Source organism: Emydura macquarii, unplaced genomic scaffold (assembly GCF_026122565.2).
Source record: "Emydura macquarii macquarii isolate MOO-44397 ecotype Brisbane River unplaced genomic scaffold, CSIRO-AGI_Emac_v2 contig_1644, whole genome shotgun sequence".
NCBI lineage: Eukaryota > Metazoa > Chordata > Testudines > Chelidae > Emydura > Emydura macquarii.
In genome coordinates, this window is record NW_027131781.1 from 9,160,986 (window position 1) to 9,233,074 (window position 72,089).

Consider the following 72,089-nt stretch of genomic DNA (forward strand, 5'->3'; position numbering starts at 1 on the left):
CCTTACTTGGCTTTTCAAAGACTCAACTTTCATGCACTAAATTCAGTGACAGGTAGCATCGCAATCAACCCATTACTGTCCCAGGGAAGCTGTGGACCAAATCAGACAGTTAAAGTAACTCACCTGTGAACATGGAACCCCATCATCATTTCTGTGAATCTAAACTGAACATCTAATTCTCTCCTAATAGCTTAATATGGACAATAGGTTGTCACAGCATCCATTTTCAGCTTTAAATCAGACATAGGTGGAGAACTTTTCACTGGTGATAGAGGCCATATAAGCACATAGAAAGACAGGCAGGCAGAGAGATATGTAGGTCTGAAAGTGCCTGATTCTCCATGACATTACACCAGTTGTATGTTGATCTACCTCTACTGACTTCATTGGAATTAAATAGATGTAAAACTGGAGTAACAGAGTGGAAAGATCAGGACTATCTGATATTCCAGATAAAATGAAAAGATAAGGTCATAGCTTTATCAAAGATTGCTCTTCAGCTGCCACTTATTACTCAATATCATTCCTGAGTTGTAGTTACAAACTCTTGAGCAGATGATCTTACTGAGAATTACACCCATGCAAGAACAACTTTTGAGTGGCAATCAGGCAGGTTTCTGACCAAATCAACGCATCTGTGACTACATACATGAGAATGGATTTCAAGAGAAGAACTGGAGCTGTCTTTTAGACCTTACTACTGCCTATAACACCATCTGGCACATTGGTCTGCTGTACAAAAAGTCAAGAGCTCATCCTAGATGAGCAATTGAGCCGATGTGCCAAGGTATACATTTTCGGGTGTCTCTGGGGCACAAAACCAGCACCTGGAGATTCCAGAAGAATGAACTCCTACAATGCTCAGTGCTGGCACCAACTTCATTTAATGTATTCATCAGTGACCTACTGAACACCCTCTCCAGGCAGTTCAGGTACACCATTAATATTTGCTTGGCCTCAAGGGACTGTGACTTCAAAAAGATTGACGAGAACCTGAACAGTGATATGGCAGCCGTAAGTGACAAGGTGGAGGAGGACAAACTTCTGTTGGTGAAAAAGACAAGCTTTCAAGCTACATAGAGCTCTTGTCTTCTTCAGGGCTGGGAATGGTGCTGAGAAAGTCACAGCTAAATACAAGACTGAACAGATAGTTTACCATTAGTAGTTAGCACATATTCTAAAGGACCATTCAAGCTGAAGTGGCCCATTAATGCCCCTGTAGTCATAGGACAAAAAGAACGTTTGGTGGGTTACAGATTGTTGCAATAAGCCATAAATCCACTCCTAACTCACTAACCCTCCCGTTTTGTCCTGTGACTACAGCACTACACCAGACCTGAACCTGTTAAGATGGCTGTAGAGGTGGCATGGGAACCCAAAGTCAGGTAGCTGGGGCATCCACGACTGTGTGCTGTGCATCTCAGGTGTTGTGGAGGATGCTGCAGACATCCTGGATGGTTGTTTTTTGGTTTTCGGCTCCCTGGAGATTTTTCCAAGCTGAACACTGCTGACTCAGAGGCCATTGACTGGCTCAAAGCTGTTTAGCTCTTTCTACCGCCCCTTCCTCTTGCCCCCGCCAAAAAAAGCCAACAGCTTTGCCTTGCCCACACATAATCTATACGTATCATCTCTGGACCAAAGTGTGATTCTACCCTGAAAAGTGACAATGAAAAAAATCTTCCTGCTCAATAGGGAGATGTAGGTTACCTATTAGGAAAAATTTTCTAACTATAGGGATAGTTAAATACTGGAATAACTAACCAAGGGAGGTTGTGGAATCCTTGTCATTGGAGATTTTTCAAGAATAGGATAGACTCCTGTCAGAGAGCCCTTTATTTCCATGAGTCTGATTATGCAGTTGAGTAAAGACTGTCAGGGGTTTGAAGCTATTTACTCCTTGCATGTACAAAGCCAACACAGCTATGGGACAGGGAGTTGCATTGTATCATTGAGCAGACAATCAGTTAGCCCTTTCTTCCTCAGACATACAGATGGTATGCACCTTGGACATTCATTAGAAATAAGGCCCAAAACAGCAAACTCATGTGGGTCCCGAATTTATCTTAGACTTCAGCAAGAGTACCAGAGAGACAGTTATGTTTCCCAGCCTTCTGAATGGGACTATTTCAAAATAAATTGGGGAAGAGGGAGGAAAGGTTAAAAATGCCACAACTGTATGACTGCTTTTTCCTTGGATTCCTATTTTGCCTGGTGGGCCATTGTTTTAAAGGCTGTACCTGCTCATTTAATAATTCTAAAATCAAATTCACCACTGTCAGCTGTGAAAACCCAAACAGCTGTCAAGCGACAAAAGAGAGACAGGCTTTTATGGTTCCCTAAGGCCATGCTCAGATGTCTTTAACATGAAGGGCCGGAGATATGAGAAAGCCTCGTCCAGGTGTACGCAAACATGTCCAAGGCCGTGTTTTCTTCCCTTTCAATCAGTTTGTTAGCTTCCCTGACCCCGATAATTGCAAAGTTAGTGGCAAGACTTAGATTAAAAACAGTTCACATGTTATTTTAATCATTCAGCCATTGTGAGGTACTCAGCAACTTCCAGCTAGCGTGGCTAACATTAGCCCTTTGGAAACAAAATTGAAGTTAATGCTATACAGGCTTGCATTTGTGCAGTCATGGCCTCCTACACAATTAGCAGGGCATTACGAATAAAAATACACAAATGCTTAAAATTCCAATGGTCTGCACTGTCATAAAAAGGGAGTCTTTGAAATAATGAAACATAAGCATGAGCATAAAAAGAAATAGAACCTGAAATGCAAGTACACACAACTGAGAGTTGGTGACGAAAGAGTGAACTGGGAATGCTGATGAAATATAAAAGACAGGCCCAGATCAAACTCCCATATCTAAACATTCCTGCACTTTGGGGATGTTTGAAATGCAAAATTGGATCTAAATTCAAACTTTGCTAATGCTCCTGTCTTTATTGTGGATTAACCCAAAGTACTAGATTCAAACCACCTCAGAATTTAAGGGTTCAAAATTTGCACCTGAAGCCCATCTTTGAGAAATACATGAACCTTTTCACCTTTCATTGTGTCTACATGAATATACATAAGCCCTGTCTGAACATCAGTAGTGAGTATAGCAAGTTCATGTGAAACTGCATTGCAGGAATGTTTTTACAATCTACATGCTTTGTGGCAAACTTAGATGCTTTGCATTATTTGTATTTCACATTGACTGGTACCAGACAGGCTGAGGGAACTACCACTTTCTGCGTCTTTACACTTTTAACAATATCAATTAAAATACAAAATTAGGTCTTGAATTTTTAGAGTGCTAAGGCACTGGGGAAAGAAAAGAGGGTTGGTTGGGCCATCCCTGCATTGGCTGATTTCCAGTTGCCATGATACAGCCCCTGGAGGCTGTTAGCAGCTATGATAAGATAGAGCAGCCCAGAGGTTGTTCTAACTTGAACTGTATATTGGACCATTGCCCGGAGATCGCAAGAATTAAAACTGGGTAGGTAGACCATTAATAATACCACAGATCGGTCTGATCGTGGCACTGTTTTCAATTTTTTAAAGTTACTGTCAGTTGTATGGCTAAATTCCATGAAGCTCTTCAAAAATTTCAGAAGCATTATCTTTCATTTCAAATGACTTGCTTTTTGGAGTTAAATTGCAAGTACTTTAAATGCCTCTAGGATCAATTCTGAAGTAAATATCACAAAGTTTGCACAGATTTCTTGCAATTTCTATAAGAGCTTTTGTGTCAAAGAAAGGTGAAGATGTGCTGGTGAAATATTATTTCATTAATCAGAACAGTTATTACATACAGAAGCATAAGCAAGAAAAATGTAGGGAACATCACTGTATGCTGCTCTGACACTGAAATGAATGGCAATTTTAATTACAACAATTATAGTTCTTTGTTTTGTTCATCTTGTTTGATTTACTCTGTCTCTAACAACAAATAAAGCTTCTACGTTTTCTTTACCTTTGCAGAGAATGTTAATGTTGCTGTATCTGATTTCAGAGCCTCATAGACTTAAGCAATCATTCAGCATTCAAGCCTCACAAATCAATGTTAAGATTACATGAGCTGCAGAGTTGAAGATGTGAATACAGGTGTCTTGACATCATTAGCCACAAGTGAAATATTCAGCTATTACCTAAGTTTAGAAACGTATTTGCTTGGCCATGAGGGCTTGCTAAATAACTGTTAATTTATTTAGATGAATGAAACATTTTCATACTTATTACTAGTTTTTCCTCCTCCTTTTTACTGTCAGTGCTAGATTCCTCATCTGGAACACTTATAACACTGATGTACATAAATATATGCAACGTCAACTGCAGCACAATATGATTTAAAGCAAAATTTCAAGTGAAGGCTGACACTGGGAAACATAAAAATTGCCATACTGGGCAAAACCAGTGATCCATCTAGCCCAGTATTCTGTATTTGACAAGGGCCAGTATCAGAGTTTCAGGATGAGTCTACAGAACAGAGCAGTTGCAGTGATCCACCCCTGTCTTTCCCTCCTGGCTTCAGGCAGCCAAAGACTAGGGTTGACCTGGAGTTGCATCCTCAACCATCTTGGGTAATAGCCATTGATGGACTGATCCTCCATAAACTCAGGTATTTTTTTGAACTCAATTATATTTTTGGCTATCACAACATCCCATGGAAAAAGAGTTCCTCAGGTTAACTACATTGTGTGTGAAAAAATATTTCCTCTTGTTTGTACCAAACTTGTGTCCTATTAATTTCTTCAGGCAACACCTGGTTATTGTATTGCAAGAAAGGGCAAATATCATTCCTCTAGTCACTTTTTACATACAATTCATGATTTTATAGACTTCTCTCATATCCCCCTTTATTCATCCCTTTTCTAAGATGAACAGCTCTAATCCCTTTAGTCTCTCCTAGTATGGAGACCATTATCATCTTTGTTACCCTTCTCTGAAGCTTTTCCAGTTCCACTGTATCCTTTTTGAGATAGGGTGACCAGCACTGGACAAAATAGTCAAGGTGTGGGCACAGCATGGATTTGTATCATGGCTGTAAAGGGGAAACTCACTTCTTGAGCGCCTCTGGGTTGCTGGGTGTGGTACCATAGCCCTTTTCTCACCCCTGCTGCCCCCTGCAAACTGCCAGCTGACCTTGTTAAGTCTTCAATGGCTCAGCCCTCCAGTCAAATCACAAAGTCTGAATGAACCCTTTTCTGGACATTAAAGAATCCAGTAAATAAACAGTCTCTTTTCCCTCCCTCAGATCTTCAGCCCAGCTCTGGGCTTATTAAATGCAACCCTTTGTTTAGGGTCCCAAATAAGCCCTGTTCCCTTTTGGTGTTTATGCCAGTTTAGCTGTGATGATAGGGGAGCCCAGACCACCTATTGCTCCAGGCTCTAACCCAGAGACCCTTTATGCAGAAGCCATGTACTGCTTGCTCCAATCAACATCTGTTATTGCCATGGGTCTCTTCCTTCCAGGCCCTTTTATCTCCAGTCCTATCTCAGGGCCACTCTTTCTGCACTTCCAGCTATGTGTTTCTAGCCAACCATAACGCTGTGTGATTCTTAGGCTCCTCTAGCCAGAGAGGAGCACCTTTCTTCACACCACTGGTCCCAGCCAAGAAGTAAATTGCTAAGGTCAGATAGTTCCTTTTATAAGAGTCAGCAGGGCCCTGATTGGCTGTTGCTAGCCCATCTGGTCCTTGGAGGAACAGGTGTCTATGGTTTCTAAAATGGCTGCCCCAGATAGGTCTTGCTAGGCAGGTCTGGAGGACACACTTTCACTGCTCCATTCTTCCCACATTGCTGGTTCTTGGAGTGGGGTGTAGTAGGACCACAGTCTCCTGTAGGAAGCTATATAGGCCAGGTACACCTTATCACTATGGCATTATATTTTCTGTCCTATTTTCTACCCCTTTCCTAATAATCCCTAACATGCTATTAGCCTTTTTGACCACTACCATACATTGATCTGAAGTTTCCAGAGAACTATTCATGATAACTACAAGATCTTTTTTGAGTAGAAACAGCAAATTTAGACTCAATCATTATATATGAGTAGATGGATTATTTTTACATTACTTTGCACTTACCAGTGTTGAATTTAATGTGCTATTTTGTTGCCCACTCACCCAGTTTTTGAGATCCCTCTGTAATTTTTCACAATCAGCTTTGGACTCAGCTACTGTGAATCATTTTGTTCCATCTGTAAACTTTGCCCCTTCACTGTTCACTCCCTGTTCCAGATCATTAATGAATATGTTGAACAGCACTGGTCCCACAACAGATCCTTTCGGGGTTGGGGGGTCCTGCTGTTTACCCCTCTCCTTCATGAAAACTGACCTATCTTTTCACCTTTTATTGATCTATGAGAGGGCTTTCCCTGTAATCCCATGACTGTTTAGTTTCTTTAAGAGCCTGTGGTGAAGCATTAGGTCCAAGGCTTTCTGAAAGTCCAAGTACACAATATCCACTGGCTCACCCTTGTCCGCGTTCGCCCTCAAAGTATTCTAATAGGTTGGTGAGGCATGACTGCCTTTTACAACAGCTATGTTGACACTTCCCCAACAAACTGTATTTAGCTATGTGTCTGATAATTCTGTTCTTTGCTATAGTGTCTACCAGTTTGCCCAGTATCAAAATTAAGCTCATTAGGCTGTAATTGCCAGTCACCTCTGGAGCCCTTTTTAAAAATTGGCATTACATTAGCTACTTTCCAGTCACTTGGTACAGAGGCTTGTTTCAACAGTAGATTACACAGTACTTTTGGTAGTTCTGAAGTCTCATATTGATACAGTGTCACTCCACTACAAGAGAAAAAGTGAGTCAAGGCTGGGAAAAGAGCATCCTCCAGCTTTGAAATTAGGACTCACTACGTACCATGTATCTCTAAACCAAAGTGAAAGGAACTTCCTGCAGCTAGGATTTATCTGAATGAAATTAAAGAGCACTTCCTACAGCACAAGTGTGCAGGCAAATCATCCAGAAGGGCTTCTCGCAGCCAGGGGTGGATTTACCTTTTGTCCACATGTTGGTCCACCCCAGAGGGATGGACTTCCCTTCTATTCCCTCAGGATATCATTCTTCATTCCAGATAAGCCCAGATAACTCCCTGGTTGTGAGCGCAGGGAGTGTTAGCAGTCTGTCTGCTCAGGGACAGAGAGTTGAACCTCTCTCAGCCAACCACAGTGCCACACTAGACCTATGCTTTTATAAAAGCACATCTGCTCTGCAAGGATGAAGGGTTATCACTGCAACTGTGCATTCAGAGGCTTTAGAGAAAGATTATATGATGTTTAAAAGTACAGCTGGTCCAAAAAAAAAAGGCGGGGGGGGGAAAGCATTTTTAAACATTCCCCCTTTTTTCCCTTCAAATTTCAAGATTTGAAATTTCATTTAAACTAAAAAATTTCTGACCAGCCCTACAGCTGCCCCAAAATGGTGTAAAAATGTTTGTGATTTTTTTTTTCTCAAAGTGTTTCACTTTTATTTTTTGAATTTTTTTTTACAAGTTTTAGGACCAAACTCAGCATTTTTGTAGGGCATCATGGGTTCAAAGTGTGTTGCTTAAATATTAGCTCATCCGTCTTCACAAAAGTTAGAGACAAGGTGGGTATCTTGGGACCGACATGGCTACAACTACGTTAACAAAAGTTGGATAGAACAACTGAGAAACAGCACAAGGGTGTGAGGTGGTTTTTTTTTTTTTTTTGCAGGGAGGGGGTGTTAATGAAGATACTCTTCTCTTCTGGAATTCTGTGTTCAAATTCTGGCTCACAACAAACATGCAGATGAACCAGGTGGTTTCACCATTGCCTTTTTCCCTCACATCACAAAATTACTGCACAGTTTGGCATAATGCAACGTGACAGGCAGTCACTGGGAACAGAATAGCAAGGTTTGTTGCATGGCAGGTTAGAGGCGCATTGGGCAGCGCTGTGCAATCAGGAATTCAATAGCAGGGCTCTGCAAGCTGTGGTTCAGGTGAAATGGCAAGTAGAAGAATTTACAGAGCAATGAGGGTATTACTGAACAGCATCGAGGGAGGGGAAGCGAACAGGTTGATGTCTCAAGCTAAAGAGTCCCTTGCACTAAATTCACTCTTGAAATCATTTCCAGTATCTCCTTTTGTTTGTTTGTTTTTTATAGTTAGATTTTTAAAGCACTTATCCTGAAATCAGCATATTCTAGTTTCTTTGCTCCATAATTTAATAAAGGTCAAACCAATACTTTCCAAAGAGTTACAGCCCCTCCCAGCTAAGTGCTTCTAGGTCAGGTTTTAGCCTGGAACAAATATTTTATGTTCAAGAGCTAAAGGTCTCTAAAAATTGCGGTTCATATTGGAAAATGTGACATAGCCTTAGCCATCCTGGCGCAAGCGGGTGCTGCTTTAATAAAAAAGCCCTTAATCTCATTTGGCTCTACCTCAGTGGCAGCTTGAAGTACTTGAATCAAACAGTACAGCTGTGAGTTGTGACACTGCTTGGACGGAATCCCAGAAAACTTTTCCCAGAGAAAACCCGTGGAGGGAGGGGGAAGGCTTGACAACAGAAACACAATATACTGAAGTGTTAAAAATAAAACAAACCCCAAACCAAAAACCCAACCCCAAACAAAACAGAAAACCCAAAGATATCTGGAATCCTTCTTTAAAAGGTTACCTTTTAAGGCAAAAGAGCCAAATTGGGGAATCTTCAGCTGTGGCTGCAGCCCTTGCTTTTCAGTATAATGACATATGACCAAAGCCAAACAAGGCATATGGGATCTGAATTATACCACCCATTCAATGTCCATTTAAAAAAAAAAGGCAACTTTGAGTTTTTGAAGAAGAAGAAAACAACAATTGGGATAATAGAAAAAAGGGGGTTGGAATAAATGCCAGAAAAAGACTTAACAGGAATGTGTTCACATCTTTCCCCTCTATTATTAATATTATTTGAATCCTCAGGATGGTACCTTCCCCTGAAGGAGACAGAGAAGGAGGGGAAGAAACAAATCAAAACAACCAAAATAATAAAAAACACATCTGAGTGAAAGGAAATGTTCTTTTTTAGAAGGCAACAGCCTTACTCAGGAGTTGGAAGGTCAGAGGGTGAATTTCTAGTGAAGGAAAACATTAGAGCTTGATATTTCTCATCTGTCAGTCCCATTAAGTACCATTTTTTAAGGACTCAAGACTGTGCAATGTGCCTTTCTTCAAGTTAGCAGGATAATAAAGATTCCGCTGCCTTTTGCAGATGTTTAAAGACATGATGTGAAAGACAAATTCTTCAACTAAAACCCTCAAGAAATGTCAGTTCTGTGCCTTTCCGACAGAGCTCCAGCACATTCCCCACATAAACATCTGCCGGAAACGTCTTAAAAAGGAGGCAGTTGAAATAATGGCTTTTGTAGGCTTCTTGCTTTTAAAAAAAGAAAATGAATTTGTGGAAAGTTCTCTCTCCCAAAGCAACTTTCCTTTGCAAATATGCATCAGCTGGGATGATCTGTGAGAGCAAGCTGTAAAAATAAGGTGGGAAGAAATGGTTGAAAGTATCCCTTCAGAACCTTCTGTATCAATCACACCTCAGAGACAATCCTAAATCAGAGCTTTCTTTTACTTCAGAAAGTTGTCACCCTTCATTGTTATGCCAACTTGTTTGTGGCAATTATAGCAAGGCTGGATTTACATAATAATTGGATTTTTCTATGAAATTTAACACATCGGGGGAAAAAGAATAAGCAACGGTGTATAAAGGGATAGTACATTTGTGATGCAAACTGAGCAGATAAGGAAATTCAGAGAAACTCGAACCATAACTTGGTACAGTTTGACCCTTAACTCCCCCTGTTATCCTGAGCTACCAAAACACTACCCGGCATTTCCCATGTTCAAATATCTGTCATATTGTTGCCACTGTCGTGTAAGCCCTACCTTATCTTTCCTTTAGTTGTTTTTTTTCCACAGAAAGAGATCCATATTTCGGTGGATGGAACTCCCATTGTAAAATTATAGCAATTAGATGGGAAGACCTGTTAGGAACTTCATTCCTACTCATATCAGTGAGTATTTTGCACAAATCTCTCTCTCTCTGTCATAGGGTTTTGGCCCATCACTGTAGTATCTAAATGCTTCATGTAGCAGGTCCCCAGTGGGGGTCATGTAGGGTTCTGTTCCTCTTCTTTCCTTGTTATAGGAAGCTGCGCTTGGGTTGTGTGAACCCCTCCATGTGGTTGCCAGCCCTGTGAAAGTGTAATATAGGGGCAATTCTGCACAGACAAGGGAATTGATTGGATAAAGCACAGAGAATGTGATTGTTCTTTGAGAACACAGAAATGGAGAGATAATAACCCAATCTGCTATCCTCACTCACCGTGTGTAGTACCTTACTGTGTAGATCCTGCCGGTGCACACTCAAGTTTCCCTAGTGCGCTTTAACTTAACACTGTTTCAAACAGCAAAGTGTTAAAGCACACCAGCAGGGTCTACACAGACCAACTGATGGTCTTTAGAAATCACACCTCTGTAGAGTGCATTACCTCACCATCTAGACTTGTCTTCAGTGAATATTGACTGAAATCAATAGGTACACTTCCTAGATACAACACTTTGTATCTGTATTGCCAGAAGGAAGCAGACTCGGGAGCAGACTGAGATATGTCTCCTAGGGTCGGTGGGAAAATGAGGCAGTGGAGTAAATATTATGTTAGAATATTAGTGTAGACTAAAACAGGCTAGAATGTTGTAAACCTGATGCCTTGAGAATAATCTATCAGCAGAACTCAAGGATGTGAGGAGGAAAGAGAAAATCTTCCATTTTCACATACCTTAGATGGTCTCTTCCAACACTAATACCTATGATTCAACAACGTGGTAGTCTGTGACGTCACATTAATCTGCCCTCAGTTACGTCTATGAAATCTCACAGACTTTAATGGGGTTGCATAACTGTAGCTGAGGTAGAACTTAGCCAATCTCTCTCTAAAGACTTCTAAAAGGCAGGGTTGAATTCATTCATGTGGGTCAAATAACAAAATAGCCTTAAATGTAGAACATTTAATATTTACAAATATTAAGGGAATTATGACAAGCACATGGAGCTTTACTAGATTCTGTCTGAAATCAATTGTATGGCAGCAAATGCACACAGTCTAATTTTAAGTGGTCAGGTGCAAAAGCACACTAAAAAAATCATGCAAGCAACTGCATTCCTCAGTATCCTTTATAATCACCATGAGGGCATGTGCAAATTGCTAGCTAAACATTACATTCTGTCATAAATTTTGGTGTTAGAGTTTACAAACATTCCACATGCGTCAAGTGATAACTCTTATGTCAGGATTTCTTGCGTTCTGTAGAAACGTCCTTAAAGTGTTAACAACATATCATTTTTACAACAATAGAGAGGTGGAGGCCTGGTTTCCTTTTTTGATTGTCTCATCAAGCTTACTGGGAAAAAAATCTCTTTCCAAGTTTAACTAATGGAGGTGCAGAAAAATAGTAACATTTTCCAATTGTTTCTTATCTGTTTGGAGACCAGTTTCTTAAGTTGCTAACAATTGTCTTTCTTGATGATTAGTCACCATTGAATATCAGCAGGGGGTTTTTATATATATATTTTTTAAAAAAAAGGTTGAAAGTTCAACCTTCCCCAGTTTTCCATACAGTAATAAAACATCTTTCCTGTGATCTTAGCTCCCAGAATCCCTTGTGACTTTGAGGCAGTTGCTTGACTCCTCTCCTGCATATGGCTTAATAAAACGTAAAGTTCAATGGGTTTGTGGAAAAACTCAGCTTATTTCCCTGCATACCCCACAAAGATGCTGCAGGATCTCTCCATGCTGTGACACACAGAGGCCAAAAATCAAGTTAATTTCCCTTGTATAGAATTTGAAAGGTTCGTTTCACACTTTTGTTAACGAATCCATTTGCTTTTCACCTGTATTTGACTAAATGCATTGTACGTGTGGCAGTATATTGACATGAACATATTTTCTTGGTTTAAGCATTTAGAGCATAATCCTCAACTTCGATGGGACAGTCTTCTGTGTTGAGATTATTTGAATGTATAACAGTTGAAGAATCTGATCCTTTGTCCTTTCCTTTAAAAAAAAAAACAAAAAAAAAAAGATAAATCCTTCTCACTTGACTCAGGTGGTGAATCTCAGCATTTGGTCTAAAATACTTGAGCAAAAGCAAAACAATATACATCTCCCTACACCATTGTTTAACGCAGCTGATAGCTACAGGCTATACAATAAGGCAAGGTGGTTATGAACGGGCCATCCCTATAAATTGATGGCTAATATCCTGTTGAACCACAAATGTCCCTATCTCAGATAATTTCTAATTAAGAACCCAATTCATCCATTGGACTTCAGTGGGAATTACCTGCATGCGTTCCTGAGCAGGAATGGATTTAAGCACATGCTGAAAGACGGCCTGTGTTGCTAAAGATACACATTTCTCTGCCAGAGTTTTAAGAGCTTGCTTTCCTAAATCATGTTATGGGACTTTTTACCTTTCTGCATGAGATGCCAGTGAATATGTATGCTTGGAAGCCTGACAAGGCTGCTAAAACTATATGCCTTTTTTAAAAAACAAACAAACCAGGAATGATGCAGACAGGTGCAGTATGATCTTCGTCACACTGACCTTCACATGACTTCAGACCTGACCTGAATGAAGCATCAACTCCAGGGTAAGAGACAACTCACTCATAAAGAAAAGAATGATTATGCTGCTGAGCTATTTGAAGTAGCTTTGTGAAATATCCTCTCTGTTTTAGGTACACATAAGATCACTACACCTCATTTTAGCAGGGTTCTGTAACAACCAAGAAGGTCCATTTCACCCACACAAACCCACCTAGCATGGAAGAGGTTTGTTTGATTGCTTTTTTAATCCCTTGCCATTGTCCTTTTTGAATGCACACTAAATTGTCTTCATTGTTTCATTAATCTTTGTTTTATCAGCTTAATGCAAAAGGTAGAATTTTATTCTAGTTACAAATAAACAAAATTAGGATCTGAATAACTTTTGCCTTGAATTCAGTATTTGTCAGTAGAGATTTGAACAGGGCAAGCTAGGACCTAGTCTCAGTTGCAACATTTGGTTTTTCTTTCATGGTTTTATTTCAGAGGGATTATTTTCGAGGAGGAAAACAGGTATCTCTAGCTGTCCTGTTCTTATTGGGTTTGATTCTACAAGTGCTGAATACCCTCAGTTCTCAAAGAAGTAATAGGAGCTGAAGGTATCAGCTGCCAAAACCAGGGATTGAATAAGGGCTCTCCTGGCTGCACACTTCCTCTTGACAGAGAAAGCTTCTCTTGAGTATCTACAATTCGAATCCCACATGAACTCTCCACAGTTGGATGTCTGCTATCTTGGCAGCAACCAGGCGCTGAAATAGGGACCTCTATGATGATAGTTTAAGTCTTTATAGCCTGTGCTAAAGTGCCAGGATCTGTAGCGAGGGGCTACAAAAAAACTCACAACCTCAATTGAAGCACAGAGGGAGTACGTAACACACCCTGACCAGTAGATTACATCTACACTTAAAAATCTCAGGCAAAGTGAAGCTTCCCCTTGTGTTCATACATTCATAGGCATGTAATGATCCCTGGGTCTGAGAATCAGGCCTTCTTCAGTTTGAAAATTGCTTTGTGTGTTTTGGGGGGTTGTTTTGGTGGGTTTTTTTTTAAATCTCTACAGAAGGCGGCCAAGAGGAAATCAACAGTATTGAGAGTTACAAAAGAACTAGCCAAACTTTCTGAACATATTGATCTTCTCCTGCCCAACTGGGGAGGGGGAGAGCCATTACTGTGTTTAATTCTAGAAATTCTCTATTTCCATTATTGCTGGAAAAGCCAGCTAAAAAGCACTTGAAATTGGTGATGTGTTGTTTACTCTCTTGAAAAAAAATATCCTCTCCAAATAGGGGAAAAGGTTAGAAATGATTTGTACTGCATTGATCAATTTACCCGAGTTGTCTTTCAACAGATTGTATTAATGGAACTTCATTTTCTTTTATTCAGTCACTGGCCAATTTCTTCTTGTCTCTTAAAAAGATCAATGAACACGTCTCATCATCTTTGCACAAAATGAGCCTCTATTTTTCCCTTAAACTTTGAAAGACTTTATTATTTTCATTTGTAATAGATTTCCTCCCCCTCCTCTTGCTTTCAGCCCCCCGTTGTCAATTTTCTGATGTCTGTCTATTCTTTCTCTGTTATAGGGCCTTTCTAAACAACTTAGGCTTTCCTTTCTGCAGTGTTCTGTTTGTGACAGGTAGGAAGGAGCATATTCAGTTGACAGGTGAGATCAGACCTGGGTTCCTTGTTTAGTGCTAGTGCTAACAGAAGGCACCATCACTGAAATCAGAATACTGCTTGATGAGACACCTTTGCTGATTCTGGATAGCAGCTTATTCAGGTGAGTCACGCCAGTGAAATCAACGAGACCACTCACTAAGGCATCAGGACATGGCCCCCATAACTAGTTTTAATAGGCAATAATGTCAATATTTGATTGTTTTGACTGAGGAAGGCCTTCTATTTTGAATACTTCTCTCAGCCTATATTAATATGGTAGCTACATATTGTTTCTCCGAAAATGTTGGATTTAGGCCCTGATCCTGCAAAGACTTTGACATGTACATAACTTTACTAAAGTGGGTAGTCTCAATGATATTGATCGGCCTGGATAAAATAACTCTCAAAAGTCTTTATCTAAAACTCAAATCAAACTAGGGGGCTCCTCCTGTAAAGGCAGGTGTGGGTTCTTATTTTGTCCAAGCTCTTTCAGCCATCTTAAGACACAATTTTACGTTGTATTATCACAGGAATTTTGTAACATCTTTGACTGGGAAAGTGGGAACTACAAATAGGTGTTTGAATTCTTTTCAAGGGAACATAAACCAACAAGCAAAATTCAAATGGCTTAATTTTGATTGCATGTCCCTTTTGCCTATAATGCTCATCATGCTATATCCTTTGTATTTCCCAATATTTCTTTGGTGCCTATTTCATTTAATTGCTATGGAATGTACTTTCTTTGTTCAGAGAATAAGTACTGCTAAAGAGTCCTCTTCTTTCTGTGTTGACCCTCCTCAAACCTGGTTCCATTAATTAACATTGTAATTGGCTCATTCCTTTGGATATTCTTAATGCTATACTACTAACCTTTTGAAAACCTGCCCTTATTACTCATAATTCTTTGTTCCATTGACACCCAACAAAAATGTCATCTAAATAAATGATGGAACACAATCCAGTTCACTTGTCCCTGGACTGTCCATTACAATTATGCGCTCAGTACACAAAACCTATAGAAAGGCCTTGTCTCGGTTCCCTTGAAGAAGATGATCAGAAGCACAAAGACCTAAGAATTCATTGGAGGCCAGTTAATATTGTTTCAGCCTGTGAAATTTTCCATGTACATAGGGACCACTAGCAACTGCCACACACCTCATTTGAAAACAGATACTGATGTCAATTAAGGGACAGTGCTATGTTAAAAAGGTACTAGGGCCTTCTGTCCTCAGGCTGGTTTGGTGAATGCAATGCTAATTGTGTGAAAAGTGCAGTGGCAGCTCTCAGACCTCTCATCCTGTCAAGGCTCAAATATGGGCCCAACATGCGACAAAGGCTCTGAAGTAAAGATCTAAAGAAATTATTCACATCGGAAATTTTAAATGCTGAAGAATTCACTCCATTAAAGCAAGTGACTCTTTCTATAACCTCAATTTCATGAAGCCTCATTTCTGATGTAATGAATTTTCAACACTCAAAGCAAGGGGGCATCATTTGTTTGGAACATAGCTACACCTGGGGCTAAAATGAATCATAGAATCATAGAATCATAGAATATTAGAGTTGGAAGGGACCTCAGGAGGTCATCTAGTCCAACCCCCTGCTCAAAGCAGGACTAACCTCAGCTATATCATCCCAACCAGGGCTTTGTCAAGCCTCACCTTAAAAACCTCTAAGGATGGAGATTCCACCACCTCCCTAGGTAACCCATTCCAGTGCTTCACCACCCTCCTAGTAAAAAACTTTTTCCTAATGTCCAACTTAGACCTCCCGCCCTGCAACTTGAGACCGTTGCTCCTTGTTCGGTCATCTGCCACCACCGAGAACAGCCTAGCCCCATCCTCCCTGGAACCCCCTTTCAGGTAGTTAAAGGCCGCTATCAAATCCCCCTCACTCTTCTCTTTTGCAGACTAAACAAGCCCAGTTCCCTCAGCCTCTCCTCATAAGTCCTATGCTCCAGCCCCTTAATCATTTTGGTTGCCCTCCGCTGCACTCTCTCCAACTTGTCCACATCCTTTTTGTAGTGGGGGGCCCAAAACTGGACACAATATTCTAAATGCGGCCTCACCAATGCCGAATAGAGGGGAATAATCACTTCCCGTGACCTGCTGGCAATGCCCCTCCTAATGCAGCCCAATATGCCATTAGCCTTCTTGACAAACAGGGCACACTGCTGACTCATATCCAGCTTTTTATCCACTCTTACCCCCAGGTCCTTTTCTGCAGAGCTGCTGCCCAGCTCGTCGGTCCCCAGTCTATAGCTGTGCATGGGATTCTTCCTTCCTAAGTGGAGGACTCTGCACTTGTCCTTGTTGAACCTCATTAGATTTCTTTTGGCCCAATCCTCCAGTTTGTTTAGGTCACTCTGTATCCTATCCCTACCCTCCAGGGTATCTACCACTCCCCCCAGCTTAGTGTCGTCCGCAAACTTGCTGAGGGTGCAATCTACCCCATCCTCCAGATCATTAATAAAGATGTTGAACAAAACCGGCCCCAGGACCGACCCCTGGGACAAAACCGGTGATGTCCTTCAAACTAATGGACAGTGGAGAGCTCTGGTTTGGCTAGGTTAAGGTTGCACTTTTTAAATGCAACCCACACAATTTCTGACACTCAAGGACAAGTTTAGCCCTCACACACAAGGTCATCACCAAAAAGCTCCTGCTGACCTTGATTGTGTCTACAGGCATGCACGCAGAGCAGTAGAGCTTGCCTCATATTTGAGTAAATGCACCTGCATTGCACAGAATCATGGATGTTACAGAGGAGATGGAAAATACCAGAAAAAAACCTGTTAGGTCATCTAGTCCATAACTTTCCCCTTTAGAATTATTATTTGAGCTACAGGACCATCAATGACTGGTCACCAAATGAGATTTAGTTGGGCCCCATTCTCTTTATTTATGCAGGTACAAAGTGCAACACTCAAACCCCAGGGTGATGCTTTTTAGAGTTAGGTTGTCATCTTCCACATATAGTGAAATCCTGCATGCTGTAAAGAGCTTTGATCCGGGCTGCGTGCAGGAATTTAAATTTGACCCCTTTTGGAGGGCACGTTCTGTGCTCCCGGCCCCGGGAGGAGCTCGCTTTGCTTCTCCCACCCCAACCTGAGAGGAGCTTGTGCCCTCTCCCCCCTGCCCCTGGGAGGAGCTTGCTCTTTCCCCCGGCCTCGGCCCTGGCCCCCGTTCACACTTCCTTCCCTGCAGCCCGCCCCAGCCCTGGCAGGAAATTCTGGATCTAGTGCTCCAATTTGAGTCCATCTCTATAGGAAAGGCAGTAATTTGAACTTACTGTCATTATTCCATTCAAAAAAGGAGTTATTTCCTCTGCTTATTTATTATCCATGGTGATGTTGCAGTGACTACGTGCTGTGTTGAAGCTCTTCAGTGAGGAATTGATCCCACTTGCATTCAAGTCAAGGAACAACTTCAAGTGACTTAATTGGTGGAGGGCTCAAGCCATATTTAACTACATAAATTGCCTTGGCTTTCTGGCTGTGGATCTTGGTGTCATCTTCTGTTGTAACACACTGTGGGTAATGAGCAATCTGCCCCTTGCTCACTTTACTTCCATTGTTGAGAGTAACCTACCTGTGACGGGAAACATACCAGTGGAAATAATCATTGCACAGATAATTGTTTGCTCACTTTGGGGCTGACCCACTGCTCACTGAAGTCAGCGGAAAGACTCTAATTGATTTCAGTGGGTACTGGATAAAGCCATTCAGGGCCCACTGAAGTCAGTAATAAAATTCCGTTAACTTCAATCAGGTCAGCTGCCTTTAGTCCACTATGGTCCTACTTAGATTCTTAATCTCTGTAATGAGCTAAATGCCCACTCAACCCATTCCAGTCAATACAGGGAGGACTCCACTTACTGGATAAATCCACTATCTGGAAGTATCTTAGTATCTCAATACTAAGCTTTTTGGGTGAATAGAATATCTACTGCTCCTGAAAACATTATGATGCATAAGATTTGCAGCAGCTTTGGAGAAAGATTTTTTTAGGTGAAAGTACCTGGTGGTTGAGCCTGGCCAACAGCAGAGTTATTTAATACAGGCAGGTGACCTCTTGTTTTGGAAGAACGTGGGTTTTATCCCAGGCCTCATCAATATTCACTGACTCTGGATCACTGGCTCTTTGCACCCCCTATTTCTTTTATATCTTTTATTCCTGTGCATTTTTTTTTATTCTGTTGTCTGTCTATTGTTGTTGCCTCTTTGAAAAGATCAATGAACAGGTGCTACAGTCTTGGCATAAAATCAGCTCCTATTTTCCTTGACACTTTAAAAGACTTCATTATTATTATTGTTCGTAAGAGGGATGTTTGTATCTTCCTCCTTGCCTTCAGCCCCCCTGTAGCTAAACTTTCTGGTAGGGCTTTGTGCTTAAAAGGAAATTAAATGCAAAGAATGCACAATTTGACTTAAAGCATATTGATACTGTAAAATGAAGGGCTATTTAATGCATTTTCTGAAGTGCGAGTGTAAGGAACAGTGGGGGTTGCAAACAAGTTTCTGAAAATGGCATTGTAGTAGCAAAATATATATTTGTGTGAACACTGGCTCCTTTATCCTCTAACGATTTTGCAACATTGTTTCTCTTTTGTTCCCTTCATTAGTTTTCTGTGACCACAAAGGAATTTCAGTATCAAAAGTGAGAAAGACCTTCCGGATGTTTTTGATACTGCGACTTGCAACACACCATTAAATCTCGTGTGGAAAACGCTTCTTAGGATATGAAAACACCCCGGTCAGTTTGTGTCACTACTCAGGTTAAACTCCTCACAGGAAAAAAACCCACAAAACTCTGCTTCCAGTGAAGAAGAGAAGGGATATGAGTTATACTGCTATCACTGCTGGAATTAGAGAACAGTTCCCAACTACTGTGAGTATTATAACAGCACTCAATCGTGCTGTTGTATTTCTAGATCTCGTGGTATTTCCATTAGGGGTTGAAATACTGGGAAGCCTTATTTATTAATATCTGAAAAGTGCTTTGAGAGCTGTGATTAAAAGGTATATTACTGAAAGCTTTCATATTATCAGTAGACACACTGGCCATGATACTCAGCTGCAGAGAACTCAGCCCTCAGTCACCTCTATGCCTCCTCCAATCATAGGGCGGTTTGATTGGAGGCCAAACCATCCCTAATGCAAGTTAGAGTAGAACAGCCACAGCATTATTCTAACTTATGTTGGCTAGAATAGTCCCCCAGGGCAGTGTTTCTCAATGACCGGTCTGTGGACCGGCGTCAGTGCCTGAGATCTCCCTGACAAAGTTTAGGAAGACAGCAAGATGGTTCCTGGTATCAAAGAGGTTGAGAAATGCTATCCCAGAGAATTCAATAGAGTGCATTGTGCTCGGTCCTTGGCTCCAGAACACCCCATTCCTTCTCCCAGCTAGTCTCAGCTTCTCCCTGATTTTTGTCACACCAGGTATCCCCCATGCTCCAAAATGCCAGTTTTAAGGTCACTTTGCACCATTGCTATAGTGCCAGTATGGGAAAGAGAGAGTGTCCTACTGCCCACATTGTGAGGATGTCCCAACTCGAACCAATAAAACCTTCATACTGCACTATCCCATTCTGTGTGTATTTTTTTTCCTCTCTCATCTAGATGGTTTATAGGTATGAACTTGGGAGGTGACACACAACACAAATGGGGAAAACAACAGTCATTTATGCAGGTCAATCTATGTAAGTTACACAATGCCTGCTGAATATAGCATGGCACAAAGTTGAAAGAAAGCCATGTTAGAAATAGTTGAGAGTCTTAATAAGTATTATTTATATGATTTTCTAGATCTCTGCACTTGCAAAGGCAGACTGCCTTACTTGCTATGAATTCAATTCTCCAGGGCCCAGAGGGAAGAAAAAAAGTACAACAAATACATTTTAGAAACCTCAAAATTTACCTAAAATAATTTTGGGTTTTTTGTTATATAACAAACAAACAAAAAATGTGGCAGTTTTAAGATCCAATATTTCAGGACATCCCAGAACTAGATGTGTGAGCTAGAACTGTAGTAGCACTTAGACTCTTTCAAACTGGAAGAAACTTTCTAACATTTAGAGAAATATTTTCTGTGCTTAAAATGGGGAATACCAAGTTAACTAGCAATAATTCTCAAATTGGTAGAAACATTTTCATTGAAACCCCTGTGAAGCCACGAATCATCCTTTTCCAGTCTCAAGTGTTCATGAGATATCAGAATATACATCTGATAATGGCATTCGTTATAAAACTGGAACTGATTTTTAGCTATCCTGCACCTCAGAACGGTGTAATTTGGGGGCAGGAGGGAAATTCTACTTGTGGGGTGGAGAAGACAAGTTTTCTCTGACAGTGTTTTCTATTGATTGATTGATTGATCTATTAACCGTATCTGTTTGAAGCTATTCTAATTGTAGGTTAGACCCTGGGAAAGATCAATGGGCAAAATGTAGGTGAGGTGGTCAAAGGTCCATAATGAACGCTAATTATAACATAGCTTTCCAAATTATCACATGTATCCACAATCTATAGCATTATTCTTTTTTACTTTCCTAATTGTTAATCACATTAAAACTTTAAAAAAATGTATATGGGGGGAATCCTTTTAATTTCAGTAGGAAGTCCACTCAGGCAGTGTTTTTTTTTTTATCAAGGATCAAACAGATATTTGGATCACACTTTATATAAAGAATATTTTTATCAATGGATAATAAATGATGAATTGTTTAGATAAATGGTTAATTGTTGTATATTCTTGTGGTGTCCAGCATGCAAAAAAGCTGCTTAGAACCATGCCTCATAACCATCTATAATACATGCTTATAATACATTTATGAATCCTTTATAACAATGTATAAATATATCATTTATATACACAGTGACGATTATTTGGGGACCAGAACCCTACAACATGACTGGGTTAGGACTGAGATTTTCAGCCCTCTTTCATAATATCTAGGCATTTGGGTTCTCCTACCCATAACCCACGTCATTAACTTCTTCCCAGCTAGAAAGCATCTTAAAAATTAACAACAACAACACGAATCTCAAAGGATTTCCTTACTCAGGCAAAACTCCCACTGAAGTCAACTACTGAGCCCTGATTAAAAATCAGTGGGGGTTTTGGCTTGAGGAAGGCCTACAGCATTTGATGATCTACTGATTTTTAGAACTTACTGTATATCACAGTTACATGTTTGAAGTGCTATTCAAACATCAAGGGCTGGTTTGTGCCTTTAGGCACAAGGTGCATGAGGTGCTCCATCCTGGAAAGCACTGTGACCCATCTCAGGGTGTTCCAGCTTCTTTCTTGTTCTGGTAAATAATTTGCCATTGGGTTATACCACCAGCAAGTTATGACACCCCTTGTGCTATCTGAGTTGTGCTGGCCCATGAATATGGAAGGGGTGCTAAGGCTATGTCCATTCCTCACCTTTTTAAGATATACAAGAGCTGAAACAGTAGCAACACTTAGAAAGATCTGGGGGAGCCCAGGAAGAGGTGTAAGGAGCGGTTCTCACCTCTCGTTTTTTGTGTTTAGATATTTAGTGCATTTCACAATCTAACCCTCTCTTAGAAACTGAATTACCACTTCACTTAAATGGTTACATTATTTGTTAAAATAAAACAAAAAGGTTCACAAACTAAGACTTTAGGTTGATAGATTTTCAGCTCCTCAGTTTCTGTAAGGTCAACCCATGTGGTGTCACCACAGCAGAACTCCAATTATTAATGATTATTCATTATTTATATTACCGTAGTGCCTTAGTCCGTGACCAGGACCCCATTGTGCTAGGTGCTGTACAAACACAGAACAAAAAGACAGTCCCTGCCCCAGATAGCTTTTAGTTTATAACACAAGAGGCAACAGATGGATGCAGACAGATGGGGAGTACAAGGAAACAATGGGACAACATTGTCTAAACAGACCAGACAGACCCTCCATGGAGAAGGAGTAGAATACACCAGCAGAGTGAACAACGATGTCATGTTCGTTCCATGATTTTTTGGGGGAGTAGCGGGAAGGTTACCTAAGAGAGGATCAGCTAATTGGAAAGAAAAAGGAAGGAAAGGGAGAGAAAAGGATAGGGCATGGGAGGACAGAACTGCAATGGAGTACCATGTGATTTACCAGTGTGAGATCCGAGTCAGGTCCTAGATGTTTTATAACAGAAATAACAAACATCAAAGTTTTGTAATAGTTCCGATAAAGAAACCAACAAGAGAGAGATTCATTTCTCCATAGACTATTCCCTGTCTCGCATGACTACGCAAAGGTTTTTGGTGGAAGAGTAAAGTTTGGGATTCTAATGGCTTTCAGGAAAAAAAACAGACTGCAGTACAGCAACAAAAAGTTAAACTTGCCTTCTAGTATTATAGTCCTGTCCCTGACTGAACTGATAGGCTTTGTTTATGACACAGAGACCAACTGATTTCATTTTTTTTATTTAAACAATCCCTCTTGTGAAGAACACCATTACATGATAAAGTGGCAGAGAGGAAGGAAGATGCGCTGATGAGAAACAGACATCAGAGCCATTAGTATCGATTGGCAATTGATCAGGGCATCAGTAAGCACAGGCCTGGAAATTCAGTGCATGAGAGGTACAAAATGATTAGTGTGTGCAAGGACACTTGATTTAATCTGGTTCAAAAGATGTATTTCCCATGAAGAGGCACTTTGGTCAGAAGGCAACAAACTCATTAGTACAAAAGCAAGAGCCTATGTGGGGCGCCTTGTCAACAGGAGATCTGAATATATTTTTCAGGAGATACATTCTTCAATCAATAGCTTCATGTCAAGACTCCCAGCATGGCCTGACCTGGGGCCTTAGTTTATCTAATGAGTTGTTTTTGGGGACTGCTCTGTGGCCAAACCTTTATCATATTATTGTAATAATATTACCAATAATTTGTTTGGGGAGAGGAGGACTCTGTTCTTTGAAAAAGACACGGGCCCTAACTGCTTGTTGAAGAACAGAGACTTTTGTTTAGTCCGTAGTTCTGGTTTAGCTGCAAGTTGGCTCTTCAGGGCTCGAGTTTAAGCATACCTGAAACCGCTTCCTTTTGAGTGTAGAAAAATGTCATCTTGACGGAGGCATGTGAGTTAACTCCTATTACACGTACACTGAGTTAAAACGACATAGCTTTTCACTCTCGCCCTGGGACCTAATGGGCTTCAGCACTTGAGATGTGAAAGACCAATAACTTAATCCACTGTTTGAAGCAATCCCTCTTTTTAAAGTAGTGCTGTCTTTGATTAAGCCACTGTAAAGCTCAGCAGAGCTGTGTCAAGTCAAATTATATTCTTTCAAGTAAAAATGCCATTTTAAATGTAACGTAAAACTTCAGACTTATTGCATTTTTAAAAGAACACTGAGTACTGTTTATTTACATCCAGCCAGATTTAACAGCCACATGGCCGGTTAATAACAATCTACAGCCTGGGGATGTTATAGGAATGGGTGTGTTTTAAAGAACTAAAATGATTTATAGATTAAGAATATTGGGCCAGATTTTTAAAAGTATTCAGGTGACTATAGATGCAAATAAGTGCCTAGTGGTTCTTCGAAAGCTCCTAACTCCCATTGATTTCAGGGAGTTAGGGGCCCAACCTGCTCAGGTGCTTTTGAAAATTCCATTAAGCACCTATCTGCACCTTAAAGACATCTTGAATACCTTTATAAATATGGCCCATTGATCACAGCAATTAAAAAAAGGAGCAGCAGATTTGTTGTCATCTTATATATATTTATATATTTTAATTTCATTTCATTCTGGGTGAAATTCTTGCTCTGTTGAAGTAAAGAGAACATTTACTATTGACTTCAATTGTGCCAAGATTTCATCCCCTACATTTTGGTGCTTATGAAAGTGAGAGGCTGATCAAATTAGCTCTGCCAACAGCACAGCAATACGCTCCTTAACCACAGGATAATCTAGTCCTGGTCATTTCCTGAGCAAAGACTATCCAACAATGACAAATTGTTTTATATGGAAATGTCAGCGTGTACACAGCAGCGCCAGGTTCAGACACCGATTCCCCCAGCTGATTTCATTGGCTGGAATCATATTTGAACCTAGATCTGCCAAAGTAAACGACTCACGAGGTCTGGAAAAGACCACTGATGTCACCTAATCCATCTCTGTTCCCTACACTATACAAAAGCACAGCCTCACCAAGCCTTCAGGTGATCAACTCCATACCTTAGAAACTTGAGGCACTGACCAACTATATTATCATCAAGTCAATTTCGTAAAGTTTGTAGCCCAGGGCAGAATTTGTGTGTGTGGGGGGGAAATGCATTATGTGTACTGGCGTGGGTGGTTTCTTTGGCTCTTTGATCTCAATTGCTCAATACGAAGCAGCATAAAGAAATGTATTTTAAATATGTGTATGTGCGAAAGGCCCAAAGTTAAAGTTAGGCAACCAAATATATATTTCGGCAGCTAAGTACAAGCTGCTTGAACTCAAACTTCAGTAGGCATTGTGGATCCTCAGCACCTCTAAAAAGCAAGTCTTTTTTTACATAGATGCCTAAATAATAGCCCTTAATATAAGTTACTCACGTTTGAAAACGTTGACCGGGGTGGATTTAAGCTGTATCTCAATGCACCACCAGTGAAGTTTTACCAGAGGTGATGAATGGTATCTTCTCAGCAGACATGAGATGTGAATTCTTCATGCCATGTCTACAGGCTGGGGACCGCTGGCAGTGGTGAGTGGAAACACTGATGTTTTGCTGTCTTCCACCTGCCAATGCAGAAATGAATGTCATGCATTTTAGTAGCAGAGTGTTTGGGAAGCCAGAGGTATGCTCAATACAGTAAAATCTAATCCCACCAGTAATTTCTCCCCATATGTGATTGTATATCTGGTGTGTGAATCAACCATTAAGTCAAGTGCCAGGTAGCTGGAACACTTCAGACCAAATACCAGAATGCCTTGGGAAGCCAAACAAACTTTCCTTCTACACGGCACTCATGGGAAGAAAAAGTTTTCTCTCTTGGAGTTTAAAATATTTGAAAAGTTTGGCCCTATCTAAAATTCTGTTTGTGCAGTTGCAGTTCTAACACTGTTTACCTGAAATGTTTCTATAATTCGTAAACTTTTGAGTTTCAGGTTGGTGATTTGTGAGCAGCAGATTGCACTCTCCTGAACTAAATCTAACGAGCGCCACAAAGTGAAAATAAACTGGAGAGACTTGAAATAAAAATCACTTCAAGAAATCTAAGAGTGGTGGGGTTTTTTTTTTCCCTCCCACTTTAAGCCAACTAAACTCCCAACACATTCTGATCATCTCCCCACAGCGTGTCTGTGCTGGTGACAACTGATTCATGTGTATATTTGCATATCCCCTCAGTGCCAGCAGCAGAATACAAAATGGGTCCTCCTGCTCTGGCAGATGACACAGCACTGGCAAATCAGGAGGAGCTGTCAAAAACAGCTGTCCATTAAAAGAGTTTGCTGAAACAACTAAGAGCTGTTTGAAAATGCTAGGTGGTAGAATTTAATTGGAGTAGCAACTGTTCAAAATTAAGATGAAAAGGACCAGTCGGTAAATGGGGGTTTTAGGTTTTTTGTTTTCTTGTTTTTACAATATATTTATTTAGGTTTTTACAAACTATTAAGTTTGCCAGTTTCTTGTGGCTCCTTGTTCATGTTGCATCTCCTATATCAGTAAACATGGCCATACCCATAAAATGATCTTTTACAGATAAAGACTATCAAATCCAAACCCAGGACTTTTTCTTATATTTTAGAAACCAGGTCAAGAAATTTTTAAGATCAAACTTTTGAAAAGTGGCCTTCGTGTGTGTGTGTGTGTGTGTGCAAACAGTCACATGACTCTTTTGGAACACTAGTAGCATGGTGGATTTCATCAGCTGGTGCATACTAGTGATAAAATGCATATATACAAAAACCCACGCTCAAATTCTCCTACCTGGGCGCTCAGCTGACAGACCCTAGTGCATATACATCACAGTTTGCAAACTCTCCCTGCATCTAAGTACACAAAGTTTCATGCACACAAATAAAGGCTGAATTTGGGGCCCTTTCAAATCTGTCCCTTAAAATGAATCTATTCTTGGCGAGAGACACCTGTGCACTGACCCAGAATAAATAAATCCTTATTTGGGGCTTGATTCAAAGTCCATTGAAGTCAGCGGTAAACGCTGCATTGACTTCAGTGGGCTGTGGATCAGGAACAAATGCAAGATGGGTAACAGAAGCACAGCCTTCCTTTGAACACACAGTTTTGGACAACGTGCCTCCAATCTCACTTGTAGCGCTCCCCCTGGGGGTCAGAGTGGCTAATTTAATCTCTAAGGCCTATCGTGTCCTTCGTTCTTCTACTGTCTGAGAAGTGCTGGCCTGTGGTGCTATTTGATGCCAAAATAAAAATAATTAAAAACCCTAAACAAGGGGACTTATTAATGTTGATAACATTTTCAATTGCACATGTGATGATTTGTATTTGTTTAAACTATAGCTTTTCATTAACACCACGGCACACTGCAAACACCTCTATTTTATAAATCCCGTCCTCTCTCCCACGCATCATTTGCTGCATGGCAGATATATTTCATTATAACATAGGTCTGAGGGCAAAGGGTAGTTTTTAGTTAGGGCTCTGGTTTGGGAGTCAGAAGATCTGGGTCCAATTCATAGCTTTGCCACAAATTCCCTTTATGACCTTGGACCTTTAGGTCTGATTCAGTAGAGTTAATTCAGCACTTCCTGATGTCCATCACTATTTACCTAAGCACGCACTTATGTGCCTTAAACATGTGTTTAAATTTAAAAATGTGTTTAAGTGCTATGATTAATCAGATCCTTACTCTCTCTCTGCCTCAATTCCCCATGTATGAAATGAGAAAAATGATCCTTCCTTTCTTCTGCTTTTTGTCTGCTTTGTCTATTTTGGTTCCAAACTCTTTGGAACATGGATTGTCTCTTACTTTCTGTATTAGAACAATGAGGCCTCAGGCTCAGTTGGGGAATATTATGAATGATAAATAATGAAAATGCACATGAGACTCGATATGTTAGTATCCTGAGACTCACAATTTCTCTTTGGATGGCCTAAAACAACGTTAAAGAATTCAGAGTAGTCGGGGACATTTATCTGCAAGATCTAGTGAGTTTTAGCATTGATATCATTACTGGGCTTTTACTTTTATTATAACTTTTTAGTTAGTTGCCACACTCTCTTTTAAAAAATCAAATCAAATCTGTTTTAAAATGTAAACATAAAGCTAGAGCAATAAATCTACATATGTGCAGGTACTAAAATTAAATTTTCTGTGCTGAAAGAACAAAGAGAAGTTGAAACCTTACAGTAATGCCTGTGACTACAAGTATATGGCTTAGTGTATGCGGAACACTGCAGCCAGAAGTAGCAGTGACAGCTGGTGGGTTAGTAAACAGATTTCATTTTAGGTTTTTTTCTGAAAATTATACAATTTTTTCCTTTAATATGATTCTTCTCTACATCTTTTGTTTCCATTCAATGATGAGACTATTTCCAGTTTGTATCCAAGCTCTGCTAAATATTTTATTGGACTTAAAACAGATAAATGAACCAAAACAAACAAACAAACAAAAAATCATTTGTCACATTCAAGTGAAGTTCGTAATCTGTTGAAATTATATAAAAATATAGGTCTAGTGCCTGACAGAGGTTGGAAGAGAATGGGGGTAAAGAGAGAGAACTTGTTAATAGATACACACAATCAAACACATGGATACTAGCACATCTCAGTCCTCTGAGGGCTTTTTTTATTATTATTTTGAGCAGAGTTTTATTTGTGTCTTCACTTCCACTCTGAAATTTCCTCCAGGACATTTCCACTTTTATCTCTCCCCACCTCCCCCCACATCCCTAAACTGCTCAAAATCTCTGCTGACTGAGGTAGACTTGAGAAAAAATAAAAAACGCTGAAACAATCCAGAAGAAATTACCTAACGGCATAAAAGGTATCAAGACTGTTATTGTCTATTTCTTTGTATGGATATTTATATATCTATACTATGATATATAGGGGCGAGGGGTGAGAACTAGTTTTAGGAATAGGTTGAAGTAGAGACAATTTCAATTCAAAAAGCTTAATTTATGTTTGTATTAAAGAACTGTGCTTAAAGATCTGTTTTATGTCAACTAGATTTTAATTGTTCATTGGCTCCAGGGGTAAATTTTGAGCCAGTCACATACACAGTTCCTGTTAACAGTAATCAGGACTGTTCACACAACTCCTTGTGTGGAAGATGTAGCCTTCAGGGAATAGGCAACAGTGCTTAAGATGGAATCTGTTACTTATTTCTTTTCATACCTAAATAATGCACACACAAGCAGATCAGTGCAGAACAGCTAGTAATGTTCAAAGAAGTAAAATAGTTTAATTTCTTGCCTTGCTCATGCAACTTCCAACTGTAGTACTTGGAGAGAAAGAAAAAAAAAAAAAAAAAACCAAACCAGCACTCCACAATATGAAATTGTAATATACCTATATGCATCCAAACTTGGGAGATGCTATTTGCCTCTTCCATGAAGTGTGATGGGTGATAAGACTGTTCAACACTAAGAGAATCAGTATCACTGCCGGAATCAATCATTATTTTGGAAGTTAATATACCTTTTCACTCCTCTTTGTGTAATCATCAAGTATGGATTTCATGTCCATAAATAGTATTGTAATGTCATAGTTTTCATATGAGTTAGTTTGTGGACCATATTACAACTTTCATACTAATTCATGTATACGTCAACATGGGAACTCAGATGTCTAATACTTTGCACATACATTCCTCAAATATATACATTAGAAAACTTCATTTTCTATAAAGGCCCCACATGGAAGAAAATTACATTTCTTTACTTTCAAATTATACTATGAACAAAAAGATTGTTCATTACCTTTGCACTCCTATATGTATTGCAATAATGAATAATCAGTTTCTCAGGCACCCGAACACAATACATGTGCCACAGTAAACGCACAAAGAGAAGATTAAGCCCTGCACCCCCCAAAATCTACCAGCGTTCTCTCACTACCCAGTTTCACAAAGGTTTTTGTGAGCCAGGGTGAAAAGATGAGCCTTGCTGATGGAAAATACCATTCAAAGCTGGCAATGCAGAATGCTCTGGTCCCATTGATTCTGAAGCTAAATCAATATCATGGTTTCAATGCCTGAAACATATTTCAGAAGCTTCTAGTGGATTCAGTCTAGCAATGGCAATGTATTTTATTATTGATAACTAGGTCACAGAGTTAAATTTAAGGGAAGCAAAGTAAATCAGTGCATTAATTTAAGTGGCATTCCTAGAAGGAATGAAGAACTTTGAACCACAGCTAAGATAAGTTTCCCTTGGTGAAGAATTAGTCCTTAGAGTTTAAGTCCCAGGCAGTTTTAGGAAGAATTGTCAAACTTTTTACTAATCCTTCTGCTAACTACAGGTATTGGAATTCCCTTGGAACTTTGTCTCCTGTTTGGTATTCCACTATTTCACAGTAGCTAGCACCATATATATATAGGTTTGAAGGAAACAAGAGTATCCAGTATGTTTCGTACTCTGCAGGAAATGTGCTTATATTAGTCTAAATTACAGTATAATTTGCTGATTTAAAAGGCACATAATGAAATGATCATTAGGAAAATACACTGGTACCTTGTACATTATTATAATTATTACTGAATCAAGACCATCGCATAACAAGAAGCCCACATTGGAGGTAAACATAACAAAGTATACAAGTTCAGGTAATTTAAAGCCATCACACTGGAGTGTTGCGACAGTGATCATCATGGCATTGTGTCAGGCTAAAGACTAGAAAGTGACTGCAGCAATTGTAAAGGACCCAATAAAAGAGGTGGCGGATTGATTAAAAAGTGATGGGAAAGTCCACAAATTAACACTGGTTTTCTTTTAGAAAGTACTTTATATTAACGAGCATGTTAAACTAGCAGCTCTGAGACAAACTCATGACTGGCTGTTCTCTGAGCCTGTGAGTACATTGTTGCAGTACAAAGAGCAGAGTATCATACCAGTAGGGCAGAAGCTCTTAGCCTTCCTTGAAACAAACCCCTAAAACCAGTGCACACCAGGCGACTGAGAAGCCATTTTAACTAAGTAAAGCTGCTATGATGCTTAGCAGCAGGGTAAAATCCAAAAGCAGTCTCTGGGTCCAGCAGCATATGATGGGGTCAACTGCAGAGGCAACACTGATCTCAGCCAAAGCAAAGGCGGTTGTACACACAAATGTAAATTGAGAAAGAAAAAAAGCGGGGGGAGGAAGTGAAATGAGGGATCATTCTTAAATCAAAAGCTGTGACAGGTCACACTGCTCACTCATCTGTGTGTGCACTTCGTGATTCTCATTCACTTCTTCTGGATTCTCAAACAAAGTGCAGAGTCCTAAAAATATTTGGAACTATTACAAAGCATAAATTAATAATGTGGCAGGGAAATGGAAAAAGGTGCCTGGGGCCTACTTAGAGCACAAAATGATCTCAACCATTATTCAACAATGATATGAAGATCTTTTATTTCATTTCTTCTTAACAGTTCCCTGTGTTTGCTATCATTTCTTGCCCAGCACCGTGTCAATAATTACTAAATTAGCAGGACGCCTGTACAATTTCAGCTCAAGTGTTATTACTGACAAGTCAAACAAAGAAAGCTGATCGAAAAGATGGGACTCCATCTCCTTATTTAAATGGACCGTGTTCACAGAAGAAGATTGAAGCCCCTTTTTCTTCAAAGGAAAGAGAGAAGGGAATAGTTTACATTTTGTGCTCCTCAAGGACACAGAGTCAGAGGAAATGCCTTTTTAATGTAAACCTCTTTTCATTTCCAGGGGACAAAAAATGAAGGTTATTTAAAAGAATCATGCTTTGTGGAAGAAGTAATTACATTCTTTTTTTCAAATCTCAGAGGAATAATGCTTTTATACTCCCCCAAGATGACCCAATTTGCTTTGTGATATGCTCCCTTAAATGTAAGTGTGCTGACTCCTTTGAACTGCATTGTTTTCAGTGTCTAAAGATACTCCTGCCATACTACACCGGTGATGGTTTAAGTCTCATACCAGTCTCCCAAATAGTCATAAAGCTTTTCTTGGTCTATATGGCCAATGGGTTGAAACTGTAATATCCACTCACAGGTATTTCCAAAATATTCACGGGAAACACCCGGATTTAGCTAATGCTCTGAAACATCTACCTCTTGGATATCGAAATTTAAAAACCTTAGATTAAAGAGAGAATTTATTATAATTCTTAATAGCGATCTCAGTATGTCGAGATAAGTTCCAAAGCGTTCCTATGTTTATGGCAGTTTCCTAGCTTCACTTGATTTTTTTTTAACTTTACCTATTTAATATTATTTTAGGGGGAAAATATGTTACATTGGCTTAAATGTTTCTAAAAGTACATCAGTGGCAAGAGAAGCGGATGTGCCTAAAATTGTGAAATATAGGTATAGTTCTGTAACCCCTTCTCATAGGAGTCATTTCTACTCACAAGAATAGTTCCATCAACGTTAGTGGGACATTTCACATAAATAGGAACTAATTTGGTGAGGAAGAATGTGCAAGATCAGGCTTTATAGTCAACAGGTATCTAAACTGTATTGAAGTTCAAAAATTTTATATTGTATGTTGTTCAGGTCTGTTCTTATTTAATGCAAACCACCTGGCCCATCTCTGTTGAAAGTCTGATGGGAATAGGCTTTTTCCATGAGTGCTTCTCCAGTACCTTCAATTTGGTCTAAAGGTAGGAAGAGTAAAGAAAACTATGAAAATGTAAAACAAAACCACAGACTGACCATTTGCATTTTATAAATATTCTTGGTAATTTTGCTACCATCGGTGTTTGTTATCGGTCACTCTTGTCCCTCCAAAGCATAAATTGATATAATTTGAGTTCAACTACCCTACATGATGACAATGAAATACATTAGAGATGAGACAGAATTAAAGTCTCAGAACCCAAAATAGAATGCCCACTTTTGAAATACTGACCCAGTCTTGAAATCTGGAGCCAGTTGAATGCACCAGCTTGAAACGGTCTCTAAACCAAATGCAAATATATATTTGGGTGTTGTTTTAAAAAGCAACTTTCCAGGAACTCACATAGCCAAATGCAGATATAAATATGGATTAGGAATCTCAGGTTTAACAATTCCCATTTTCTTTCTTTTACAGTAGGCTTCAGTTGAAAGGAGAGTTGTAGTCTTTAATGCTGGAGGTGTTTTCTGGGTATTTGCAATGTGCTCTAGTAATAATGATGACATTTAAATCTCACCTTTCATCCAGAAGGATCCCAAAGTGCTTTATACAAATCATTTATTAATTATTATTATTCTTGGTCTGATATTATTCTGTCTGTTTTTGTAACAGGATGAAATTATTGTAATGTAAGGTAGAAGGATCCCACATCTGTCAGAGTCTGAAACTTTGATTTACAATCTCTCATAATACAAAGACAAAGAGACATTCAATGAAATTGAAAAGCAACAAATTGCGAATCAATATTTGGAAAAAATGTTTGCACAATGTATGAACTAACCTACAGAACTCATTGCCACAAGATATTACTGAGTCTAAGGGTGTAGCAGGATTTTAAAAAGGATTAGACATTTATATGGGTAATAAGAACATTCAGTTACTTTAGATAGGACAAAATGTTTTTAGAAGGGATATAAATCCTCATACTACAGGCAACTACTATCAGAGATTAATCAGAATTTTCTCCATGGGTTGGTTATTCCCAAATCTTCTACTAGGAGGTTCTGAAGCATCTGGCTCTGGTCACTGTCTGAGGAAAGATACTAGACTAGGTGGAACTGGTCTGATCCTGTATAATACCATTCACCACTTCAATACAGTCATATTGGGGGTAAAAAGCAGTGACTATTTAACAATGAATAACACCAATACGCATCAGGAAATGAAGTACCACATTCTACTGAAAGTGCCAGGGGAATTTTCTGGTAGGAAAAGTATAATTATCCCAGTTGGAATTTGACTAGGATGCTGGATTTAACATCCATCATCTTGTACAAACTAGTAAATAATTCCTCCTAGCTAGGATTTCAGCTTTGCATCTTTTGCATCTAACCCATATGAAGTCACTTTCAACAGCAAACTGCTGGGAACACTGAGCAAGGTAATGCCAGCTAAAACATCTACGTTATTCCTCCATGTGAAACATTCCCCCTTATTCTCAGGTTCCCAAATCCATGCAGGCCACTTCTGTGCTTTAAAACAACATCAATGGGAAACGAGTTTTATTAATGCCAGGATGACTTTTCCTTTTAAACAGAATCAGTGATAGTGTTTACTTTGGCAAGGAACAGATTTAGTGCTAGTTAAACCCTTTTTTGTTGACTTTTACACTCATTACATGCTGTTGCCGCAACTCACAAAATTACTAACACTAAGCCAGATAGCCAAATGTGTTCGAAAATCTCTGTTCGTGGCCTCTGAGTCAAGTAAGCAGAACTTACAATTTAAAGCAATGACATTCTGAGGAATACAGCAGCATCCTCAGGCAATAGTTCATAACAGATTATGCTGTAATATTAGTTATGTGTTAGGGTGCCTTTTTATTATTTAATGTTACATAAGTAAATATTACAGATTTTTTAAAATTGTCCCAGTGTTTATTATTTTTTATTAATAAAATTAGTTTATTAACATTTTCAATTTCAAAACCAGTAACTAAACATTGATGTGTGGAATACAACATTGACATACAACATACAAAAGAAATGCGGTCGAATATGTGTGCAGAAACATATATACACGGCTCCTGATTCTCATTTATATTATGGCCCCTTTATACTGCACTGGCAGTGTACACGAGTCTTACGGTGGTGTAAATGTGTAAAAGAGGCCCCTTCACACTGCCCCAGAGAATTTATTTTAAGACAACTTTCTTTATTTATGTAGGGTGGCATTTTCAAAAGGGCTCAGCATTTGTCTAATTCGGCACGTACCAAAGTCAGCGGCAATTCTTTTCCAAAAGTTATGCTCTAGCTCAACCTCAAGTTATGTAGCAGTCACTACATGACCTTGTATGGCCTGTGTTATACAGGAGGTAAGACCAGATGATCATAATAGCTCCTTCTGGCCTTAAAATATATGAAAAATCACTTTTCTTTAGGTAATGTCTATCTGTACATGCACACACCCATCCACTTATACATACATCTTAAAATGTGTGGGCATGATAATTTCCTCTGACAGTGAAACCCACAAGAGAGGAGAAGAGGCAGAAGAACTCATCAAGAATCCCCTTACGGAGCTCTCTGCAAACTGCTGCACCAAGAAGATGTTTAGGTCTCTGTAGAGTTTGCCAGGGGGTGAACCCCCTCCCCACCCTCACTCATGGATATCCAGATATCTTCTCTGCTGATCCATCCTCCCCATGGCTGCCTGGCTGTGGCACACCTGTGGCTCCCATACGTCCCCTTGCAGCTGCTTGGTAGTAGGCAAGGAGTAGGGTTTAAAGAAAATTATGGTGCTCAGTATTCTGATGGGATATCTGCTCGTCCCTTCCCCATTCCCAAACACAAGAGCCCTTGAAACATGGAAGGGGAAGGCTGATGCCTAAATGGCAAGTTCCTAGCAGAGGAAGACCTACATGATGTTCTCAAGGAGACAGTCCTGCCTGGTGTGTAGAAAATAAGGATAAAAACAAAAACTTAGTAAAATATTAATTTAAATATTGTTCCCAATCCTGCAAAGAGTTACTCGGAGTGAGTAGTCTGATTCGTATGATTAGTCTGTTAAAACCAATGGAGTTCTCATGTAAGGAGTACAGCTATGCCAATAACAGATTTTCGATTTGCTGGCCAAAACAAAAAGTAAAAATAAATTCATTAATTTTGACTGCCAATGACAAATTTTTACATTTTTTGACAAGCCAGAAAAAGTCTAAAAAAATTTCATTGCGGGTCCAATGCAGGGTTTTGTTTAATTTTTGAGTTTCTTAAAGCTATAAAATAAATAAAATTTTAAGTTAAGTTTGTAATAAGCAACCATTTCAAATAAAAAAAATATCAAAATGTTTAATTTAAAAAATGTCAGCAGGAAATGTTCGGATTTTTTCAGAAATGTGCGTTGGCTGTTGGTGTTGGGTTCGTTTTTATTTAAACCAAAACAATTTGGCAAATTTGATACAAATTCACAGAATGTTTCAGTTGACCCATATCTGTGTTGTTCAAGGGAAAAGGCTTAATCAGAAAAGGTTTATCCAGAACTCATACCTATTTCTTCCCCAGTAAGGCTTTGCGGGATCATTGTTTCCATGTATGATAGAAGCAAAGTCTGTGGTTCTATAGCTGGTGTTTTCTCTTCAGCAGGGATTTGGGGTGAGATAGGATGAGGATTTAGTCATTCATGTTATTTTGAATGTTCTTTTTAAGACATTCGGGGTCAGATTCCCAGTTGGTGTAGAAAAGCGTAGTTCCACAAATCAATGTCTATCTGTACATGCTGAGGTCCCAGCCCTCAACATTTTCAGTGTATTTTCAAGCTTCCATCCCCAATATTGAATGCTATGATGTTTGACATCAAACATTCAATTATATGTGGGTTGCTTCTAAACAAAAGTTTTTTTAATTGTTTCAGATACACCATCTGTTTCTAATCAAAACCATGTGGAAACTGGAAACCCTTATAAACATGGCTCTAGGTTTCTTTTTTAAATGAAATAAGCTTAGTAGTGAGGGGTGGAACTTCAAAGGGTTCAGAGGTGCTGTCCTTATCCAAACCTACATGAAGCTTGTTGGTCTTATTGAGCTGGTAATTTCAAGGGAATTTTGCTTTCACGCAAGACTTCTAATTTTCATTGGAGTGGGAAATACCATGACAATTGCCTTTTCCATTATATTTTAGTTTCTGGATAAAGCCAGAGAAGGCAGAAGTGGTCACAAATTTTTTGAAAGAAAAAAAGCTTTTTGAATCTCAAGAAAGTAGTTAAATAAATGTCAGTGAATATTTTGGCTGAAATGCTTAGGGATGTTCTCATTTTATTGGAACTGTTTCATTCCTCTCTAGAAATAATTTGCCTTGCACTTCAGAGAATTTCTTAACTAACCAGAGTGCTGTTTACATTCCCCATCTAGGACTTCCTGTGTAGCCCCATTCTTCTCCCGAGAAATATACTACAGTGTAGCTGGCATGAGACAAAAAAAGAAAAGTTCCTTTGGCCCAACACCAATGCATTTCAACAAGTCTTGTGATGAAAGTTCAAAAAAGGAAAGAGAACTGAGAAAAGCAATAGTTGCAAGTGCTCTCAACAGCTATTGTGAAATTTCCTAAGGAACCAGAAACCTTCCAGCTTATAGAATCTATCTTATATCTTTAAAATGAGAGCAGCATTTCAATGAAAAACCAAAGAGAAAAATCACTCACCAGAGAAATTTAACAAGTTCAGTTAGCTTGTGGGTCAAAAAGGCAATGTTATTAGTCCCTGGAGGAAGGAAGAGGCTCCCCTCTGTATCCACTGAGAACAGGTGAACAGGAGTCATGCAATCGGGTCGCCAAGCCTGATATAGGATAGTGCAATGGTTTTTGAAAATCAAAGAGTGAAGGGAAGCATCAACATTAAACTAAAAGCTAAATACCCTTTCAGAACTTTGTGATTGTCCATATAATGCTATTGGGCCAAATTTTTCTCTTAATTATGTTGGTGTAAATTCACAGTAACTTAATTGACTTCAGTGGAATGACTCCAGTTTTACATTGTGTAACTAGCAGTGGAATCTGGCCCCTTGCATTTAAAGTTTGAATTTACAGGAAGAGGGAAAAACTTGGATTTTAAACTATGATAATGAAAGACTAGAGAAGACACAACATGGTTATGGTTTAAATACAGCAGCTCCGAGTGAGAGCTGGAGAAGAAAAAAATTGTTCAGTGGGCATATTTTTGTTTTCCCTTACCCCTAAAGATTTACTGTGTGCAATTGTGTTGGAAGTTATGGCTGCAAATCACGAAAATACTTATGTGGTGGGTAACATCAACCTGTAGAGAGGACCATTAACACTCTGTTTTAAGCATACTTGAATTTTTCAATACACTTTAAGGAAGATATTTTTAAAGGCCCACCACAATAGCACGGAGAACTAATATTCCAGACAATTAGGCCATCTGCTCCAAATAGGACAATTCAAGCCCTGACATCTTTAAAGCACCTTGTTCCTCTTTCCTCTCTCTCTCTTTCCTCTTCCTCAAAGGAAGGAGAAGAGAAGCTTTTTTTGTTTATAAAATATCAGGCTGAAAAATGTATGAATAATTACCAGAGACAAAAGCATCTGACTCTTTCTGTTGCAGAACGGCTGGTCATCACTTGGCCTTGTCACCAAATGTCATCTCATCATGGCCATAACTTAAATTGCTATGGTTTTGGGAAGGGTATAGGTGGGAAGAACATAAAAGCAGAGTCAGACATCTGAAATCTTCCCTATTCCTTTATGACATTTTCTTTAAAACATATGAAAGTCATAGTTGCTAAATAAAAGTGAAGGTCGTTGGTGCCTGAATTTAAATTGAATATAATTGGATACTTGTATGTCAAAGCACTCAGACACACAAAGCCAAGTATCTGCACATCAATAGGAAGGCAATTGGGTTGCAAGATAACCTATAGTATATATGATACATCTTCTTAAGCCTGTTCTTGGGAGCCAACAAATTCTCTTGTTACACACTAAAGTGGATGTCTCTTATTAAGGGGGTGTTTAAAATGGTGGACAATGCAACTGAAAGCATGAGCCTACAGTAATCTTCCATCAAATGTAGAGAGAAACCTAAGAGCCTAAAATAAATCGTGGCAGTACTCAACACCGTAAAACATTTGAGAATATTTCTAGACCTGGTTGTGAGTATCTATAAATGTATCTGAACCTAGAGGCGCGGGCAAAGGGGAAGGAACTCTCTAAACTAATGCAAACCAGCTATCATTGTAATTAGACTGTACAGTTCCTAACATTTATTTTTCATGATAAAATTTCCTAGGATGCCTGAAACTAACTTATAATGAAGCTTGAAAAGGCAATGAAATGGAATATAGATTGATTATTCTGCATTTAGTCAAGGTGTATATAAATATGCTATGCTAAGCACAGTATTATGACCATAACATAAATTTGATCCTTACAAAAAATAAAGGAAGAGAAAATAATAAAATTAAATAAACCAGTCCTAAAGTGGTAAAAATGTTTTAAGTTTAAAACGACTTTCCTTTACCAGGCTGTAGTTTTAGTCACAACCAGTATGCCCAGCTCTTACTGTAAAACATATCAAATCCATAATCATTTAGCTGAAAATGGGATGTCAAAGACAGGGCAGCAGAGTCATTGCTAATGCTGGTTACTAAGCAGATCAGCACAACCAAGCACCTGAATCTCATAAAATGAAATGGACAGGTTTTTGATGCAGAAACTTAATTTGGCAAGGCCAACTCTAGTGTATATCCCTTACACATACATAATTCTGCTTTATGGCATTTCTTATTGCAGTACCCTAACTGACTTCCCCACCGGCTCCAGACTGTATAGATTTTCTAAACTCATGCAAATTTACCCAAGGTGGCTCATTTTAATATCAATTCCCCAAATGCTAGCATTCTAATCATTAACTAATTGTCTCTGAGCTCTATTGACAACTTGGCCACCTTCTTGCTAATTTTGCTGACATGATGGAGGCCTCGAAGAACTGAGTTAACCTTTCAATGTCCATTGAAGATCCACAGGTCTGATGACGATTGATTGACCTGGCCTTTGTGTTAGATAAAACCTCATCAGCTTTCCGAGTGATTTGTGTAATGAGGCATCGTTAATTGACAACAGGTAGGTGAGCTTAGCTGTTCAATTCTTCATTTCTCTGGGTAAAATGAATGGAGAATTAGAATGTGCATTATTTGCAAATCTGCAAAATGTCTGAGATAGGAACTCTGCCATTAAGGAAATATTAGTACAGATGTACATGTATAAATTGTAGTAAAATGTAAATATTGAGTGTTTAGGCTCTGTCCCTAGTATCAGTTATATAAGCATGTGCTCTGCCCTGTGTTCTTAAATTATCTTCTCTATGGGTCAATAGATAGATACTCTATATAGTATTAATCACTATGGAGACATGGCACAACAGGAGAGGCAATTCTTGATTTAGTCCTAAATGGAGCACAGGTTCTGGTCCAAGAGATGATTACAGGTGAACAATTCAGTAATAGTGATCTTAACATAGTTAAACTTAACATCATTGTGGGGTGAAAATACCAAAGAAGCCCACCACACTAGCGTTAACTTCAGAAAGGGGAACTACACAAAAATGAGAAAGCTAGTTAAATGGAAATTAAAAGCAACAGTCACAAGAGTGAACTGCCTGCAAGCTGCATGGAAACAAGAGGTTTTGGAACAATTGATAAATTAAATAGTAATAAGTGACCAGGACCACATGGTATTCACCCAAGAGAAACTCAAATATGAAATTGCAGAACTACTAACTGTGGTATATAACCTATCATTTAAATCATCTTCTGTACCAGATGACTGGAGGATAGCTAATATAAAACTGATTTTTTTAAAAAAGGCTCCAGATGCAATCCTGGCAATTACAGACTAGTAAACCTAACTTCCATACCAGGCAAATTAGTTGAAACTATATTAAAGAAAAGAATTAGACACTAGATGAACATGATTTGTTGGGAAGAGTCAACACGGCTTTTGTAAAGGGAAATCGTGTCTTACTGATCTATTAGAATTCTTTGAGGGAGTCAACAAATATGTGGACAAGGGTTATACAGTGGACATGGTGTACTTGGACTTTCAGAAAGCTTTTGATAAGGTCCCTCACCAAAGGCTCTTAAACAAAGCAAGCAGTCATGGGCTAAGAGGGAAGGTCCCTCATGGGTCAGTAACTATTTAAAAGACAGGAAACAAAGGGTAGAATAAATGGTCAGTTTTTACAATAGAGTGAGGTAAATAGCAGCATCCCTTAAGATCTGTATGGGGACCAAAGCTGTACATATACATAAACGATCTAGAAAACGGGATAAACTGTGAGGTGAAAAAATTTGCAGATGTTACAAAATAACACGATAGTTAAGTCCTAAGCTGACTGCAAATATTTACAAAGGGATCTCTCAAAACTGGGTGACTAGGCAACAAAATGTCAGATGAAATTCAATGGTGATAGATGCAAAGTAATGCATACTGGAAAACACAATCCCAATTATACATACAAAATGATGGGGTCTTTTTGAGTAGGCTATTACCACTCAAGAAAGAGATATTGGAGTCATCGATAGTTCTCTGAAATCATCGACTCAATATGCAGCAGCCATCAAAACAGCTAACAGAATGTTAGGAACCATTAGGAAAGGGATAAATATTATGATACTTACTGTCTTGATGCCACTATATAAATCCATTGGTATGCCCATACCTGAATACTGCATGCAGTTCTGGTCTCAAAAAAGATATATTAGCATTGGAAAAGGTACAGAGAAGGACAACAAAAATGATTAAGGGTATGGAATAGCTTCCATATGAGGAGAGATTAAAAAGACTGGGACTATTCATTTTGGAGAAGAAATTACTAAAGCGGGATATGAGAGAGGTCTATATTCATGAATGGTGTGGAGAAAGTGAATAAGGAAGTTATTTACCCCTTCAAATAAACACAAGAACCAGGGGTCACCCACTGAAATCAATAGGCAGCAGGTTTAAATCAAACAAAAGGAAGCACTTCACACAATGGACAGTCAACCTATGAAACTCATTACCAGGGGATGTTGTGAAGGCCAAAACTATAACTGGATTCAAAAAAGAATTAAATAAGTTCACGGAGGATAGGTCCATCAATGGCTATTAGTCAAGATGGCCAGGGATGCAACCTAATGCTCTGGGTGTCCCTAAGCATCTGACTGCCAGATACCGGGACTGGGATGACAGGGGATGGATCACGCAATAATTTCTCTGTTCTGTTCATTCCCTTTGAAGCATCTGGCAATGGTGACTGTCAGAAGACAGGATATTGGGCTAGATGGACCATTGGTCTGACCCAGTATGGCCGTTCTTATGTTCTTCTTAAGATTATGGTAACATGGAGCTATAAAGTGTCTTATGGGTTGCAAATGATTATTTTGAGTTCTTGCAGTAAAAAAAAATTCCAGACACAAAGTCCAGATCTCCAAGTTGTTGGTGCCCCCAACTCTCATTGACTTAAGCTCCCAGAGCCTCACAAGAGGCACTCAGCACACTGCATGATCAAACTCATGGTCATCATGGGATTCTTCTATGAGGTAGCTGTCTAATGTAAGGCTTTCTATAGCACCCATCACTGTAGCATCTATAAGGCATGAGAATAGATGCTGCTGTGTTGGGAATATTGCACTGGGTTCTGGAATGGGTTTCACTTTCCTTCATCATTTGTTTTTTACCTTCTTGTAACACATTGGCATTAGACAGCTGTGTAGGCTACCTACAGTCATCTATGAGTATAATGGGCATAACAAAAGAGCTCTCTAAGAGCTAAGTAGTAATAACATGTGACAGTTTTCTAACTGTATCATCACAGTGTTGCTAGAGAGAGTGAGCATGAAAGGCAGACAGAGTCTTCTATGTCTACGTATATGTAGTTGAGCTGGTAAAAAAATTAGTTAAAATTATTTTGAATTAAAAATTACCATTTTTTTAAAAGAAAAAAATTCCATAAAAAAGTGTCAATTTTTAATGTATCTAGTTTTTGATGAAAAACTGAAACATTTTTCATTTTTTGAAAACCCAGAATTGTTCAGTGTTTGGTTTTTCTGTGTGTGGGGGGTACCCCCAACATAACTTTCCCCACATTTTTTGGAAAACATTGTTTTTTCATTTCTTTTAAAAGTTTTTATGGAAAATATTTACCATTCACTAAACAGGTGTAGGTGCTGCTGTGGCCATCATTGCAGTACAATCTGAGTTTGAGCCCAAATGCATTCTGCCAAGGGTTTGATGCTGGAGATGAAATGTATAATGATGTGATTTATTTTGGGAGCAAACTAGAACAACATTAACAAAATATTTGTGAAATATTTTCCCATTCTTCAACTAGCTGTATCATTCTCTTTCATATCCACCAATGTGTCTTGTGTGGACTGTGCTATCTTTCCCAATATGTCTTCAACATCATAAATACTTTCCATTGTCTAAAAAGAACGATTTCAATTTAGTTTCAATAAGCATAAAATGATACAATATTGTTACTCCTGTGGTAGTCTAGCTAGCTTAGATGAACGTGACAATTCTCACTATCACTAAACCAACATCATATACTTTACGGATGGAACTTGATATGTTTATGAATGACATATGACGGCGTTACCTGTGATAGCATAGAGCTAGACTCAATGATCCAAGTAGTTCCTTTCTGGATCTATATACCTTTGAATGAAAGTTTGATTATTTTGTAAAAATCTGTTTGTATGTTTTAAAAATTTTAAGCTTACTTTTTTACAGAATTACTGGAATCACTTTATGTATAGTTTTGGATTGCACCTATGACCAAACCAACTCAGCACCATGCACCTGATTTCAAAGCTGATGGAAATCAATAGGAAGCTTACATTTGACTTCTAGGTGGAGTTTGGATCAGGCGGCATATCCCTTATGGAAAGCCCTATAAAATTTAATAGGGATGGAATAAATAGAATTCTACAAAAATTGAATAGGAATCTATAGAAACAAATAACCAACAACATGTAACTGATATCCTTTTTATGGGTTTATTTAATTATCTTCTACAATTCTATAGCAGGGATATAATTGTCTATTACTTTTTATACAATGAGACAGAACACCTATAGAAAAGTTCTTATTTTCATTTGAAGTCTAGAAGTTTTTCCCCCAAGAATCAGTTCATCACTAAAACGAACAAACATTCAGGTGTTCTCTGATGACTCATGACAGTCAAGTTAAATTCTACTACTGTACAACAAAATTCTCTCCCTTAATGAAATATAATATTGAACAAATTCCTTACTACTTAAACATAAAAGGTGAAAACCTTACTTCACTTAAATAAATGGAAAAGTACTTATTGACTTCAGTAGGACAAATTTTCACCCAGACTCTTTGTGTGTCATGAAGACTGCCAAAGTTCAGCTCTGGGTAACTATCTGGAGAAATTACCAGGGCCTTTAACTGAGAATGCTTAACACTGGTCCTGGAAAACTGGTATCTGGCACTTACAAGTGTCCCAGTGGAATTCATCAGCCGTTGACGTTGACCCAATCCTGAGAGGTGATGAACACCCACAACTCCCATTAAAAAACAATGGGTTAAAGTCCTATAATTGCATGTATATGATGGTGCATGTGATAGCAGCTGACTGTTGCTTACATTCAAGTGGGGTGGTATGTAATTCCGGGGTAGCTCTATTCAGAACTCTTTCCAATACTGCAAAAGACAGTCCCTCCTATTCTCTGTCTGTGGCACACAATGTGAGGAGGTCAGACTAGATGGTCTAGTGGTCCCTTCCGGCCTTAAACTTTAAGATGCTCAAATCCTGCAATTGATTCTGCATGGGCATATATTAATCTGAGCTCTGGTCTACACTTACTTGGAAATTCGGCGGCAGTCAATGGGAGTTATGCAAGCTATGCAGAGTAGCTTGCGTAACTCCCGTCGACTCCTGTGCTTCCCTTCTGTGCGCTGTCTTCACTGCACTGCACTGACAGGAACCACGCTTCCGTTGACGCAGTGCTATGCCACTTGAGGGAGTGGATTTACTGTGTCAGCTTCCTGATTGATTGAGCGCGTCTAAACTGACAGCTCAATCGATCTAGAAAAATCGATCTGACATTGGCGACTTTGCCACCGTCAGTATAGACATACCCTGATCATCCTGTAGCAAAACTATGGTGAGACAGTGTCAGGATTGTTAATATTTAAAGTCAAAGAGGCACCACACAGGTTCAGGGTTTAGGGGTAAAATTTTCTAAAGCATTTAAATGGCGTAGGAGACTAAGTCTGAATGATTTAGAAACAAAACCTTAAAAAACAATTTTCTTGAGGCTATGGCTGCCCTTCAGAGCCTGCTAAATTCAATGGAAAGTCCTGTAGTTCCTTCAATTGCCTTGGATATGCCCTAGTTCAGCTTGAATTAATGGAGTATGTCTGTTATGAGAGACTCCAGTGATGAAGTTGTTGTGACCCTTCAATGGATATAAATGTGGACCTTTACTATTGACTCATCTCAGGTGATCATTTTTTTCCTGACCATAAAAATAGATTGATGCATCTATTACTCAGTACCTCTTTCTTCTCCTTCCAGAAAACTCTCCAGTAACATAAAACATTTCTACCCAGGTGGCTGCACCAGAAACAGATATTTTGGCACTTTCACTTTCAGCTGCACTACCAGCAGAAGTGCAAGAAAATAAATAAAAGAATTTGGAGTTTAGTTTAGGTCAAGTTCTGAGCAAATGTTTGCAGGAGGCTGATTCTCTCTCTCTTCCAATCGCCCCCACAGGTCAGAGTAGCTCCTGGGTACAGCCTTTGGGAGCTACTGCAATATAATGGGTGTTATTTGTACGGTACTGCAGAAGCAAAGTCCCCTGGATCCGAACCAGTTTACCCACCCCTGGATTTTAGGTTGGAAGAATGATGAGATCACTAACTATAAAAGACAGAGTAGCATCCAATGTTCCTCTCAAATGAATTACCCGGCCCATTAGCAGCAACAGCAGCAGCAGAAAGCCCTTGGTGAGTGCTATTATTCATGCTGATGTTTCCACATTTAAAAAGTGAAGGTGTGAAAATTCTATGGAATTAGCAGGACCAATGCAAAGAGTAACGCTTATTTCCTCAATGCTGGTTCTCGTTACCATGGGCAAAGCAGAGATCTGGCATCCATTACTAACTACAATAAGTAAACCTGGTGTAATCAATCTAATAAAGAACCTTGTTGCCTTGGGCAGTTGCTTATGGATGTTGCCTACCCACAGGACCACCATGCTGATCAGCAGTATTCCAGTCTTCATCTGAAACCACCATAGATTCATGTTTTCCTGTTACTAATGTAATGATTTTCTGATAGTCACAGTACTATTAATCTTTATAACAACATGCATTTTGTTGACTATATTTTTCTTAACACCTCTTCCATTATCTTATGAGTGATCTTTGTAAGCAGTCAGTTTTCCTTTAGAGCACCATTGTAGAATGCCACTACATTATTATAGGCATATAAATTTAAGCCAGCGTGGCTTGAATTTTACTTCTTACTGTTGTGAAATGAAGTTGATTCATTTTCTTCTTGTCTACCTTTGGAGACATCCACTTGTTAAAGTGCTGTCTAGGTCAGCTCACAAGTATTGCATGCTAAATTAAATTCATTGCCACTTATATTGATACAATTAATATAGATAGGAAAATACTATACCACCTTTAGAGCTACTATCATTTTTCACATCAGCATCATGATGGATTTGGAACTGACTCGATACCATGACTAAGTGTTGGGGCTGTGTTGAGGGGTTTTTCTCTGCAGCTTCTGATGAAGAAAGTAGACAACTGGGAGTCAGGAAGTCAGCTTTCTATTTCTGTAGACTCTCTGACTGACCTTTGGCAAGCCTCTTAAGATGTCTGTGCTTTAGTTTCCCCATCAGTAAATTGGGAACACAACTATCTAATTCACCACAGTTTGTAAAATACTTTGCAATCCTCCGGAAGGAAGATAACCAGAGAAGGACAACAAAAACATTGCTATTGTTTACATTACAGTAGTGTCATAGGGTCCTGATGGAGATCAGAACCTCACTGGGTTCTGGGTGGTACATATGCATGTCCTGTCTCAAAGGGTTTACAATCTAAATAGATTACAAAAATAAAGGAAGTATTTTTATCCTCATTTTACAGAGGGGGAAACCAAGATTTAGTGACTTGCCTAAAGTCACAAATACGAGGCAGAGCTGGATATTGAACCCACAGCTTTTGCCTCCCTTTCCATTGGCTAAGAAGGAGGGGGATTGGATCTCAGAATCTAGAGATCTCAAGTGACCTGTTGGAGGCTCAGTAGCTCCCTGGCAGGAACTCTTCAGCTCTCCTTTTATGGTGAGTTTTACAGTGTTGAGGGCCTTCTTATGAAAATTAATACAGCCCTGGACTGTATCAACTTTTCTGTCAATTCGTGGAAGGAGGAGGATTTCCAGATCAACCAAGGGCATTAAGCTCTCAATAGGGCCTGGAACAGGGGCAGGTGAGGTGAAGGGGTACTATGGAGGTAGTGGGACCCTCCCCAGCTTTACAGCATGTGCAAATCCATGCATGTATGGTTGTGCTCCCTCTCCATGTGGATGGACAGGCCTCTGACTTGAAGAATCTATACCAATGAAATCTGAAGATTGTGAAACCAGCAAAATACCACTTGATCTCTGAGTAGTGATTCAAAATGTCATTCTACACAACACTGAGGTCAGGCAGAGGGCAGTACAGATTCGTCTGAGATTTTAAAGATATTAGAGATTCTCACTCTTCATTTTTGCAGCACAAACTAATGGTCATTCAAGAATATAATGAGGGCTCACGGATAGTTTCTCTTGTCATTACAATTACTACCAGATTGATTCTTTATTCTCTAATTAGAAAGGTGAGTTCTGGGACTGACAAAGAGAGTACACAATCTCTCTGTTCATGGCAGGGAACAGCATTCTTGGATATCACCACATTGGAATGACTATTCGATAGAGTATGATATGCACAATATGAAACCCTCCCGAGCTGTGTATATCACTGATGTTTTAGATTGCTGGCAGTTCAAAGGAAAAAAAATTGTTTCAGGTCAACCAGAGACTGAATTTTAAAAAAAATTTCAGTTAATCAAAAAGTTGGAAAAAAAATTGTTTTGGGTTGAGCGAGATGTTTAGTTTTGAGGTCAGGTGTTTTTAGTCTTTTTTTTTTTTAAAAAATAAAAAAAAGCAAAGAAAGTTTGGCAGTGAAGGGCTAGATTCAGAAGAGCACATAGGCACCATTCACAAAACAGGGGAGGGAGTGGTGGTGCTCCCTTACAGCTTAGTGCAGCGGTTCCCAAACGGCACGTCGTGACCCCAAATGGGGTCACGCCATCAGCAGTTGGGGTTGCAGCAATCCCTAGTATTGGCATCCTCCATGCTGTCTGGGGTCCCAGCAGGAAATACTTCATTAAAATGGGGTCGTGAGGATAAAAAGTTTGAGAATCCCTGGACTAGTGATTAAGACGCCAGTCGTCCTTTAAGAAAAGAAATCACAACTGTAAATTTGTTCCCTTAACTAATTGACTGTTTTTCTTTCAAGTTCAGTATTATGAACAGCAGTGTGACCTGTGTTATGCATCCACGCAGGAAATTCAAGGGATGTCAGCGACCCCTCAAGCCTTTGATTGGGCTACTTGTATTGTGTGTTGCAGTATAGGGAGGTAGCAGCTTCTGTGAGGCTAGTTGTACATTTCCCAGTCCTGCAGGTGGGCAAGAATGAGTGGTTAGAGCCTTGACTCTTGGCCCACAATGGACCAGCTAGCACAGCTGTGCCAGCATGGACGGAGAGGTAATCTGTGTCAGGGTAGGGCAGATTACTTACCCTTTGGAACCACAGGGGAACTACAGACTCAGATTCCAAGGCCAGAAGGAACCACTGTGATCATCTAGTCTGACCTCCTGTTTAACACAGACCATAGCACTTCCTCAAGCCTATTTAAATAGAAAAAATCCAATCTTGATTTAAAAGTTGTCAGTGATGGAAAATCCCACCACAAACCTCGGTAAATTGTTCCAGTGGTTCATTACTCTCACTGTTAAAAATTTACGCCTTATTTCCAGTCTGAATTTGTCTAGCTTCAACTTCCACCCATTGGATCATATTATATCTTCCTCTGTTAGATTGAGGAGCCCATCATTAAATATTTGTTCTCCATGCAGATACTTGCGGACAGTAATCAAGTCACCCATGAAATATAATCTCTGGTCTGCTCCTGAGTCAGCACATCTATTAGCTACCCTTTACTCAGGGCTTGTGGACTGGCAGCAATCTAGCCCTCCGTTGCATTAGAAGTTTCTGGTGCACAAATCTCACATGGGAGATTTTTTATTGTTGGACCATATCCTGCTCTCCTAAATTAGGCACCACTCCCACTGAAACTCCGGAATCTCAATAAAAGCGAGTGGAAAGTTTGCCTGAGTAAAAACCGCAGGACGTCACTCAATATTCCTTGATTTTACTGGAGTTGGTTTTTTTGGTCTCTGCTTCTTACAAGTGCTAACAGGTTTGAAAACAACCAGTCACAGCCAATATATTTATTTTTGTTTTAATACATCATCAGCTGGCTTTCTTTACCTTGCATTGACAAGTTATTTCCTCTGTAGTCAGCGTTGTTACCTTCACTGCCAAGCTGATGTGAGGTTTCACTGTTTTTTTCCCCATACCCAGAGTTTCCATGGAAGTAGTTCATTATTATTGTTAAGGATGGACAGTCCAAATACATTTAAACTAGGATTATGTAGAAATTTTGCAAACAAACTTATAGCTGTCTACTTCTTCCAGCAATTTGTTTAAAAATTAGTTTTAATACTAGAATACAGGAACTAAATTAGCACTGACATAAGAAAATGTTATTTTTAGCACACCTAGGAAAGCAAACAACCTATATTAGGAAGTTCTCAGTAGAACACAGATAATCTTACTCAAGCTGCTATAGTGGATGTGACATTTTTAGCAGTGTACATGTATGCTGGAGGAAGGGGACCAATCCTAATGAAATCTGCCTTTTTAATACTGACTTGGTTATAATTTTTTTTTTCAACAAAATAAAAAGCAAAATAATGGCATTCTTTAAAAAAACTATTCCATATTTGTATTAAGACCAAATAGGCTCTGATCCTGCAAAGATTTATGTGCATACATCAGGACTACTCATGTGCTTTCAATCAAGTATGTGCATAAGACTTTGCAGAGGCCATAGGAATATAGGGGATGTTTTCAACAGCCCAAAGTGGTTATTAGACACCCGCCTCCCACTGAAAGCCAATGGGACAACTTTCAAAGGGAATCGGACACTTTAATCCCTCCTCTGTAAATCTCCCCATGATCCCTGCCCCAAGGATCTTACACTATAAGGGCACAATCCAACTCATATTTGGACACTGATCCTGCGAGATTCTCTATGTGGGAGAGTCCCTGCGCATGCATGGAACCACACTGAAGTCAATAGAAGTGTGCCCATGTCAAGCAGTTTGCAGGGTCGGGGCGCTGGACTCTACTCCAAGGCCACAGAATGGCTCCATTACTCGTCTCAGCTACTTGTGACCACCGGGGGAAAGGGAATAAAATTTAAGAAAGCATTATAATCTTGCTATTGTTTTCTTATTTATAACCATCCTACAGAATTTAAATTGAGAATTGTGTCCCTGCTATCGAATTCCATTAGAGTATAAAAAACCTAGAGACAAAATCTGATTTTCGATTAAATTCTGCAGGTTTTAGAGTAATTCTGTAGAACCCAAATGGCTCCATCCCTCCATGATACATTTTATAGGGCCCTTCTATAAGGGCAAATCATTCTACATGGGAGTGCATAGGGAACCCTTGCCTAGCTGTACCTTACAGGGTCCAGTGGCTAACAAATAGCCAAATCCTGTTCCCATCCCAACTCTAAGTAACCAGTTGGTTCAGCTCCTGGCAGGTTCATTTGCAGCTACTTCCAAATTATTATTTCAGCTTCACTACATTTCAGCACCAAAAGTCTTATAGAGTTTATCAGGGATGAAACCAATATAGTCCTACAGAGTCTTCAAAAATATTCAAAATAGGACTTAAGAATGCAAGTAAATTGATCCCTAATTCAGCAAAGCACGTAAAAATATACTTAAAGTTACGTGCTTAAGTCCCATTGACTTCAATGTGCTTACATATGTGCCTAAATCTTCACTGGCATGTACTTTGCTGAGTACAGAGGGACCTAAATATGTGCTCGAAGTTAAGCATATGTTAAATGTGCTTCTGAATAGGATTTTAATAAGTTCTGCTGAAATTACTCCAAACACCTATACAATTTAATAGAAAAAGAGATGATGTCTAAAGATTCTTTGGACCATTCTTTAGAATTCTACAGCAAGAATATAATTCTTCATTAAATGCTACAGCATGGTTCAAAGCAAAATTATAGAAAGGTTATAATTTTCTACTAAAATGTATGGCACTGCTCCATAAGATACAGCAAGTCAAAGATTGGTTTACATTAAATCATATCTTTTGATTTTAATTCCTTTTCAATGATGCCATTTTTACTTGGATTTCTTTTGTATCTTATATTTTATGATGATTACATGCCTGATCCAAGCTTTCTTCTTTACTTTATTCATGCTCTAGACAAGAATCAAATCTTATTTTGAGACTGAGGGATATGGAGCTGGGGAATTTGTTCTTGATTTTCAAAATAAACTTAGTTAATTTGTAAATTGCCATTTAACGGCTGATGAACACTGACAAATGGAATTTTCCCATGCAATTTGCGAATTTCCAGGGTTACTTCTGTGGCTAAGACTATTAATATAAATTGCATTAAAAACCTCAGCTTCCATTGACTCTGTTAGCACAGTCAGAGCCATCATTATAATTTTTACTTAGCATTTGATAGACTTGAGTTTAACACTTGTGAGGTTTTTTGTTAAACTGACATTCCAAGTGCCATGGCTGCACAACCTACACTGTCATTGTTAAAAGCTTTTTGCCTTCATCTTTGGAACAGGCACCTTTCATTTGACATAGATTTTTAAAATATTGAATGTCATTTTGAAATTGGAAAGAAAAACTGTGCAGAGTCTGAGCCTGGGAAATCCTTCTCAGTGGTGCTACGGATTTTCTCTCTCTCTCTCCTCTTCAAAACCCTGTAGATGGAGCCCTGAACTAAGATCTTGCTGTAGCTCTTAGCACAGATTGACTTCCTTTGGGTTGATGATGATTGATCGTGTTGTTTTCTTCATTACTTTAAACCTAATCAGTGCTTGGTGTAATTTGAGTAATGATTGCTCATTATTGGCAATTGTGAAGTTTAAGGCTTTCTTCATTTTACCTCACAAGGCAGCCATTTGGGAGATGCTCATACATCCCCATTTGTGCAATATTTGGGGGAGGAGGAGGAGAAGCTTCATCTCATAACCAGGAAGCAGCAAATAACTTTGTAGAAGTTTTGTTATTGCGCTTTTTCTTGGCAGTTAACTCCTGGCGATACCCCCAAGTTCAGATCTGATCATGTAAGAAGCATTTCTCAGGCAATGTCATTCAGGTCTTACTGAAATTCTTGAATTTAATAAATCATTCTGTTTCCTCACACATCATGTCTTAAAAAGTGAGACACATGCATTTCCAAATAAAAGATTCCTGGGAGTAAAAAAATAAAAATAAAAGATAACGAATGAGGATCAGATATGGGCCAAAAATATACTGTGTATCATTAATAAACCACATTTCTAGCTCTGTTATTTTAACTAAGTACAAGGGGCTTTTGTTTCAAGTGGAGCAATTGATTTACAGGTTTTAAGTAGGTAAGCACAGAAAAAGATGCTAAGCTTTTCACCACCTACAGGACATACTACAGAAGTCTGGCTAAGTGTTTGGTTGCTCATGCAGATTCTTTTGTGTTAAAATAATTCCAAGGGATAATTTAAATCTACATAAATCAGAACATTTCAGAGTCACACTTGCTGGAGTTAGGACAGTTTTCTTAAGACAATTTTTTTCTTGGGCCTACTTCTGCAGCTGTAAAATTAAAGTTCACTATAAAGCCATTAAAATCAATAGATTTACATCACTATAACAAAAGGCAAAATATAGCTTTTCAGCCATGTTGCTTCCTGAAATATTACATATTATTGCAGTTTAAAAAAAAACCCCATTTAGTCCAGTTTGGGTAAAACATATGGAGCTAATTCTAGATATGACTTATTCACTCTATTTAACCTTTAATGCTCTCCCTTTGAGTTATTTATGTAAATAACTCTGTAAATATGTAATATTTATTGGAAATGTTTTATATTTGGTTTCACTTTACACCAATGGAGAAAAAAAAAATCACACTAAGCACAAAACATATGAACTTCAATTTGTTCTACAGTAAACTAGTTAATTTTGAAGTGAAAAGGTGTCCAACAGTATCAATGGAGCTTGCATGAAGCTATTCTCTTGCTGTAATTCCACAAGGCATTCTGTAGTAGGAATGCTTTCTCTCTCCACCTTACTGAGCTGACATCTAACAGCCAACAGCGTAGTATCAGTGACATACTCAGTAACCGAGGTGCTTTCAAATGAGGAGGTTATGTGTTTCCTACCCGACATGATCACACTCAGCCTTGGGGGCAGTTTCAGTGCATGCAGCAGCACTGATAGAAAGAGTCTTAGTAACAAACTAGGTGCTTGCTGGAGGGGACAAGATATCTCATTTGCTTAAGTTAGACTAGAGGACCCGATGTGGATAAATATCAGGGTTTTTTTTCCCCCTGAAAGAGACACTGTCTACTATGACTGTACAAGTAAAAATAAATACATTCTGATAGTTATAGCGTCACAGCACTGCGATCATTTGAATTCATATGGAGAGCAGTAAAAACAATATGCTTTCTGATTGAATTATCCTAGCTCTGAGCTTTTAAGTTTCAATTATAGATACAAACAATGTATGTAAGAGAAAATGAACAATAAATAGCATTTCTAACTGAGGTGTAAAAAGCAGTGAGTTGAGGAAAATGATTTTTTAAAAAGACAAAAGTGTAGCCCATCATTAAGATCAAATCTATGGCAGTAAAAGGTCTGCAAAATTCAATGTTGTTACACCGTGGAATAGTACTATAGATGCAATATTGCACAGACTCATTTGGATACGATTCTGACGTCTTCAGTAATTACAAACAGCAAAACAAAATACCACAAGCAATAGGCATGTGATAACTATATGCTCAAATACTGAATATATATTAAAAATAACATTCGATACATTTAAAACAAGTGTAAGAGGTCAACAAATATGTTTAAAACTCATCATGAGTGATCGTTATTGCATGCTTTTTTAAAAGCTGGACCAATGGTTTGCTATTCTTTAAAAAAAGCTTAGTAAATATTGAAGACTCCATGTGTATGTATATGTTTCACATATTGTACTAAATATTAGTTATATCATAAAACAGTATTACAAAATAAGTCAGGTCCCTACCAGATAATGCAGTAACAAACTGTAAGCTGTGTATTCTCAAAGACATACATGTGTAAAATGAAACTGGGAAGCTTTCAGTTTACCAAAGGTTAAAAACCATTAAAAACTCACTTGTTCAGTAGCACTAAGCTAACTCATCTTGTTACTGTAACATTCGTTCCTGATTTCCCCGCCTTTTCTTGTCATGTCTTCACCTAAGGCCTGATCCTGCAATTACTCATAGATGTAAGTAACTTTACTCACATGAATAGTCTCACTGAACCAACTGCACAACCAGCGTGGGTAAAATTATGCACCTATGCAAGCGTTCACAGAAAGAAGCAAAACTTTATAAACCTACTTTAATTTTATCCATTGTGAGTAGCCCTATTGACTTCCATGTAGAATTTATTTAAATGCATTTGCAATGGACCAATTTTATGGTTTTTTTTCCCTAAAATTTTCAAAATGTTTAATTCCTCACCCACCAAATGGTGACAAAATCCATTACTGAAAACATTTTCAGAATGGTTATTGAGTTTTTTTTCACTTAACACTAAGGAAAGATTTCAATAACCATTTCAATTCTTTTTTTAAAAAATAAAAAGGCACTAAAAATTTGTGTGTGTGTGTGCGGGGGGGGGGGGGGGAATTTAAACATTTCAACAATGTTGACAATTTTTTAAAACTAAATATTTTTGGAAAAAAGGCCTCCTTTTGATGAAAAAAATCTTTTTCCTCAAAAAAATTTCAATTACTTCTAGAGCCTTGAAAGTTTTTGGATGTCCACTGAACAAATCGTCATCCACGCAATTTCCTGCTTGGGCATGTTCAGCAGTGAATTGGTCTCATACTGCCTAACTTTGCCATCCTGTTAGAGCCAAGAATCTCAAAGCCTCATGGAATGCTAGGAGTTATAGTTTCTCTAAACTGAGCAGATGAGGGTCCCAGAAACAGGTTATTTCTAGCAACTTCTTTTTTCATTTAGTGACCCACTACCGCCCCCCCAGAAATCACAAACTATTTAAAGTTCTGATTCTCAAAGAAGTGCATCAATAGAATTTATCGGAAACTATTTGGTCAGCCCTGACTGGATGGGAGGATGGCTTACGCACCACAGTTTTCATTCATCAGTTGCTCTGAATACAGAAAAAAAAAATATTGAATAGAGATGAACAATTTTGCATCCACAATTTTTTTGTATATGGACTTCTGGGTCACGCTTCTCCATAGATAAATGGGACTATTGCACATAATCTATGATTGGGTCAGAATTAAATAAATGATTTAAATAAAAAGAGACATGTACAAATTAGATTTGGGCATGAACAAACACTGGATCTGAAAATTTGCAGACATTTGGAATTGATTTCAGACTCAAATTTCTCAAAGAAAAAAATATATATAATAGAAAATTTAAAGAATAGATCCTCCCTCCCCCAATTTTTGGAGTATTGTTGAGCATTTCTCATGGTTGATCGTGCTTAGATTATACCAACATTTATTCCTATTTTTAGTTGGTTGGAAATATTCAATATTGATTGGATGAGCTTTCCGGCGTTAACACAAATAGAAAGCTAACTATGAATACATTCAACATTGCAACATTTTGGGTTTCATGCAGATAAGGGGAAAGCTTCTGTGTGAAACTGTTGGGCTCCTGCCACAGAACGAGAGAAGGAAACTATATCTAAAATTTCTAGTACAGAGGTAGGTGAAATATGAGAGCAAAACTCAAAGTCTCCGAGCACAGTATATCATCCTGATCTCAGACGTGCCTTTAGACCCAGCTCCCCCCAAATGGAATGCAGTGAAGTGATACTAACTGAGAGAGACTATGGTCTCCTGGCATTGTTCTTTTATTTCCATATGGGGGGGATGGGGAGAGGGAAAGGTGGAGCCATATGTCAAAAGCAGTTACAGTGCCATAGAGGTGCACTATGAAAAATAAGAAAGTGATGGTAACATTCTTTGGTTAGGGATAGAAAAAGTGAAAAATAAACCCAGAAATTAAAAAAGAAGAGTAGAACAGAGTACTAGCACAGGAAGAGAGTGCTAGTCTGATATTTGGGGTGGGGAGGGCCTCACAGTTAATTAATGGGAGATTTTAACCTAGATATTAATGGGGTAACAAAAAAAGCCAACTGTGCATAATTAGATAGGTTCCTAGACCACATAGCAAATTTCTGTATTTTATGAGATGTCATCTAGAGGAAATACCATCCTGGATCTGCTTCTTACTGGCAAGACAGTCATGATCGAGACTAAACTGAGCTTGGTACCAGTGACCATGAGCTACTTCAGGTCAGCACAGTAAGCGAACATAACATTGGAACACAAGTATATTGAATTTCCAGAAAGCAAATTGTGAGGAATTACAAAATCTAGGAGACAGTCCTGTTGTCTATGAAATCTACAAGCATTTTCTATTAAATTCAATGGGCACAGGAGAGATGCAATAGGAAGAAGGTTAAGGAATTCTAACAGAGAGCGTAATTAAGATGTAACAAGCTGCCACACCAGTAGCTTGAACTGACACTTTTATCAATTTATCTTCTTGAACAGGCTTTGTCCTCTTATTTGTACATACCTTCCCCGCCCCGTAACGCTACAAGCAGCAATTGTTGTGAAGATATGTCAGATTCAGTCTTGTTTCTGTATGAATAAAATGCTGCCAAGGATAATTAAAGCCTGTTTCCACATTTATCATGGAGTCAAAAGGGTCTCTCAGGAATGAACCTCAACCCAAGAAAGGATTTTTAGGCAACTTCCCTTTCCAGTCACTTCTCTTATGTACCCAGTCTGCTTCTTTGCCCCAGCTCTCTGTTTGCTGGCACTTGTATTTCTTAACTGTTGCTTTGACAAACGTGATTGAATGGGTTATTGAAATATTTATATGTATCCTGAAGTTCAACTTATTTCACTTCACTTAGTGAAGGACATATTGCTAAACTAATGAATGATTAACATGCAAAATGTGCACAAGAAGTTTATAAGATCGTAGATCAAAGAACTTACAGCTGCTTGACCACACTGAGAGAAATGCCAAGGAGTTCAGCTGGCCAGTACATACGAGCAAGGGTTCTGGGGAACATCTAGTTAAAAATAAGTCACCAAGTTGACAGGACATTTTGAATGCATTCACCCAGCCTTCAGCGGAGTTCACCCCATCTTTGCTAACTCATTCCTGCCAGAGATACTTTTATCTCTTGGGCTGGTAAGAATTTCCACTGAAAACACAATTTTTGGAGTGTCTGGATTGTGACCAGCTTCACCAAGCTCTGTGGGGAAGCCATCAGACCCTCAAGCCCCTCTTAAAGAGTCTTCATCCCATCCCAAATTATGCAGAACACTGCACAATGCTATCCATATGTTTAGGTCGGACCCACTCAGCTGGTATGCATTGACTTGAGTGGAATTATGCCAGTTTACACCAGCTGCAGATCTGACCCACCGATACATTTTTCAGCCACAACGTATAAACGTTTCCTATGAAGGGCACTTAATATAAGATTGCCGCCAAATGGGTTTACCTCTCATTTAAGATGACTTAAATAGAGTAGGAAGACAAATGCATAGATTTCACATTCCACTGCCCCTTCTCTCGGCCAGCTGCCATAGCACATAGGGTTTATTGCAAGCTAATGGGGAAATATTTTGTGGAGCCTCTTGTCATTGAAGTACTGGCAACACCCACTGTAAGGCAGCCATTTTGAACTTGCCTGAGCCTTGGGTATACCTCTGTGGCTGAGGAAGATATTTTCCTGCCTAGTCCTTGACTTAGTTACAAAAATAAAGGGCTGCCCTTCATTTCACACTCCAGTTGGAAGTCCTGCCTTCCACAAATGTGACCTGGAGAAAGTGGGCACATTAAAGAGAAGGGGCTAGTCTTGATAACTGAAGCTCTACTGCTTTATTGGTTGTTCTGTGCTAGTATGAATGAGAGCTCCTTCTATGGAGCTACTGTGAATATACATATGCCTTTGAAAAAGTAAATGAAAGTTAAGAACGTTCCTCCCTTGATGTGTGAGGTTGAACCCTAATATTATTAATGGTGCATTTTTCCTCTTTGAAGCAATGCTGTCCCGAAGTTAACCTCCTTCTAGATATCATTATTCCAAAGAGGCGATAACAATGCCTACTTAGTGCTTAGTTTATTTTATTTTATAGTTTAATTTGTCTTGTTAGTGTGTTTTGGTGAAATATTGTATGTTATCTCCTGGCTGTCATGTAAAGAAATCAAAACCAAAACCCAAGTGGGAATGATCTCCTGCTACCCTACCTCATGTTATTTCTTTTGCTGCTCATTTGATCAGATTATGCGTCCTCAAGCAGCGTGTCAGAAATCTGATCAGCGATTAAACCCCACTGTGGACCCCACAATCTCTGGAAGATATTCAGCAAGACAAATTCTTCCCAGTTATACCAAAGAATGTCTAATAAGGCTCAGAATGAGTCCAAACCAGAAATCCGGATCAAAACCTCTTTGGTCTTTGAGGAAGTTCAGTTCTGGATCCACACTTTGCTATTATTTATAGTTTGGCTGAAGCAGCAATCAGGTGGCTACATCATAAAAGAGCAAATTCTCACTCACTCTTCCAAGATATTGTGTGATAAAAGGTGAAACAAAATAAGCTTCATTTTTTCACTGTATGAGATGTGGGCCTAATTCCCTCCTGCCCCCTTCTGAATTTTACAAAACCTGACAAAATTTTCCTGATGTACATCATTTGTAAGACCCAAGCCTTTTTTATTAGCTCTTTTTAAAAAACTTTCCTGGCTGGCTCTGAGTTCTCCTCACCAGTTGAATAAAAAATTCGTTTATTATTGTTCATCTATAAAGTCAAGGAAATCAAATTCCATGTGCAACATGATTTAAAGAGCACGTTTTATAATTCTGCTCTCAGAGCCTTCTGGCTGTGATTTCAGATGGCAAGGAAGACTCCTTGGAGCTCAAAAGTGTTCAAAAAATTGTTTTGATTAGTAAAACTGTTACCCAGTGTTCTTGCCTGATCCCCCGGTTGATTAACTTAGAAATAAAGTTTAAACCCTGGAACACTCAGCAACCACAAGGTGTATAAAGCAGCTGCCCCAAGAGGATTCAAGCATCTCTACAAAACTATTTCCAAATGGTGCTCCATAGTTAACCCTGCTTAAAATGCAAGCCACTCAAACAGGTGGAAGCAGTTTAGCATCACATACCTCCACTGTCAGTTTGAGAAAAGGGTCTTTTGAATCACAACACCACAAAGTACAGTAAATGTCATTGTTTAGAGTTCAAAATACTGCATTCAGCTGACTTTTTCCCCCCAGGGTGGGATTGTCCAGGGAGTAGCACTGTGTACCACAAAAGAGCCTCACATTTAATCTAGAGTTTCAGTGCGTTGCTTGCCAGAGATTCATCTCAGGCAAATGAGGCAAGCTAATAGGTTGACTTGGTTTGTGTCTCTATGCTTCTCTCATTAAACACATAGGGCAGAGTGACGCCAGCGCAGAGACAGAAGTGAGACGACCTGCTTAGTTAAGTCCTGTGGTGGCCAGTGTGGATCCGAGATGCTCAGAGAACTGTTCTAAAACGAACCCTTGTTTCAATTCAGCCCTTTGGGGCTTTATTACTGGGGTGCAGGTCTACTCCAGTCCAATTCCCAGTTCATCTCATTCCTCCTCACCCTCCCCATACCCTGCATCCGGCCCACTCTGGAGGGTGTTCCCTGGTGCTCCATATCTTTCAGGAGCTGCTCAGAACCTCACAGGGTCAAACCTAGTTTTACCTGAAAACAAGTGACCCCATTGTAAACGCACTACAATGGGGCCACTCTTACGGAGGGTTGGGGCGGGGGGAGGGGGGATGAAAAAGGCAACTGCCCAGGGTGCTGTGATTGAGGGAGGGCACCATGGTCAAAAGGCTGAAAAAGAGACATGCCCACCTGGGAGGCAGAGGGAGAGGATGAGGGGGGCCGAGGAGCGGGAGCCAGATGCTCACACATGCCCCCTCTCCACCCTCCTAACAGCATAATACATACACTGCTGCCGCTGCTACTCTGCCTGCTGAGTGGCCGCCCGCTGCTCAGAAAGCAGTACTTAAAGGGCGCCAAAGAAAGTTCCCCCCCCCGGTGCCATTTTCCCTAAGGTCAACCCTGCCCGGCAAGAGGAATGAATGATGAAATTCTAGCCTTACTCTTAACTGGATGGCACCCACATGGTTAAAGCCGATGTCAAGAATTATTTTATCTTGTTCCCATACATGAGTTTTGATGATGAAGTGAGAAACTCCTTCTGAATCTGTCAAAATCTGGGAACATGGTTTGAAGTTTACCCATGCAGCTGTTTGTGGCAGGAAATATCTCCTCTGTAACATGCCTCGCATTTCTATCAGCAGCGTACACACATATTAAAAAGGAATTTGCCTGAAAGAGAGAGGTGAGATAACCTATCTCATATTTAATGTTAAGTAGGGGCATTAAACAAGTTCTTGTGGAGCCTTTTCAAACCAGTTCAATGCCACTGAGCAGATCACGTATATCCGTCCTTGTACTAAGATAGCAAAATTCCATAATTCACTTTACCAAATAACTCCCTCTTAGCATAAGTCTTTGCTCGCACTCATACTATCATGGATACTAATGAATACTATTATTTCTCATTAGCGACGTTATTCCTCATGAGTGAGGATTGTCTGTACCTGTCACTGTACTTTTATTTCTAAACAATCCCTTTCTCTCTGAATACCACTATATGTTGTATGCATGCTTGCCATAAATTGATTTAAATTAGAGTATAGAACTATGTGATATTAGGTTCATTGTAACTGGAGGTCTGAAGGAAGTTCTCTGAAGGTTGGTTACGATGACCATAGCTAAGTGTGTCATGTCAAGTCTCCTTTTCCAGTCAATAGGAAAGCCACAGGAAGTGCTCAGTCCCTTTCCGGCATTGTGCACAGCCAGATTCTGGTGAGGCATCAATTAGCATTTCTCTTGAGGAGTGTCTGACAAATTATTATTTAAACTATTGCCACTGCCAGGTCTTTCAGATAATTCTACCCAGTGCCAAACAGTCTGTCAAAAATCTTGCCTAACAAGTCTGTACATTCCATGCTTGAAATTTAAGCAGATGCTTTATATGGCTAGGAAGAAAGAGTTCTCTCCCTATGCTTACTGTGGAATTTCATGTTGTTTTAAAGATGCCCAGAATCCTTCTCATCAGACAGGTTTCCTTCTGAATCATGCATAAAACACATCCTCTGCTAGAGTATTAAAACACTGAAGCAAGACCACATCAGCTGTGTTGCCTTGATGATGAAGGCCTTAATGATATTAGGAAGCACAGCGATGTTAGGGGTGACTTATGGCTCACAAATATACAGGCTATGTTGTTTTTTAGTGCATATATGTTATATACATGCACATCACTGAATATGTGGAGCTGGATATTAAAAGCGGCGCATTGACTAGATCAATTATATAATAGTAAGGTTTGAATATAAAATATTTTATTAAGCAAGCGATATTTAAAGAGTACAAAATTGCTTGATAAGATTTACTGCAACTCACGTTGGATAAAATATTGTAGCGATTGTGTGCTTAATGAATAAGGAACGGCACAAGATGGTAATTTTTGGTTCCGGATCAGATATAGATTAGGATTTTGGCTAAGTGGTTTTAGAATCTTGAAACTGTTCTTCTAAAATGTGGCCCCCCAAATGGCAGAAATCTCATGATGATCGTCCATTTCCAGAGAGTTCCACCATTCAAAATGGAAGAGATGTGGTGAGAGCAGTTATTTTCATGAGATTTCTGCTCTTCTGGGCTGCTATCTTATGGGAATGACCATTCCCGTGAGATTTCAGCCACGGGAAAATGAGAAAATGAAAATCTTTTCTTTCTGAATCCGAATTGCAACGGACAGCAGAGCCACAGTTCAGATTTAAGGATTCAAAAGTGATGCCCCTCAAATTCAAAAGGGATAGGGGTCCAAGGTTCCAGTTTTGTCCCATTTCTAAACTAAAACAAAATGAAATACTTGTTGATTGCTAAGAACGTTTAAACCGAGGCATGAAAGTTACTAAAGGTCACACACGCTTGGGAGACACGCTTCCAGTGCAATTTGCAGGCCTTGATCAGTGTATTTTTATATATTTCATTGACAACTTTTGATTATATCACTAGTTATTACATTATGACTAGTCATTACATTCCGAGATCTGTTCTCACAGCAGGGCATGCCAGTAATTCCAGTTAGATTTATGGGATGTGCGATTGTGTGGCCTCAATCAAAGGCTACAGGCGAAGAGCGCACAGTGCAGCTCAGAAGGGGAAATGCAAAGGTGGCTTTAAGTCACTTTTGAGCCTTTCCCCTTCATCTCCAATCCCAGGATGGGTGGGCAATGGTCTGGCCCTCCCCATGTAGCCTGGAACCTGCAAGTCCTGCTTCTTACCCCACAGTTTTCTTTTGCTCTCAGACCGCTTCGTTCTTTTCTTCTCCCATTCCCCTCACTCCAGTCCTTTCCCTCTCAGTTCTTCTCCTCCCACACCTCCTAGAGCCTCACACACAGGTTGGGCTGGGCACGCTGAGCTGGCCTCTTTGCTCAATAGCTGCAGTAGCACCCACGCCTCCTTCATCCCTTTCCCCTTTGCCTGGAAACGGCTCAGAATGCTCTGTCTTGGGTTCCTTCTCCAGCTCCCTTGGGTCTCTCTCTGGAAGCGAGAGGAGCTGAAGTCAAGGAGGCAGCTGTCAGGGGAAGGAGTTTCAGCCACTGATCCCACCCATGGTGGCAGCCCACTAAAAGTTGGCGATGCAGCTGGGAAGCTGGAGAACAGGTTCAGAAGCCAGAGCCTCAAGCCAAGAGTTAGGAGATAGGCAGGTCTGACTCAGAGATCATATCACTTACTAGACTGAAAACACTAGACAGCAGCTTCAGCTGCTGTGAATGATAAATCAGGCTGTTTCCAAAGAGGATCTCACAGTATACTTAGGAGTGCAATTGGTCCTTGTATCCTGTGTGGTGCATGCATATAGTCACAGGAGTGAGAGTACATAAAACATAGCATAAGGAATGTTGGCAGCAGCAGACACAGCTCGAGATATCAGGATCCTCTCTCATTTGCTGAGAAGCTGTGGCCAAAGCATTACCATATCTGAACTGCGCATTCCGAGAGACAGCAACACATCCCAGTGAACGCAAGCTCAAAATGTGCATCTGGGAGCAGGCCCCTCACCTACTCTTCCCCCTTGTACCATCACTGAGCCACATACAGGGGAGAGGGTGACAATATTGTTCTGCTTAACTGAGAATCACCAAATGAAACAACAAACTCCTATTTCTCTTTACATCATTTTTGCTCTGTACAAGAAGGGGACTGAAATAAACAAACATGCAAAAACCAGCATTCGCACAGCCAAACCACAAACCAATGAACTGCCTCCCTCTAGTGATGGGGGAACCTTTAACAAGTTTGGAGCTTGACTGAACAGTTATAAAAACTAAGTGAAATTGTGAACCCCTCTCTCCCCCCACTCCACCACCAAGCCCCACATTCTAGAATTCCCACAGAACGTCTCTCCATTTAACAGGTCATGAAATAGGCTCACTCCATAACAATACATCTTCCCAACTTCGTGCTGATGCAGAGTGATCCGTGGATAGTTCACTACACCAGGAATCCAGAGACTTGGATTTTATTCCTTGTATTGTGTGAGCTGGGGCAAATCATGTCACCATTCTGCCTCAGCTTCTCCATATAAAGAATGGGTCTACGGATACTTACCGTCACAACTGGGGACTGGACAGTCTGACCTATTAGTCAGAACAGGAGTCAGGCTGGGTTGGATACCAGGATGCCAAAGTCCAAGACAGGCCAGAGGACATAGAGAGTCAGGTGTCAGGAATCAGGCAGTGTCTGGTTACCATGAGACCAGTAAGCAGGTATCACGGGGGAAGTAGTCCTGAGCAGAGAACTCAGTTGCATGGACAACTTCCTGTTCTTGTGCTTGGGTTAAATAGCGGCTGGGACCAATCAGGACTCCCAAGTGTTCCACCAATCAGATTCCAGGAATGGAGTCCTCTGTCAGAATTCAGCTGCTACTCTGCCAGCAGATTACTGGGTGGCAGGGTGGGACTGCCTCATAAGGGCTCTATAGCATAGGGTTCAAGACTTCTGCAGGCCATAGTGCTTACCGCCTTTCAACCTACATGTGACAAGTGTTCTTTAAAAGCCATGTATTATCACTGATAATTGGAAAGACCCAGGGGTATGGTTTGGAAGATCACAGACTAGCATCACCTCCTGTGCTTTTGAGGAGCTGCTAGATAGGGCCACTCAACCCAAATCCAGTGTGGTTTTAGAAAGGCTTCCTCAAATTTTGGGTGTCCAATTTGAGATACCTTAAAAGGGTGGGGGTTTTCCAGTATTTTCTGAAAATCAGGCCCCGTTAAAATCCCTCAAGCTGGATACCCAACATCACTAGTCACTTTTGAAAATCTTGTCCCATGTGACTTTGACCATTCAGCTTCCACTATGATGTAGCTGATCTCAGTCTGAAAAATGTGGGTCTGGAATTTTTCACAGACATCCAAATAATGGAATTTCAGCTAAGGCATCATTTTTTTCCCATGCCAAACATTGCGTGCTCTGAAAAGTTCTTTGAAAAGGCAAATTTCATGTTTTTTTAATTATCACATTGAAGATTTTCTACACCATAGAGATCATCTCAGCATATTTATATAAAAATCTTAATTTAAAAGGTTGCCATGATAACTTTTGGCTACTAAATATCAGTCCTGGAACCTAGGCACTGACCTTAGTAGCTACAATAGCTGGAATATCTTACATAGGTAGCTATTAAAGTGTCAACAGTTACCAACAGCTACCACTCAGTGAGATCTGAGATTTTGTAGTTGTTTCTCTCCACTATAATACATCAAATAGCGCTGTCTTGAAACGATTGGTTATGCTGATGTTTAGTGGTCATCACTATAATCATAGTACCGGGAACCTGCCAACCCAAACTCATGACACAAATGATCATTGCTCTTTAGCTTTCACTTTGCAGTTAGAAGTTTCCATCGCAAGGAATTCCAAAGGATTTTTTTTTTTTTGTGGCGGAAGGGGAGGAAAGGGGCAGGCACAGAGACTGACTGAACCTGGTTATTCGGAGAGGCAGTCTTTTGGACATGTTTCCTTTAAGAGTATATTATATATGATAATGGCTTCATTGTCATCAAATAGAATACAATTAATTTTATTTTTTAGTGTGTTATCAGCAAGCAAACCACCACTATTAGCTAGATACCATCTGGGAGTGACAGTTTCCTTATTACAAAATATGTAAAAATATGGACTCCCTTAAGGAATCTGTTGCACTGCATCTGCTCAGATTTTTGTTATATGCTAATGGATTTTAACCCAGCATATGAAGCATGTAAAAAAAATAACAGAAAATTTTCAACTAAATTACTTGTTTCACATTTAAAGTGTCACAAAGACGGAGACAGCCATATATGCAGGCTTAGCTACAGGGGACAGAGAAGAAACAAAGAAGTAAGGAGTAGGCATTTCTTACCTGCTGTTTTGTTATCCATCCCTCTCTCTCAAGAGGGATTCTAGCTGCCCACATAATTAAGGCCACTTCATATGTGAGCAAAGTATTGGCACTATATACTGCTGAATCTCCAATAAGCTTAGGTGATAACAAAAGACTGACGGCTAAAGCACAATTGCTCCCTTATTTCTCTGTGTTTGTAATATATTAAACAATCACAATGATTAAAATGGGCTACTATAATTATGAAACCATTCTCCAGGATAGCTTCCCTGCCCTCCCCCCGGCCTTCATATATTTCCTTACCTTCACTTGCAATGCTAAGATCCTGAAAATGAGTTGAAAGGACATACTGTTTGGTTAGGTGACAAGGAATCATTGGGATTAGACTGAGAATATGGTAGATTAAAACTCCTCTTTGCTGAAATATGGCTGTTATCATCCTGGAGAGAATGACCCATTACCAGAGCTGAAAATAAATGACTGAGCTGTAAACATGGGGCAGAGGAGGGTTTTCTTCTTTCCCTCCCCCTCCCCACTGTACAATTATGCAGAGCTGTAGCTTTAGGCTAACGGAATTTTTGCACTTGTAAAGCAGTTGGGTACGAATTGCTTTTCCATGGATCTATGTCCCCAGGCTCACCAGTGTGAAATATACCAGGCATTACTTTTTCATTAGCGTCAACACAGGCCATTTCACTAAAAAATATTTCATGAGCTATTTACACTTCATATATATAAATTAGATCTAGGAAGTTTTTGACTGCACATAAACTTTTTGCATAACTCTTCTCTTCAAATAAAAGTAATGTATCACTGGCTGTGAAGTCCCAGAGATCTTCTAGACTATTTGGGATGAGCATCATCTCTCTTACTTGTGTCCGTATATACAAAAGAAATTGTCTGATGAGAAGTGCTATATAACAACTAGTATTATTATTATTAAAGCTGTAAAGATGTAATTCACTCCTTCACACACATACACTGTTCTGTTTTCTAACAATAATGTTTTGCACTTGATTGTTCTCATTTCAAGTGGCATAAAACGTATAAAGAATAGAGGTACTCAGCACCTACAATTCCCACTGAAGTTAGTATGAGGTGGAGATGCTTTCAGTATCTCTGAAAATCAGGCCTTATATATTTTATATTGGGCCGCCTCTGTGATCAATTTGTAACACTTCAGTCACATACATTAAATAGGCTTCACAACACACCTACCAGATAGTTACGTGGTGTTATACCCACTGGTAAACCTATGCATAAACTGAGGCACAGGATCTAACTGAATGATAGAGCCAAGAATAGAATTTAGGTGTTCCCATGGTCTCTGTCCCCTTCTCTAACCACTAGAGCACATTGCTCCCATACAAACAAAGAGTCCCCTCATCAAGGCGAGTGTATAAATAAAAATATGATACTCTGCCTTTTATTCTTAATGAGCAAAGTTCAGTATCCGTATTTCCCAAACTTCTACTTTGCTCCTCAGGGAAATGCACTGGTGTAAAAATGCCAGGCCGGTCAGAAATTCAAAAAATGGTCTAAGCACGTGGAGGGCACTTCTATATAATGTATTCAACATTTTAAAAAAAAGAATAAAAGTAATTTGAAATTCCTTCAGAAACCTAAGTCACATTTTGGTCTTTTCCACTGTTACATGACTTACTACCTGCTGATTCCAGTCTCATTCATGCAGGTTAGACAGTTTGACCCAAATAAATCAATATGTTTAGACACACGACTGTCATAACAGGAAGCCATGGTTTATGATAGACTTTCTTGGCCAGACATTCCAGCTTGCCCCTCCAGGATGAGTGCCGTTTTCATGCAGAGACAATGCAGCTGACATGACAATGAAGGATGGCTTGCTGCTGGGACAGGGGGCAAAATAAAGACATTTGAGAATAACTCTAGGATTCGTCATTCTGACTGGCAGGGAACATATAGGCTTTGCTGGAGGAGGGGTCTATGTTCAAACAGCTTGGGCCTGCGCATCTTCAAAGAAACAAACAAACAAACAAACCCAAAACAAAAACCCTGCTCTGTTAATGGTATGATGAAAACAATACTTCAGCACCTGGCTCCCCTGTGCATTAAGAAGGGAATAGATCCTTGGAGTGCTCATTTTCATTTACATGGAAACGCTTTATAAGTGGCAAAGCATTGCTGCCTCCTTTGGTAGTCACTGCACTACCAATTACTTTTGCCACCTTTCACTGCATTATCAGCACACGAAGAGCATCACTGAGTGGTTCTAATGCTCTCTACCTGGTTTCTTGAAGGGTGCTGATGATGTCTATCGTCTCCTCTCGCCGTTGCAGGGTACACATTCACCTGAGAAAAGCCAGTCTTTAATACATTTTTATGTCTTGGGCTTTCTCCCATTGAAGCTGATGGCAAAACTCCTATTGACTTCAATAGGAGCTGGATCCTCTGGGGTTCTGTTTCTCATGACACACCTTGCAACCTTTTGTGTAGCTCTGTCTCCAGTGTAGCTGAGATTTTCCATCAGAAAGCATGCCAGACAGCACAACTGTGTGTGACTCCAGTAGCCCTTTCAAGAGGCTCACTCTCCGTTTTCTAGTCAGCATCACCCTTGATTTCTGTGTCAGTGGGGTCAAGAATACAGAATCAATAGTATGGTAATATTGACTTGCTGGCAGGTTGGTTTTGGTCTTGAGCACTAATTGCTGAGAATCGGGTGGGAGAAGTAGAGTTCAGCCATTTAAGAGCTGAAGGTTCTCCATGTCGTAGCAAGGTGTGTGTTAGAAAAGGCCAAGGGGGAGTTATAATGGATTTCAATGAAGTCGGAGCCAGTATCATTCCAGTATATTTCTAACAAGATGTTCAGGAACAGATTTAAGTGGTACTTAATATTTCCTCACCTACAGTACTTGCTGTCAGTAGGCGCTAAATAAAAACGACTTACAATGTCGCTTTGAACTTGGTGAAGTCAGTAGAGCTCAGGAGAGTTTTCCTAAAAGCCCCACAATTGTTCAAGTTCGTGAAGACATAATTAAAATGCACAGAGAGAGCTGCTCAATGAACTGCACTTTCTAATATTTCACCAATTACCTCGATGCTGTTTCTCTTTGCCCTCACAGAAAAGTGTTTTTCCCCCCCCCCTCAGATCCAAGCCACATGAAATTAAGATTCATTGCTGTCCGTTTGGCGAAGGAAAGTGTCTCTCCTGAGTGAGAGTGTAACTTTGCAGAAGCAATGGAATCCCTTTTTCTGAGCGTTTTTTTGTCTCACTAGATTGAGTGGTGACAAGCAAACAAGAGAAAAACACAAATAGGCAAATAAGGAGGGCCGCATTTGTGGGGGAGGGCAATATGAGCAGAGCTGTGACCACGTGCACCAGCTCGCAATGCCACTCACTCAAATTTGGCCCTTCTGCGCCCCTTCATGACCGGGGCCAACCTGAGCGGGCAGTGGGAAGGCCAGTGCTGCCAGCTCCTGAATCAGACCAGCCGGAGCTAAACTGCCATTATCCAGGCGCTGGATGGGCAGTTGCCACATGGAGGAGCCGGCCGGGAGAGGGATGGCGGGGAACCCTGAGGGAGTATGGGGGAGGGCTGACACCAGGGCGTTAATAGGGCAATGTCTAAGAGTGTGCAGCAGGAGCCAGTCACTTACTGACATGGATAAGAGATGATTAATTTAACCCTCTCCTATCCAGGTCAGTCAATGACAGGTTCCTGTTGCATGCACGTATGTTTTCCCAAGGCCCGGTGATGGGTTAATGGGTCACCCGAGGTGCACTGATGCCCTAGGCAAAGATAGGACTGAGCACTGCCATGGTCTGCCACCCCAGTCACTTACTCATTGCATCCTGCTGCGCATTAGCCCAGGCCTGCTCCAATGCTTGTGCCATTTCTTGCTCAAAATGGAAGTCCCTGCTTCTGCTTAGTCACGTGCGACAGTCGATTTTGGTTCCAAAATGCTTCCTATGAATTATTTTGCCAATGCGCCAAAGAAGGGCTCCCGGCAGCCATTGCTTTGTATGGCACATCTGGGATCCAACGATGCCCAGTGCGCATGACTGCTCAGGGGGAGACCAGCATCTTACAGCACAGGAAACACAGAATGCTTGAAAAACTCCACGGGCAAAAGAAAATGGTTCTGCAATGGCCAACTGGGGAATGTCCAAAACGTTCCCCGTGCTATTCTGGTGTCCCTTTAGACCTGCTTTCTAGAGGGGTCAAGAAAGTTTTTCAGTGGCAACACTTTCATATGACAGCATTTTGATAATGTATTGGATGTTTTCCATTTCTTCCTGTTATGCAAATTCTATGCATCATTGAACAGAGTCAACAGCCAGGATTCTTCAAGTAGCCAAAAATGGTTAAGAAACCCCACAATTTTTTCCAACAAGTATTTCAAACATATTGGATGTATGCAAATCCCAGGCTCCCAGACCAACTTACGTATTCTCTCTTTTCTGTTCTTGGTATTCATACATTTAATATCTAATCGTTGTATCACTCACAATAGATTAGAACACTGCAATTCGAATCCTTCATTGACCTCTAAGTGTTTTTAAGGAGACACTAGCAGGGGAACTACTAGAAAGGCAAACCACAGCAGAGGAAGAGTGAGAGGTCTGTTTCATGTCAATGTTACAAATTACCCCAAGGAAAGGAACACACATTTTTGCTTCTGGGAAGTTGGCTTTGGCAAGTGGGCAAAACAGTGCAAGAAATCTGATGAGATGTCAATACTAGATCAAAGGGCCTCATCAAGTAAGCTGGAGAGTGAGTTGGGAACCCTGGGTATTATTGCTGGATTCCCTCATGCTTTGGTTCTCTGAAAATTTATGAAATTTAGCAATAAAATACGTGTTGCCCTCTCCATTGTCTTTGCAGTAATTGTACAGATTTTGACTACAGGTATTATTTTAGTCTTTAATTGTTAGTTTTAAGTGTCCAGATTAACAGTGCACTAGCAACACGGCAGCTTTACCTGTAATTCAGGGACTTTGTTTTCTTCTCCCCCTACTCCACCCCACAAGTTCAAGATTGCAGTACTTAACAATTCATAGTATTGATTCAAAGCTTTAACACACAAATTTCAGGAACAGAAAAAGGCTTTGGCACCTTGGCTTTAGAAATGCTAAGCAGCTTTTCAGTGCTTTTGAAAAAGAGGTTGGGAAAAGGGAACTGAAAGACTGATGTCAGATATTGGTTTGAAAACTTATAGACTAAGTTTAAGTTTTATACTTTAACAATGGGGGTATTCATATCCTTGTAATTTGACTCATAAAAGCAAATGTTACTTTCAAAGATGGTACATTAATTTTTAAGTCATATTGCCATAGGAAGCCTTTCCACAAAAACACATTTTAAGCCTTGCTACATAAATTTAATTTCTTAAACATATCTGGACTTTCTTAATATTGAAAAGATTTTAAGGACATGACCTCATTTTCATGGAGACGTTTTCCATGAGAGTTAGGCAGTATAATGCAGAACAGAGATTCTTAGGTTCTCTGATAGTTCTGGTTCACAACATAATGAAGAGATTGTCTCATGGATACTTCTCCTCCAATTAATGATCACACAGACCACCTCCATTTCCATTTCAATTCACAATCACAAAACATCCCTGTGACAACTACGGCAATTACTCACATGGAAAAATTAGGTAAGTATTTTGTGTGTTTGAAGCTGCCTTATAATGTGAATACAAGCTAAAATGAAGGTTGAGATGAAACCAATATGTGACCTTCCTGTTCCCTGAGTACCACCAGCAAATACTTTATAGAACATGAGGTGAGAATCGTTGATGGAGAATAGCAAATCAAATTGATACAGGATTGTACAATGACACTATCCTAAAAGGATTCTGGTTAGAAGTGAGTGCATGGTAACTCATGTTGGAATTAGCTAATGAAGGACCTGATCCAAAGCCTAGTAAAGTCAATGGGACTCTTCCTGCAGATTTCAATGGACTTTGGACAAGGTCTATAATGGGAGATCCAGTTGCATACATATATATTGAAACTAAGAAGGAACTGTACTCACTGTTCAGTGATACTCCACAGCAGTGGCCAAAACACCTTAATTGCACTCTGGGGACTCTGATCTGAATTGCACCATCATTTTGTACAGTTGTCTATTGTATTTGTCCACAAGTGCACACAAGTTAGGGACTGTATATGCTCAACAACCCTTGTATGTCAAAGGAGGATCCAGGCCTAAACATTCCTTGCAGCCACTGTCCTCCTACTTTCTGAAATGTAACATCCAATCACATTTACTCCACTGACACTTGTTTTCCACAAGTGAGAGAAACAAGTAGGTGGGAAAGAGAACTAATCTCCATGGGGAACTTCTGGACTATATTTAAAAGTTACTCAGATACACTCTTTAAGGCTCTTCACACCAGAACTGAGAGCCCACACAAGGTCCTGTGGCCCAAATAAACCTTACGGACAAGTCCTTTCCCTACTTCTGTGGGTTTTGAAGAATGATGGCAGAAGAACTGGCATGGTGTGCAGTGGGGAAGCAAAGATATATACACCCCCTGCTTGATTCAGAGTCCAGCTCTGTAGGGGGCCCATGGGCATCCACATGAGGGAAGCAGTATAGAATCATAGAAGTATAGGACTGTAAGGGATCTCAAAAAATCCTCTAGTTCAGTCCCCTGAACTTATGGCAGGTAATAACTAGACCATCCCTAACAGGTGTTTGTCTATCCTGTTCTTAAAAAACTCCAATAATGGAGATACCACAGTCTCCCAAGGCAATTTGTTCCAGTGTTTTGCTACCCTGACAGCTAGGAACTTTTTCCTTATGTCCAACCTAAATCTCCCTTGTTGCAATTTAAGCCCATTGCTTCTTGTCCTATCCCCAGAGGTTAACAAGAACATTTTTTTACCCTCCACCTTGTAACAACCTTTTATGTACTTGAAAACTGTTATTATGACCCCCCTCAGTCTTCTCTTCTCCAGACTAAACAAACCCATTTTTTTCAATCTTTCCTTACAGGTCATGTTTTCTAGATCTTTAATCATTTTTGTTTCTCTCCTCTGGACTTTCTCCAATTTGTTCACATCTTTCCTGAA

At 39.6% G+C, this 72,089-nt stretch overlaps 1 long non-coding RNA gene across 1 annotated transcript; it reads right to left on the reverse strand.

Moving 5' to 3' along the window:
* Positions 1-10,880: 10,880 nt before the first annotated feature.
* Positions 10,881-36,784, reverse strand: LOC137158319 (uncharacterized). Its single transcript, XR_010921367.1, has 3 exons — positions 36,700-36,784; positions 24,844-25,027; positions 10,881-12,065 (listed from the first exon to the last, which is right to left on the reverse strand). It is a non-coding gene; the product is annotated as an uncharacterized lncRNA (long non-coding RNA).
* Positions 36,785-72,089: the final 35,305 nt, after the last annotated feature.